Raw genomic sequence first — 72,089 nt, forward strand, 5'->3', positions numbered from 1 at the left:
TTCCAATAAGGATAATTTGTGCCATCAAATTGGGGTGGCTTCTTGGTGTTGTTGATTTGAGCCATTTTTATACCGACGGTTGTTAAGCCTCAAATCACGGTGACCTCGGCTCTGATATCACTTAAAAGGTCCTAATGGCTAGAGGGGGGTGAATAGCCTAATAAAAATTTCTACAACAACACTTAACAAAAGGTTAGACAATTATGAGGCGAAGCAAGTGTTGCGCTAGCCTACTCAAAATGCAAGCCACCTACCACAATTCTAGTTTAGATAGTGTCGATTCACACAATAGCTATGACACTACCCTATGTTAGTGTGCTCTCAAAGGCTAACTAAAGAGCCACACCAACCAACCAAGCAAGCTCTCACAACTAGCTACACTAAAGAGCTTGTCAACTAGTTTGCGGTAAAGTAAAGAGAGTGATCAAGAGAGTTATACCGCCGTGTCAAGGAGTGAACCAATCAATCACAAGAATCAATATCAATGAAGACCAATCACCTCGGAATCAAAGGATGAACACAATGATTTTTACTGAGGTTCACTTGCTTGCCGACAAGCTAGTCCTCGTTGTGGCGATTCACTTATTTGGAGGTTCACACACTAATTGGCTTCACACGCCAAACCCTCAATAGGGTGCCGCACAACCAACACAAGATGAGGATCACACAAGCCACGAGCAATCCACTAGAGTACCTTTTGGCTCTCCGCCGGGGTAAGGTCAAGAACCCCTCACAATCACCACGATCGGAGCCAGAGACAATCACCACCCTCCGCTCAGCGATCCTTGCTGCTCTAAGCCATCTAGGTGGCGGCAACCACCAAAAGTAACAAGCGAATCCCACAGCGAAACACGAACACCAAGTGCCTCTAGATGCAAACACTCAAGCAATGCACTTGGATTCTCTCCCAATCTCACAAAGATGATGAATCAATGATAGAGATGAGTGGGAGGGCTTTGGCTAAGCTCACAAGGTTGCTATGTTAATGAAAATGACCAAAGGTTATGAGCTATAGCCGGCCATGGGGCTTAAATAGAAGCCCCCATGAAATAGAGCCATTGTACCCCTTCACTGGGCACTGATCGGGGTGACCGGACGCTCTGGTCCAACTGACCGGATGCTGCTCCTCAGCGTCCAGTCGCCCGATGGCGGCCACGTGTCTCTTGCGTTCAACAGTGAACGTTTGATCTCAACGGTCGAAATGTTGACCAGATGCTCCGATAGAGTTGACCGAACGCTGAACCCTCAGCGTCCGGTCGTTTACAGTAAGGGTCCAAAATGAGTTTTTGCCGACCGGACGTGTCCCGTCATGCTTGACCGGACATAGCCCAGCGTCCGGTGCTTAACCCTAATCATTGTGCCAACCGACAACACGACCGGACGCAACCCTTCAGCGTCTGGTCGTAGAGCAACCTAGCGTCCGGTCAGTTGACCGACGCCAGCATCATTGCGACCAACTCCATTTCCCCTCTAACTTCTCCACCCTTGCTCAAATGTGCTAACCACCAAGTGTATCACCTTGTGCACATGTGTTAGCATATTTTTCACAAACATTTTCAAGGTTTTTAGTTCTCCACTAGATCCTAAATGCATATGCAATGAGTTAGAGCATCTAGTGGCACTTTGATAACCGCATTCCGATACGAGTTTCACTCCTCTTAATAGTATGGCTATCAATCCTAAATGTGATCACACTCTCTAAGTGTCTTGATCACCAAAACAAAATAGTGCCTACAAGTTATACCTTTGCCTTGAGCTTTTTGTTTTTCTCTTTCTTCTTTTCAAGTTTAAGCCCTTGATCATCACCATGCCATCACCATTGTCATGCTATGATCTTCATTAGCTTCACCACTTGGAGTGTGCTACCTATCTCATGATCACTTGATAAACTAGGTTAGCACTTAGGGTTTCATCAATTCACCAAAACCAAACTAGAGCTTTCACCCCCTTAAAATGAATCTCGTCCCTGAGATTTGAAGAACGTCGACTAGGAGATAGGGATACTTCTTCTTTAGATTCTTCTTTACTTCCTCGTGTAATTCCATCGTCTTAATAAGGATCCCACTTTCCTTTGCATACCTGTGAATCTTACTCCAAGTAACTTGTCAAACTAATCCTAAGATTATGATAGATACTCCAAACAATACACAGGTAACCCAATCAATAGGCCACCTTTCCTTTAATGCCAATTCTCTTTCCTAAAATATCCACCTTCCAACTAAGTCTGGTGAATCTCTTGGTCAGAAGGAAATTCTTCTACTAATCTTCAAAACATTAATGTTTCTGGCTAAGTTGCTCGATCTGGGAATACAACTTTTAATCCTTGTGTCACCCAAACCTTCTTAGCATAATTTTCTGTTGCTAAGGTTATCGACCATGACTTTTGCTTCTCCAAGTGATAGCACTTTTTCCAAGTCATAATCCATTTTATTCCAAAGAGGATATCACAAGCTCAAGACCAACTTAGTGAAGATGTTCTATAGATTCTTGTGACCCTCCTATATATCACTTTTTCTTCCAAGAAGATAGTATTTCATGCTCCACAATGGATAGCTTCCAGATCATACGTCAGAGGTTCCATCTCATGTTTTCTTTCATAAGCCTCTACTTTTTCTTCTTGCATAAGGACACATCCCACATCTTGATAGGGTGCATCATAGTGGATATAAAGTTCTTGTCCTAATTTGGCAAAGTTAATACATAGGTTTTACCTCAACCTTTTTTTTACTCCTTTCAATGCTTAGCCGAGGTCTCTTGATCCCATCTAACTTAAAAGCTTCTTCGATAGCTTTATCAACATCTTGGTGATCTTGGATAAACTTCCCCTTAACCAAACCTTATTGAAACTCTGAGTTTCTCTCACATCTTTGAGTACCACCACGCTTCCGCTGCGCAAACTAGAACGTATGATACTTCATCTTATAAATTCTTCAACTTGTCTACCCCCCTTAGGAAAAGATAAAGTAGGGGACACAAGAAGGTAGCTTGCATATCCTTCTAGATGAGCTAACTAATATCAAGACGTTCTGTCATCCCAATGATACTCTTGTAGATGGCCAAGAACAAGAAATCTAAAATTCCTCACGAGTAGAAAAACAGCAGTGCGGTAAAACAACTGTAACTCTCATTCTGTTAATCCAATGAAGTTATAGCTTATACCATTAGAAATCTTATCAAATTCTCCACAACTTCCTTATAGAACACTTTACCAAATTCTACAGTTAACTTGGTCTAAAACGATGCACAAGAGAAACTGTTCTAGATTCCAAACAGCATAGATGCATCGCCTTGTGATTTTTGTATCTCCATAACCAAAATAGCTATCAGGCTGATTCTTCTGCTCAGAGAAAGATATTGAAGTCCACTATTGTCCAGAATTTTCTCATGATTTATGATCGTCCAAAATCAGAGATATAAGCCGAAAAGTGTTGGCTGCTCCGAAATGACAGGATAGGGAGAACAGAAGAAAAAAATATCCCAACTATTTATTTCACTAATCTTTATATCTTAGGCCTATAAACTAAATGATATTGTGGGAACACCCAACAAGATCATTGAAATCATTACAAAGATCCAAAACAAGTGTAAACATAATGACAATTCAATAAAGCACAAAAGGCGCACAATTCAATCATTGACTCAACTTGCGATACTATCGTTTTTATTACATAAAGGGCACAAACTCCTATTCCTTAACTAAGGTTCTTGGGTAGTCTAGCATGACTTCTTCATTCATCACTCTCATCGAATGCTTCTTTCGGGTTGGGTATCACTGACACTTTCTGGTAGCAACCTTGTAGTGATCCGACTCTGGCCACTTCCATGGTATAATTGTTGATTCTTCCGTGGGCAAAATTTAGCATAATGTCCTTCTTGTTGGCAATGATAACACACGATCTTAGCTGTATCTTTTGTGGTGTAAAACTCCATAGAATTGTTGCTAGGTGTGTTGCCAGCTTGCTGACTCTAAAGGTTCATCTTTGTTTGACTTGACCGTTTTTTAACTCGCTTGATCTTTCGGGGTTGAAACTCCTTATAGGTGATCATCCACCCATCTATGCATACCTCATGTGGAAAGAGTGGAGTAATCTTAGCTTGAGAAAATTCTGATGCTTTAGAGTCTGAGTTTATCTGACTAGGGATTAGAGCTCGATGTGGCAATGTAGTAGAACTCGAATGTTGATTGCTTCCCAATTCTGGCTCTGGCGGGACTGCCTTTCTCTTCTTATCCACATTAGCTTCACAACTTAGGTTCACCTTGACTTCCCTCTTATTGGACTTATTCTGAAGACAGAGAAAACCATAATGCTTACAACACTGGCATGGATCCTGACTTCCAAGAGTCTTGCTATCAACACCTTCATTGGACTTCATTTTTTCCAAGCTTCTGCCACTTGTCTATTCACGGGTACGTTGGTTTGACCTTATGGCAAGCACTGTTGAGAACTCCCATATTGAGTCATTCCTTCTAATACTTGTTGTTGCATAGCCCCAAGCTTCTCCTTGTCAAACACAATCAAGGACAGCATAGCTTGGTCCTCCTGACCTTTGATGCTGGTGGTCTCCTCATTATGACCCATCTATTTAGATGAAGAGAGAGGATTTAGAATAGAGACAAGGTTTTTATAACAGAACAGAGGCTGAAGTGAGCATAACTTTTAGCAAATAACAAGGTTAGAGAGAAAGCAAGAATTAAGCGGAGATGAAAGCATGCTAAAACGTCCAGTTCTATCTAGGCTTGCGTCCTACAGTCAGCATTGCTCTAATACCACTTTGTAGCACCTGGTTTTAAGAACAAAACCAGATACGCACCATATGTGAGCCCAGAAAGTCAAATCTCACGTATAGCTATAAATAAGGGTAATATCAAAAGACAATGCTCAATATATAACGTACTTAGTATAAAGGATATAACCTTAGATTGCAAACAACGGAAAGACAACTCCGATCTTCGGGTGAAGACTCCAATTCTATAGGGACAACTGACTGGTTGATCACAAGCCTAACTCCTCCAGACTAGCAATCTGGTACCCATCCGGGATTTTTATCCAAATATATAAAAAATAAAGCAAGTGTAAGTACATGTTGTACTCAACAAATATATCATGGGGTTCATGAGGCTCAAAATATTGGCACTGGTTCAACTACGATTAGCTTTTAATGAGTCATCTTTTAGCAATTGGGTGGCAACAAGTTTATTCACAAGCTCATATAAACACATGATCGGGTAAACATTAATAATAAATAGCATAAACAATAATCATTAGTGAGCATCTTTATCATCAGTGTTCATCATCTATTCCGTAAATGTTCCAAGGCCGCTCGTGATCGTGAGCACGACTGATATACTAGTTTTACACTCTACAGAGGTTGTACACTTTCACTGTGAGTCGTGAATTACCCTTTTGCCCGAGGTGATCAGCCTCTTGACCCACTACCAAGGAAGGTCGGTAGGGTTCACTATGAAGCCTTTCAATAGTTTGTCTAACAAGTTAGGGCCGCTAGGTTTCTATGGCCTGCGAATGTAGGGCTCTCCTTCCGACAGGCACAATGACGCACAACCTATACACTGATGGATAGAGGCCGCACTATATCCAACCCAGAACACACCCCTCTTACGCCATAAAGGTAACCACTAACAAGCTAGAAAAGGTCCTCATACTGAGCTAAAGCCAGAGCCATATAGCCCTCACAGTTGTACTGTAAGTCCCGGATGATCACTTACAGATAAGTCCTTAGGGAGAGGAATCTAGAGCACCATAGAACAGTCCAATGCTCTAGCCCCCTGATTCCATGTTGCTAAAAACATCTTTTAATGTTTATTGCATATTCTGTTAGTCAAGTTACAAGATCATGGTTGTAGTTGAGCACTAGCATCATACTACCCAATGCAATACCCCAAAGGTATCAAGGTACAAGGTACAAAGTACTAGGAAATCCTTAGTGGTAGTCAAGGTAGACACATGCAGCATGAATTAAATGATTAAAGGTGTATAGGACAACAAGGAAGATCCCATGCTATACTTGCCTTAAAACACTGATCCTTCGGTAAGCATTAATCTTCAATGTTCTTCTTCTTCTTGATAACCACGTATATCTCACCGACTGGACGTAATCATAAAGCACCACACAAGCATCTATACAATCATACACGAAGCAAACAATAGAACTAAATCAGAATAGTACACCAATCATAGAAAAATAAGTAAAAAAGTTTGAAATATGATTCTGCGCATCGCTATGAACACATAGTCGCGAGATGCACTCTAATCGGAGCTACGATTGAAAAGATACAACTACCAAGAGATTTGCTTTATACGTGGAAAAGAAAACTATAGGCTTCATTTATTTTAACTTTATAAATTCATATATATAAGATATTTTATATATAATATAGATTGAATTAAGTCAATTTTAGATTTGAATTATAAAACTAAAGTAAAACAAATCATATTTTATTTATAAAATCCAGTTGCATAATTATTAATCAAGATATAATTTAAACTATGATATTTTAGAAATAGTAATATAGTAAACACTGTTACTAACGCGTAGATCTCATCGCTATGAATCTAACGCAACTTGAACAGGTCAAATCAGAGCTAAAACGTAGAAGATATGAATTAAACAAGATTTCCTTTAATAAAATAATAGATTAAATCTAACCTCGAATTTTAAAAGTTGAAAACATATCAAAAAGTGGTATAAACATGTAGACAACGTAAATACGAACCTAACGCAAGTTGAACGGGTCGAATCGGAGTGAAAACGGAGATTTTATGGCTAAACAAGATTAGTGGCAAAACTGTAAATAGGTGCAAAAGTATTTTTGAAGTTAACCGAACAAAATACGCTTTTAAAAGAAGAAAGCATAAACTGTGAAATACGCAATGGACAGCGGGTTCTATTTTGAAGAAACCGAGGGGCTCTTATGAAATTAAGCCACGCGAAGGGCTATCAAGCCAAATCGACCGTAGGATCTAGATTGGACGGCGAGGATTAGAGGAGGGAGGGAAGGAGGGTGCGGCTGGCCGGAACAGTAAGGCCGCGCGCGGTGGAAGCCATTACTGCCGGCGTGAAGCTTGCCGGCACGCACGGGGAAGCGCATACGGCCATGGTTTTCAACGGGAAAGGCACGCGGTGAAAGAGGAGGTTGAGGCGAGCTCACCTAGGGCACTGGTGGGGGCCTCCATGCACCGGAGACGACGCGTGGCTTGGCGAGTCGACGGCGGACGGCGACGTGAGCTTGCTAGGGCAAGGGCAGCGCCTACAGTACTTTTAGGGTTGGGGTATAGAGGCAGCGCGGTGCGGCTCGGCTTATATAGATGGGGGCAGCACGAACTCCAGGCGGTGGCAGCAACGGCGGAGTCCAAGCGGGTAACGAGCTGGTGGAGGGGATGGAGCTGACAGGGCGGCCCCACCTGTCGGCGCAAGTGAGAGGGGGGGGATACGAGGACGACAGCTTCAGGCTGGGCCAGCCCACGAGCGGAGAGGGGGCGGGTGACACTGGGCTGCGGGGATGGCCGACGTCAAGGCGTGGAAAGGAGGCAGAAAAGCAGGCCTGCGCGCGAGCTGCTGAGGAGAGGAAAACTAGGCCGCAGGAGAGGAAGAGCTGGGCCTGCGTGGGAGGAAGAGAAGCAGACCAAGGAGAGAAGAGAGAGTGGGCTGAGGCCAACTCGGCCCACGTGGGAAAAAAAAAGAAAAAGATGGCCTTCGGGCTAGAGAGAAGGAGGAGAGTTTTCTTCTTTTCTTTTTCTAAATCTTTTTTCTTTTCTTAATTCAAAACAAATTCAAATATGAACCGAATCAAGTATAAATATGATTTAAAATACACTTTTAATTCAAACATAAATGAGCAAATTTTAGGTAAGTTTTCCGAGAATAACTTTTTAAATTCTTTTATTTTTGAATTTTTTTTATTTCAAAGCCATTTTTAATTTTATTTGCAAAAGCAATTTTAACCATTTTGAATTTTCAATCAAAACCACTCAACCAAATAAATCAAATGCAATGGCATGTATGCTCAAACATGTTGCTACCTTATGATGAATTTTAATTTAATGAAAAAAATTTATTTTCCTGTATTTCATGTGCTCAAAAATTATAAATTAAATCTTTTTAGGTCCATTTCTAGAAATTCAAATTTTAAGGTGTTACACTCGCCCGGATCGTGGCCGGAGGGTCGTGGGCTGCCTGCTCTCTTCGACTCGCCGCGAAGTGGAACAGAGGAAGGGGCGTGCCGTGCCGGTGAGGAGGAGGAGGAGGAGGAAGTGCCTCCCTACTCTCCTCGGGAGCCAACGAGTAGGACAAGGCGCGGGCGCGGCGACCTCCCCCCGCCTGGAATGGATCTTGGCCCCTCTCCCAGATCTCGCTCAGCTGACGAGGAGGAGAAGGAGGCAGGGGCGATGGTCGACGTCTCGACGAAGAGGAGGCAGTGGAGGGGGCGACGGCCAGCCGTGGTGCGAGGTAGGGGTGGGTCGTGCGGCGGCGTGGGCGGAGGGAGGGAGAAGCTGCTGCGGTGATTTTTTGAAGTTTTTTTTGAACGAGTCTATTACAGTTATTTGAGTTCAGAAAAACGCCATTACAATTAACTTGCTCTGAAATATGCCATTATAATTTCATCTCTCCATCGTCTATGTTATTTTCTACGTCTGAATGAAGCGTATAAGAACCCAATGTCAGCTTGGTATGCATACACGAATGCATACGCACGTCAAGTCCGTGCCTCCTCCGTCAGACTGAGCCCGCCCATGGACGCCTCGTCGTGACTCGGACCTCCGCTTCGTCTTGGCTGCGTCGGCACTGCTCCACCATGGCCGCCGACACAGCGCCCCTTCACCGCTACTACGCCGTTTGTCGGTGCCACCGCCGCCGCCCTCCTCGTCCTCGTCCTCGTCCGTCCACCACATCCCCGCAGCGTGGCTGCCATCGCCGTCATGTCCTCGGGGTCATAGAAGACATCGTCCTCGAGCTGGAGTCGATCACCCCACCGGAGCTCCCGCATGTCGGCTCGTGCGGCGCTCAGCCTGTTCGCGCCCACGTTGGCCCTAAGGCCTGGCAGCAGCGCGGCGACGTCCGTGAGCACGCAGCGCGCGCCACCGAGGCAGGCTACGGCCGCGACGCCCGGGAGTCCGCGGCGAGGTGGGCGGGAGTCCTCGACAAAGGGGAGGAGTCCCACAGCCATGAGCCGGTGAGGACGCGGCTGGTGGCCGGGTCGCTTGTGCCGTCGCGTTCCACCACGGCCAGCGCGTGCCCGGCCACGGCTACGTGCAGGACCATCCCCGCGCGCGCTGGCTGCCTACGGGCAGCGCAACGCCGGTGGCCAGTTCGACGTACAGGTGAGTACGGGTCGGGGGAAGCCTCCACCGCTGTCTCCCGCCCCTGTCCGCGCGTTGAGGACAATACGACCGTGCATGACCTCGGCCTCACCGGACATTGGCCTAGTGGCCCTGCAGCTTCGCTGCGTCGCTCATCAGCTCTGCGTGCGTCTCCCACTTCGACGCCATGCACCGCGCGTCCAGGCTAGCGCATGCCGCCTGCCAATCGTCCGTTCGCAACGCTCGGGCTCCGCGTATGAACTCGTCCGGCCAGTCGCACTTGCCAGCAAGGACGTGAGACGAGGGATGCCAACATCAGGCTCTCACTAGACACGGGCAGATGCTTGCGGTGGTTCCATGCGAAGCCAGAGGACTCAATGGTGTATGTGTCGTTCGGCACGCTGGGTCATCGGCGGCATCCGAGGAGTCGGAGTGGATGCCCAATGGGTTCACGGAACTGATGGTGCGCGGCGCCAAAGCAAACCGTGGGGTAGATCCCCGCGAGGAACCCGAGTGCACCGACGACGCGAAACTGAAAGCCAAGCTCGACAAGGCCGACATCTGCGTAACCACCGAAATCCATGCACTCGTACGCCATCCTTCTCGAGGGCTGCGAGGCTACCGCCGAGCCCGCGGAGGTCAAGCTCTGATGCGGTGCGTTCGCGCAAGCGCGTCGGCGACGAGCCCCGCGGGCGCACGCCGCGTGAGGTGCACGAAGCCGTGGCTGCCGGGGAACACGTCGTCGAGGTACCCGTACCCCACCAGGCGGCGTCCTCGGCCATCTCGTGCAGTGGTGGGTGACCTAAGACCGGATCAGGGCGCTTTGTGGTCTGAGGCCGCCGGGGGTGGGGGGGAGGGCGGCCGCTTGAAGGTGCGTGGGCACTCGCGGGCACGCCGCTCGCACGCACGCCGTCGCTCGGCCTCGCGTACTGGCTGCCGCGGCCGAGCGCTCCTCCGCCACGGGTAGAGCTTATTCTAACGGAGGAGGCCGGAAATACCCATTCGCGCTGGCTTAGTAATACGTGGCTGACAATGGATCCATGTAAGTGAAAGACGTAGATAATGACATGGACGAGCGAGAGTTTAAATTATAATGGTAGTTCTCTAAGTAGATGAATTATAATAGCGTGTCTCTATACTCGTAGAATTGTAACGGTACGGAAAAAAACTTTTTTGAAACAAGCCCCTTCTTCCTTCGCTTCGACGCCAGGCCAGTTTGGGTTGAGTTAAAAAAAAGGCGGGCCAGTTTGGGTTGGGGTTTGGCCATTTGGGAAGCTCCTGCGCTCTGCTACTGTTACCGAGAGGTCACTTAACTTGCTTGCCCTCGGGATGCGGGCCGCGGGAAGCCATTAGTATGCCATTATGTTGGCGCGTAATCCTTCTTCGACCGTTGGACGGCGCAATCTTCCTCCAACAAAGACCAAATTTCAAATACACTCCCTCCGTGTAAAAAAAATAGGAGTCTCGCTCTTCACGATTAGTCTGCCAATTTCAATCGTATCTTCGAATTAATTTATTATAAAACATATTCTATACGTAATCTATTAAGTGTATTATATGATTAATCTATTAATAATACTTAGTACATATCATAAAACATTACTACTCTTTTGGTGTATATATGTTCAAACTTGAGATTCTTCAACCCTTGGAAAATGAGATTTTCGTTCCTTTTAGGGAACTGCTAAAAAAACACTTAAAAAGTCATTATAAAACATACGCAACGTCCAGATGGCAACACCTAAAATAAACACACTTGCAACATGCTTCTGAAAAACAGATGGGACATTTGGAATACATGCTTGCAACATGCGTGTATAACCATTACAACATATGCAAAATCTCAATCTACTTTTGCAACATCGATGTGAATCACTTGCAACACAACTCTAAAACATCTTAAAACACTTGAAGCATACGGTTGCAACATGCGGTTTCAGCGCAATGTCACCTGGTTGCTTGGAGGAATGGAGGCCTCGTCGTTGCGGAGCTCGCGGCGGTGGCGCATGAAGCTCGCCGGTGCCCTAGCGGAGGCACTGCCCACCTTGGGCAATGACGTGAGCACCCTGGGCGAGCACGACGCCCTGAGCGAGCACGTGCGCGAGGCCGCAACGGGCGAGCTCAGTGGCCTAAGCACCCCCTCTTGGGCGAGCACCCTGCTAGGCGAGCACCGCTGGGTAGAGAGATTTTTTAAGGGGCGCGGACAGGAGCGAGCGGATGGCGTCGTAGCACCCTGCTAGGCGAGCACCCTGCTAAGTATATAGAAAATAATATCAATATTTATATTTCTAAAAAAGTCATAAAAATATATTCCATCATCAATTTTATGATACTTGTTACATATCATAAATATTAATATTTTTATCTATATTTAGTTAAATTTTAAAATATTTGACTCTACAAGGAGTAAAGTGTACAATTATTTTACGACGGAGGGAGTAATTACTAAAGTACTACTCGTCCAAATTGTTGAGATTGGGTGGCCACATATTTTATATTCTAATATAAAAACTACTTTTGAAACTATGTCACCTAAGACAATAGTATCTTATGTGGGCTCGTCTTGAATATTTTATTTAATTATTAATGGTGTCCTCTTCCTCGTAGGCTCTTTCATCTTAGGGCGTGCTCGGTTTCTACTAGTCCTGGGCAAATTTTATCGAGAACCGAACCGAAAAAACCGAGAACCGAACCGAATTTACCGAGAACCGAAGTCTCGGTTCCCTGTTCGGTTCCCATTTCCGAGGAACCAAAATTTGTTCGGTAAAATCGGTTCCCCCCTCGGCTAACCGAACTAACCGAAATTTACTGCTTTGTTGATTGCCTTGCTGATTGGCGATTGCATGGTCACCTGGATGGCTAGATGTATTTCAGTATTTGTGTTGTGCTGTGCTAGTGTAGTAGTGTGTTGTCTTAGTGTCTTGTACTCTGTTGAATGCTGATGCCTTGCTTTAGAAGTTAGCACTCTATTGAACATGTTGTTATATGGATTTTGGGTACTGTTCGGTTTTTCGGTTCTACTCGGAACAGAACCGATACCGAACTTGGTCGGTTCCATATTTTTTGAAGAACCGATCGGTACTGGTTTTCTGAGAACCGAACTTCTTCAAAAACCGAAGAACCGATCGGTTCGGTTCAGTAGAACCGAACACCCCGGGCTAGTTTCTACAACAGGATTGCCTCGCTTTGCTTGGTCAGGTTGGCACAAAACACGAGAAGCTTGCCCAACCAAGTGAGCAAATTTGGCTCTCTCAGCGGGGCAAGGCAAAAATTGGTTGCACAGACTTCGAGGTCTATAGGCAGGACATCCAAACAAGCCAACCAGCTTCCTCAATCTGTTCGTTTGGCTGTGGTTTGTCGTAAACGATCGTAAATTTCTAGCCGGAACAGTATTTTTCTCTCACACAAACCAGCCAGCAGTACTTCTTCACGAACCAGCAACGATACGAACCAGCCAACCGAACAGGCTCGCTTGGCGAGGCAATATAGTGATCAGCAAGAGATCCAAGCAGCCCCTTACATTCCATTCTATTCGTGAATCTTTTGTTAAGACCACATTTCCGGTCAATTCTGTCTCTCTTTCTCAGCTCCAACAAACACTTGTTCGCATTCACGATAAACACGCACTATCACAGAAACGTTATCACCGCTGATTCAGAATCCTCCATTATCATCGAATTTTGCTTCAAAGGTGAAATGTCAGCAGTGACAGCCATGATTTCTAAGTAGAAATAATCAATTTATGGGCATTTTCAATAACATTCATTTATTCAGATCCCTACAAACCAATTATCAAAATAATCAAGTACTCTTTAGAGCCCATTTGGTAGGGCTCCGGCTTCTCTAAAAGAGATTCGGCTCTGGCTTCTCATGTGGTGCAGCTTCTATGGTGGAGCTAAAGCCGTTTTGAAAAGCATTTGGCAAAAGCGGCTTCAATGATAGTTTTTAATAATTTATATTAGGTTTGTGAGAATGAGACATGAAAAGCCATTTTTTTTTGGCTCTGGCTCCTTTATACCCCAAAAAAATAGTTTTGGCTCCTTCGGGCTCCTTGCGAGGAGCTATTTTTTATGGGTGTTTGGCAGGGCTCCTTGCAAGGAGCCGTGAGAAACCGGAGCCGAAGTCCTGCTAAATATGGCTTTAATCTTAACAATATTTATTTTCAAATCAATACGGAGCGGTTTTTATGAAGCAGATATATTCTCCGTACACCAAGAATTATACGACCCTTCTTTGAAACATCTCACAAGTCTCTGATATAAGTTGGGGGTCCTATTCAATTTCTCTAAAAAATAATCCTCACTCTAGATTAGTTTTGAACACCAACTGGTTTTGAACACCAACTTGTAATTCGTTATCACTGCCGGTTGACTAAGAACCCCGATAGTGATGCTATTTTTTCTTCATAACCGATTGCCGATTTGAAAATAAACCGCAGTGATATAGCTACCCGTAATGGTCATTTCTGTAGTAGTGGACGCTCCAGGCTCTTCAAGCTGCTTTTACCCCAAAACACCTATAAGTTCCCGCCCCTTTGGTTGCAAAAGTACTCATGGGTTCCCACCCCTTTGGTTGCAAAAGTACTTTTTGGAAGCCAAAGCAGGGGACCCAACCAAAACGAGTTTGAGTACAATCACTGCAACTATGCGCTAATAATTAAAGAATCCAGAATTATACTATCCGTGTGTCTATACATAAATTCTGTAGGTATTTACATGGTGCTTCTTAGATGTTTGCTGAAGCTTCAAGTGCTTCAGCAAAAGGCCTCCTATGTAACCCCACCCCCCCCCCCCCCCCCCCCCCCCCCCCCTCTCAAGGCCTGACAAGTTGAATTGTGCACCCATCTGTTGATGTTTCATGTATAATGGCCTGGGCCTGCTATATTGCGTTCTTTTTCTTTGACCGCAACGTGAAAAGTTGATCTCTGTATTGAGCTGGAAAAAAATTAATAGGAGGAAGGAGATCGGTCGATTAGAAGGATTACTCAAAGTAAAACTGAAAAAAAAAAGTCTTTAACATTGCAGTTGTGCAAGTCAACAGGAGCTCACCAGCATCTTTGTAGCGTTCTTCTACTGCAGCGATGAGCATATTCCGGACCAAATCAAACTCTTGGGCCTCACTGCAATGTTGGTCATCAGGTCTGCAAAATGAAATGGTAGCAGTTGCAGATTTAAGAAGACACTTATCCATACAGGAATATATAAAAAAACAGAATTTGTATGTCTACCTGTCAAGCCTTGTGATTTGAATGTCGTCGGAGCCTACATAACTCTCAGCCGCCTTTGGTTGTACGACTTTCAATCCATTGTTATATGCGATACGCCTGTTAACTTGTATAGGGACCTATGGATGAACCACCAAATTGGAATAAGTACCACACCCAGTGAGCAATAGAACAACTTATAGAATTTGTCTGCATATATTATACTAGTGCATCAACTCGTGTAGGACATGAGTTAGAATCTTAGAAGATATAAGTATTATATGTTACTGTTTAATACCTATGACTAATAAAAATCACTTATATTAATTTACATGTTTTTTGTTTGTTCATTTTCTAACACAATCGGCAAAATATATACTCTTTAGTCACTGTCCAGTTGTGACAAACTTCTCAACTATTGTTTTATATGTTTTTTCATTTATATCCAGGATCTTTATCCTTTGCAAGACACCTTTATGTATTTTGAATATGCATGTAGTTGAAACCTTAACTTAAAATATGGTGTCTCTTGACCTTGTCGCAACCTGTGTCTTTTGACGCCATGAATCTAGATTTTGATTTTCAAATTTAATCTAATTAGTTGCTATAGATTTTTTATCCTCAAGTTAAGCTGAAACTCCTTTTTATCAACTCTCCTTTTGTTTCTTTTGTTTTTTCTTGAAAACAAGAATTTAGGTCGTAGACTGCACTCTAAGTACTAGATGGCATAACGGTTATTTAAGATCTGCACCACGTCGCTTAAGATCTGTAATAGAGCTTCAAGTAAGATCTAAGATAGGAGTAGTGGTGCTAACCTCAAGAGAATATTAATATTTAAACCTCATAATCACTGTTTACTCAAAAAAATCTCTAGCGCATATGGTGAGAATTAATGGGGGAGACTCCATATCATTGTATTGGGGTCATATTATCCACAAACAGCAAGGTTTATAGCATCAAAATCAGAATAGAACGGGGAGGTTGCTTTGCTGACCAATCAAAGGAATCATGTTGCTTTGATCTTACAATTGAATGGTTTATAGTTTATACTCATATGAAATATATATAAATTTATATGGTCACTATGCCAAAAAGATACAAGGTACACCTTCAGTATCAGCAATAGCTTTAGTCCACACAAACATCGCCAGCAGGTACTGAAAATGAAAAGTGCAAGAAGCAAATGCGTACATACCTTGCAACGGAAAGCAATGTTGATAGCATCCGATGGCTTGAGGTCAAAACTAATAGTGTCTTGCTCATTCCCAATCTGGCGTCATGTTGCAATGCTTTTTTTTTTTCAGACGAATGCATTAAAAAGGACTTTTTATGTGATATAATTTACTTGGGAGTGCAGTTACCTTTGCAAGATATAGTCGAGAATAGTATGCGTCATGGACCATTTCTGTAATCCGCACCAAACGCACCTGAAAAGCAGAGTACCTAGCATAAGTGATCGGTGACAGAATAGTAAATTCAAAAGCAGTAATAGGCATGTGTTTGTGCAGGTGCGTGACTCAAAAATAGTAAATTCAAAAGCAGTAATGTGCACGAAAAGTTCATTGAACACCTCTTTTTTGGAATACCCAATTCACCCAGAAAAAAACAGAGTACCCAAACCCAATTGTGATAATTATTTTTTTCTCAAACACACCTCATATCCCATCCTTGCAGTCATCTCCAATACGACATTGTAGATAGTTGGCCTTGGCTGGAAAGACATAACAATGTCAGTAGTGCAGTTTATGAGCTCTTATAGTCTTATGAGCACCTACGTGCAGAAGTTTGTGCAGTAACTAAATCCAACTCTTACAATTCGGATGTTCCGAAGCGCAGCCAACAACATAATGCTTGGCGTCTCCACTGGGGAGGAGGGATAGGAAGGTAGCATGTGCATGCAACAAGATTAATTAGAAACAAAGCATCCGCAACAGCAATTTTAATGACGTCAATGAGCAGCAAGCAGGGAACTGGTACATACTGACGATGATGGGGAGCAGAAGGTCGCTGCCGTCTTCCATCTTGAGCACAATCGCGTGGTGCGGCGCGGAGTCCCGGAGCCTGAGCACCCGTGGGTTGTTCTGCACGCATCTCAGGTTCTTGCCGTCGCGCATCTTGATGACGAAACCGCCGTCCGACACGCTCCTGAGCTGAACTGCAAGCAAGCAAGCACGGATTTTTTGAGCACCAGAGACAAGCAATGGACGTGCTGTGCTCCTAATAATGCTGAAATAAAAGAGATGGATGGATACCAACCGGCCTCCATGACGCTGGAGTCGACGAACTCCTCCCCGCTGGCGTCGAAGTCCGCGGCGGCGGCGCCGTCGCCGTCGGAGGAGGAGCCGCCGAGGGTGCAGCGAGCCGGCCGGCAGCCGATGGTCCTCCCGTGCCGCGGCGTCGGCGAGGAGAAGAACCTGCGCGCCACGCCGGCTCGGGTCGTCGTCGCTTGCAGCAGCCCGGCGCCTCCGCTTCCTCTGACGCGCACGCGCCGGAGCAGCTGGAGGTGGCCGCTGACCCTCGCGTCGGCGACGGAGGCCGCCGCAGCGGCGCCGGTGGCGGGGGCGGCGTGGTAGCGCGGGAGCACGGCGCCGTTAATGATGTCCATCGTCGTCGTCGTCGTCCCTCGGACCGGAATCTAGTTTCGCCCGAGAGAGAGTGATCTGAGTAGCTGTGGACGGACGCCGCCGCGGCGCGGGGGAGAGTGATCAGAGCATGGTGCAGGGGTGCTTGTTGACCGCAGGTCAGTGGTTGCAACGCTGTGCTCAGAACCTCACACGTAGAAGTAGACTTATCCAAAAACCCAGGAGATATTTTCTTCAACGGAAGGGGGATAGATCGGAGATATTTCAGTCTTGCTTTTTGTGATTTTAACGAGCAGTGAATGAAACAAGAGATATCTCATGCATCACCACCCGTAGAGAGAGGAGATGAGGTCTGTAGTCTGTCCTGTATACGAGATGGAAAGACAAAACTGAGCGGTCGTACATGGCTCTGGATAGTCAGACGAAGCGAAAAGGAGGAGATACCTCTTGTCAGCTGTCACCTTCATCGCCGATGAGCCGACTGCCCGACTTCAACGTAAGCCAAATTATGTAATAGTGTTTTTCTCTCGTAATATTTCAGCATAGACCAGATTTCAGCATAAGCAGAGAGGGTGAGGCCGGCCGTCTGCTGATGCAATACAAACCCCCGCAAAGACATTGTCACAAACAGGCTGTGGGCACGCCCACGTTCCATGCCGCCCTGGCACCGGCGCGGCAGGCATTGCTGCGCCGATCCTGCCGTGCGCTGCGCACGAACCACAGAAGAACAACGCGCCCAACACCAGCTTGATCCAAAGTTTTCCTCAATCGGTCCCCCGCCGGACATGCCGAGCCCGGGAGGTCCAGATAGCGTGCCGCCGGACATGAAGATGAGCTGAAACGGGGAGCGCGCCAAGGGAGCACGCACGCACACGTCGGCCTTGCCGCCTTGACCGCGATCCGGCGATCGCCCACGAGGCCACGACGCCCCAAGTCCATCCGCGTCCAGCCTGACCGGCGGGTCGAGCCCCGCCCCGGCCCCCGGCCCGGAAGAAAATCTAGTGCAGACAGGATGCACGTGGTAGTCGTGCATACATACGTTGGATCGCTGCCGCGTGGACGTCGGGCCGCCGGCTGCACAGCACGCGTGGACCAACTCTGCCGTCGTTTTGCTTGGACACGCACACGCGGCTGCCGCCACGTGAACAGTCGGGCCTTGTCATCGTCCTGGCCCACTAGTCCTGTTGGGCCTAGTAGTTGCGGCCTAGTAGCACAGGAGAGAAAAGGTCTTTTTTTTTTTGCCTTTGCCTCTCACCTGCTCCCTTCATTTCAAATTTCAAATTTCAAATTATAAGTATAGATCTATATAGGTGGTGTTTGGATCACTAGTCAAAGGACTAAAGTTTAGCTTCTCTAAACTTTAGTTCTGCTGGGCTGTTTAGATTCATGGGCTAAACTTTAGTCCTCTAATTTACAATGACTGATTTGTCCTCATTTAATTATCCATGCACAGCCATGCATGCGAGCGGCAGGGGGTATGGGGCGTCCAGCGCCCGCTCCGAGGGAGTTTAGCCCAGTTTAGGGCATCTTTGGGAGCAAAAGATTTTAGCCTAGTTTTTAGTCATTTGCTCACTTTTAGCCTCCCTGTTTTGATCCCCGAGGTAAAAAAAAAGGGCTAAAGTTTTACCATGGGATCCAAACATGGCCATAGTAAAATTGATGTATCATAAGATCAAAATGACTTATAGTTTACGACAGAGAGAGTATCAATTTATCATGCTACTCAGGACGAGTATGGACTAAGTTATATCGAAGAGATCAGAGACAGTGACAAAACTTTCCTCGTTTCATTCTCCTTATACGAAGGTAGAGGGTCGAATGGCGATGCTCATATCCTAGCGAGGAGTTCTTTGTAGGAGAATACATGGCGTCATGTTTGGCTTCTTAGCCCGCCCGATTGTATTTGTATCAACTTTGCTTCTGTGTAGTACATGCAAGCTTTGTTTCCTAAACAAGGAAAGCTATCATCGTAGTGATCCTAAAAAATATGTATCATCGTAGTCTATATTTCCTCTTTAAATTCTAACAAATTATCTTTCTCAGACCTTAATACCTCCTTGCCTCTCTGCTTACACTAGAGGTGGTTTCATCAAATTTTAAATAAAATAAAACAAGTAAAAACCCGACAAGGCTTTTAAACCAAAAAATACGCCTCTAAAATTCCGAAGAAACAATGAGATAGTTTGGACATGAGAAACACAGAGAAAAATATTTAGAGCCCATGAACATATATCTAGACGCTTCCAAAAACTAGATTTAACTATAAGAAACACGGAAAAAAAATCAAGAAAATCTGAAAAGTTTCTCAAAACGTTGTAACAGATGTCCAAACGCGTTTTGCAAACTTTCCCCGACAAAATCACGAGGTGAAACTAGCAAACACGGATACATTCAACATCAATTATGGGGGTGTTTAGGACGGCTCCGTTCCTATTTTTGCAGCTCCGCTCCACCAACTCTACCATGGAGCGACTCCACCGTGGAGTTCGTGGAGCAGATAGTATTGTTTGGCACACAGCCCAGCTCCAGCTTCAGAAATGGGTTGTTTGCTTGCAAATGGTATATTATGCCCCTAATTTACGTTTGTTTATTCCAGTAGTACTCAGCACATGCATTAGTGTTTACTATTGTTCATTTAAGGGTTTTTTGTCTTTTATTTTTCTATTGAAAATAAAGACTTGAATAATTAAAAAATGATAAGAATATTGACCGTGCCACTCAAGGCCCAAAGTTGAGCAGCCCAGTCGGCCAATTCCCTTTGCTAGAGCACACATGGGAGAGGGCACATGTTGTGATGACTATACACATAAGTTGCGAGAGTTTGTTCAAAATGTTTCATCTGTTTCAGACGTATGTTGCAATAGTTTTATCTGGATGTTGCAAAAGTATATCTAGATGTTGCAGATATATGCATGTTGCAAGCGTATGTTTCAAATGTTTCAGGTGTTTTTATACGTATGTTGCAAGTGTTTCAGCTGTTTCGAACGTATGTTGCAAGTGTTTCGTCTCGATGTTGAAAAAAGTAGATATAGTGTTGCATATGTTGTAATAAGACCCATCCACCGCAGCCGCCCGCCTTAGCTGCTGGGACACAGCCATGGTCACCGTGCGGGTGCCTGAGGGGCAAATGCATCCGCGACGCGCATCCATAGGCGAAGGAGGTGACTGGGACCCACGTGGCGTTCCCCCGTGCGGCAGTCAAGCGAAGCAGAGCGAGTGCGATGGTAGGGCGGGAAGTAGCGTGGGGTCCACGTGGTGGGGCACACGAAAACAGGCAGCGCGGGCTCCACTTCTTACGCGCGCGGGAGCGCTCCAGAACAGACACTAGCAAATCCGTAATTATATATGCATCCGCTTCTACAAATGCTTTGTTTCTAGGTAACCTTGTGTAGGGAGAGTACGGTATCTCATTCCTCCCACATAAATTGTCTTGGAGAAATCATTTATACGGGAGGTTGATCTTATGGTCTGTCCTTCGCACCTCTGCTTCATTTCTTGATTGATGTTCCTGCATAGATGTGGTTGCGAATTCCTCTGTAGAAGTTGTTTTTGACCGCGGCTAAACATTGCGACGTCTATATAGTAGTGCAAATCGTGAACGCTAAAACCATATAACATGAACCGGCATCTGACACCGAAGAGTGTACTTATACAAATGTATATATGACCCCATTCGCTCGGAGGAATTTTAAAGGATTCTGGAAGAATCTGGATGAATTTGGAGAAATTTGTGAAAGGAAAACATTGTTCCGGATGAAAAAAGAAGCGGATCAAGCCGGATTTAAGAGCACGTGAACGGGGTTCGCTAGTTCAGAACAAAGAACCTTGTGCTAGTTCTTTGACATCTGACATCTCTCTTCTAACTTCGCGCTCACAAAACCCACAATTAAAGTCAGAATTTGCTTCGCCAATCAAGAACCGAAAAAAGTCAGCACACGGCAGATCCGGTGATGTGTATGTAGATCACTGACACAGCAACACGTCTCCGATTTAGCCTGCAGTGATGCTGTTTTTTCTAGTAGTAGTGCAAATGGTGATGCTGTAACAGGCTGGTGCATGCAAATTGCAAGTAGGAGTCCACTGCTGACAAAAACATGCCACTAGTAGCTTTGTTGATGGTAAACAAACATGCTGCTACGTACTGCAGTCAGAAGTAACCACTACACAAGCAGGCTCATTGGCCAGCAGGGAAAAGGCATCTCGCTTTTCACTGACCAGGGATTAGCAGGAACTAGGAAGATGCTGTCACTGCACGCTGAAATACGGAGGCCGTTGAACTCATCGATCGGGGGACTAAATTAAATAAACTACTGAATTACACTGCAGACCACATGCATGGCGCTGTCTGTTCATTCATATACTATAAACAAAACAAACAGGTTTCAAACCCCTCGATCGCTCCCAGTTTCTTCAACGCTTGCAACCGGACGCTCACGCCATCTCCGGACGGACCTCGAGGCTGAAGAATCTGCTGGGGGCAGCTGCAGTGCAGTGCAGCCATTCCGAGACGACAGGTAAGGAGCGAGAGCGACCCAGCAAGGGCTTGCATGGCGGACACGGACTTGTGAGCGAGCGCAGGCCAACAAGATATGGCATCGTTCGCGTTACTCAGAACCCGACTTAATTCGTTTCTTTTTTCATTCGGAACGGTATTTTTTTTTTACAAATTCCTCTAGAATTTCTCCAAACCATCCAAATTGCTTCGAAACCATACCATCCGAATGGGCCAGACTGTACTTATGTACTACTCCGTAGGCGGCGATTAGTAGTATTTTCCTTTTGGCAAATGGATGGCGGTGACTAGTAGGGGATTTTACTAGTGGCAAGGCTAATGATTGGTAATTAGTAGTTGGAAGAGAGATTGGACATGGACATGTGGTGGACTAGAATCAGCAGGTTCCATCCCTTATTCAAACTGAAATCTTTTTTTTTTTTTGGGGGGGGGGGGGGCATCTTGGCTTGTGTTACGTCACCTTCCTACTTTCTCCGTTTTTTAACAGTATTAACTTCGTCCTAAATTAAACATTTGTATCTTTGACCATTGATTTCAAAAATATTATATGGGTTCATGACATAAGGTTTATGCTTTTAGATCACTATGAGAAATACTTTCGTAATATATAATTCATATAAGTTGTGAGACTCTAAGTGGTGTACTCTTTCTTTTTGGCCTGGCTGCCTGTTTTGTAAATAGCTCATTCTTTCATTTAATGGAAAAGAAAAAAAAATAGGTAGGGGACTCCCCTGCTAATTCTGTCAAAAAAATTGATGGTCAAAGATAGTAAAGTTTGACTTAGGACAAAGCTAATATGACATGTAAAAAAGAATAGAGGGAGTAACTTTGATCATCAATGGATCGGTAGCGTAAGCTTAACATTGCATTATTGAGATTTGTTGAGCAATACTTTAATAATATAAGATAACAGTTGATAATATAATTCATACACGGATATACTGCTAATTAAAGTTTCATATTAGAAACTATGTCATCCTAAGACCATCTCCAATAGTCCCCCAATACCCCATATCCCTATAAAGTTGCCATATTAGCGTTAACTATATTTTTTCTTGCTTCAGCAGTTTCCCGATACCTATTCCCCTTTTTTGTGGCAACTAATAATTATCTTATCTTCCCTCAAATAAAAGGGAAGTTGCATTTCCCCAATAGCATAGGGCCCACACTAACCTTCACTTTTCAAACATCTTTCTCCCAATACACCTATGGGACCCACCTTTCATATTAGATGAGATATATTAGGGTGTTACTGTAGCAACTTCCCTAATTCTCAAAAATAATATTAGGCTACCTCGATACATACATGCTAGTGATAGATTATTGATAGACTGCTATAGATGCTCTAATAGACTTATATCATTTTTTTATGGAAGGAAATCCTTAATATAATGACGTGAACTCTAGCATGTCTCATAATGACATGTTTGGAACGCAAGAATTCAGTCTAATTTCATAGAAAAAGAATGGAGTAATAGGAAAAATTACCACATTCCAAACATGGTATGAAAAGATAAAGATTATGCATTTGAACCTGGAACCGAGAATTGAGAATATTCACACGACACACCAAATTGTTATTTTGTCCTAAACCAATGTACCTAACTGTTGTTGTGTACTACCACCGTCCGACATAAAATTTCAATTTTTTTTTGAAATCCAATGAATCCATCGCATTAAATTGCTAGCAACACGGAGCAGAAGAAAACAACCTAAACATTCGCAGTAGTCTCCTCTTGAAACATCCTCTCCACTCAAACTCCTACGCTTGGAGACTCGAGTGAAGTGGAGACCTTGTGAGCCGAGCCTGAGTGGGCTGCCTGCTGCCTGCCCGTGAGCATGACACGCTGCAAGCGACAAGCCAGTAGTCGCCCAATGCTGCACCCTAGCTTGTTTCGACGTGTTGTGCCTGCGACCTTGCCCATGTCCTCACCCAAGTGGCCATACACGACCAAATACCTGTACTACTGACGTAGCTAGCCTCCATGCCTCCATAAAAAACGAGTAGGTTTGCCTTGGACCTTTACTCCAGCCTGCCTTTTGTAGTTTTGTATTGTACAAGAACCTATCTGATTCTGCAGACGTTTTGCAGCGCGTGCAAGCTGATGATGCTCGGTTTCTTCACACTTCAGTCAGTTCAGATCTTCTCTAGTATGTGTAATTATTGCCTTATTGGTATTTGATTTCAGATCGATCGATTTGTCAATGATTAGGTCAGTGAGTTGGAGCAAGTGGCAATGCAATTTGCAGCTAATAATCCTGTACTGTATTAGTACTAGGGAGGGGATGGGATCTTAATCTGATTTGTGAATTGGTATCTTGGGGCATTATTTAAGTGCACCAAGATCTGACTGGAAATGAGGTCTCTCTGCCCTACATGAGCTGACCCTGACCTAGGAAGTCAGTAGTCTTGTCTACGCAGAACCAATTGATCCATACTGGGACTGTATTTTTTTTTGAAATAATATATAGTTGAGCATATTGCTATTTTATGATCTATCCTGAATTCCTGATATGTAGTGCCCCCACCTAGAAAAGATGCAATTCTAAAATAGTATTCGATTAAATTTTCTCAAGTTTGATCAAATTTATATGAGGAGATATTAATATTTAGTAAAGATGTATCACTATCATTAGATTTATCATGAAATATATTGTACCTATTTGAAGTCATAAATAGATATTATTTTTTTAACTTAAGAGCTTTTACTCCTTTTCCAGTACATCTTCAATTCCAGGGATAGTGAAGCAAAGGCATGAATAATTGCAAGGTACAGCAACATGTCCTGGAGTTTAATTGTCTCACTCCCTTGTCCAGTTGTCCTTGCCCCATCTGCATAATGTGGTTCTGTATTTGTCAGTTGTCATCACAAATAGTTAGACAGAAAAATGGGTGGAGTTATAGGCTTGAATGCCCAACCAAGAACAGTTGGGATCTTATTATGGGAATGGACTATGAAGAAGAAAGAACACTATATTTTTTTTTCTCTTTCTGATAAAGAAGGTCAACGGGGGCGAAGGATCCCATGGAGATTTCCATTCATTACAATAGAGTGACCCTCTGAAGGTTCAAGTTATACAAGAGAGGTCAGGTCTGTGCTTCCAAAGGCCACTTACCCAAATTTCCATTCAGTATTTTAGTGCCCTCTGAAGGTCCACGTTAAACTACGAGAGGTTCTTAAAAGGATTACATAATCGAAAAGGCTGTACACCAGGACTCTACATCATCCTCATCTCTACACTTGTTCCGCATTTGGTAGACGAGGGACTTTCAATCCTTCAGTATGCAGATGACACTATCATCTTTATGGGCAATGATCTAGAGAAGGCAAAAAAAAAAAAAGCATGAAGCTTTTACTTTGTGCTTTTGAACAGCTATCAGGACTCAAGATCAATTTTCATAAGAGCGAATTGTTTTGTTACGGAGCAACCAAAGCCAACCAAAACGAATATGCATAAATTTTTAGGTGTAATTTGGGGTCGTTTCCTTTTAGGTATCTGGGAATTCCTATGCATCATAGAAAGCTCATGAATAAGAACCAGAAGCATGTTGAAGAATGTTTTTAAAAAAGGCTGAATTGTTGAAGAAGTAAAATATTGTGGGTAGGAGGGAGGCTTGTTCTGATTAACTCCGTCTTGAGTAGCCTCCCATGTTCATGCTTTTCTTTTTTTAAATACCTAGAGGGGTTTTGAAGAAGTTGGACTATTTTAGGTCACGGTTTTTTTTGGCAGAATGATGAACACAAGAAAAAATATAGATTGACTAAGTGGAAGGTAGTATGTACGCCCGAAGATCGAGGAGTGTTGGGAGTCCTAAACTTAGACGTTCATAACAAATGTCTCCTAAGCAAATGGTTGTTTAGGTTACTAAATGAAGATGGGTTTTGGCAATAATTGCTTAGGAATAAGTATTTAAGAGATAAAACTTTGACACAGGTTTAATACTTGCCTAGGGACTCCCAGTTTTGGGCTGGTCTGATGAAGGTCAAGGAGGAGTTCCTCTTGTTGGGCAAGTTTGATCTAGGTGATGGGTCTCAAGTGCGATTTTGGGAGGACTCGTGGATAAGACCACGTCCTTTAAAATCTCTCATTCCCGCATTATATAATATTGTTAGGAGAAAATGCGCATATGTAAGAACGGTGTTGTCTATGACGTTGTTAAATGTGGCTTTCAGGAGATCTCTGGTATGTGTTAATTTACAAGCGTGGCACGATGTGGTTGCTATGGTTGCAGATATACAGTTAACAAACTAGATGGATCGTTTTGTGTGGGGGCTACATCAGAAATAGATTGTTTTCAGTCAAATCCATGTACAAAGCCTTATTAGGAGCTGAAGCTATATCATATAATACATTTATATGAAAAACTGAAACTACCTCTCAAAATCAAAGTATTTTGGTGGTATTTGTATAAGGGAGTAGTCTTAACAAAGGACAATTTAGCAAGGCGGCAATGGCAATGGGATAGAAAGTGTTGTTTCTGTTTTTCTGACGAGTCTATACAACATCTATTCTTTGACTATCATTTTGCTAAATTCATGTTGCGAGCTGTTCATGTTTCCTTTAATTTAATACCTCCGACTAGTGTTCATAATTTATTTACAAGCTGGTTACGCGGGATAAATAGGAAACTGAAATATAAGATTCTTGTGGGTGCAAGTGCAATTTGTTGGACGATATGGTTAATCAGGAATGATATAATTTTTTTTAAGGCCGCAACATCATCTTATTTGCAGGTTATCTTCAGGGGACCTACTGGACCAGGTCCTGATCTCTATTACAGAAGGAGGAGGATCGCCAAATGATGAAGATGGGATGCAGAAATATTGAGACAACCACGATGAAGGTGTTTGTAAGACACAGTTAGAGATTTAATAATAGAATTGCTATTTAGATGTTGTGTTTGCAAACATTTCTTTTATTTATTTTGGATCAAAACTTTGTGTTTAAGATTGCGTGGACGACAGTGCTTGTGTTGTAATGTATTGGTCCACAGAGAGTTGAAATATTAATATTTATTTTTTCTAAAAACACCATGTCTGTACAGTGTACACCAGGCCTGCGTCTTTATTGCAAGCGTGGAAAGTCATGTCTGTGCCTCCAAAGGCGCAGTCAACAAAGGAGCGGTTGGGTGATGGTTGATTGATGTACAGTTTCTTGGATAGCAATATTCCAACTGTAACGGATTCAGCATTCAATTGAGTTACCGAATTGTATAAACTGCTCTCCAATTCTCATTTCAAAATATTTCACTAATTTCTGTGAAAAATGCTATCCTTACTCTAGCAATCAGTAATACATGAAAAGTACTAGGAAAACATCTGTATTACAAAATTCTTGTAACATTCTGTTGTCCTCGTAAGGTAAAACCGCAAAATTTGACAAGAAATTGACTTTGGACCCATGGACAAAGGCTCTATTTGACTGGTCTATAAACCACTTTGTGCTGATTTATACGACTAATTTGTTGAGAGAGAAAAACACTATAACATTAGCTTATTAAAGCAGCCGAACAGAGCCAAAAGATGAGATTCAGATGATGGCATGAGGCCGAGCAGAAACTGTTGCCATCATTCATGGCTCTGTTTGCTTGTCTTATAATCTATACTTTTTAGCTTATTTGTTGAACTGAAATAATATTTTTTCTCACGCACCAAATCAGCCGAAACATTATTTGGAACGATATTTTTCAGTTGGCATGGATGGATTATTGGATTGGATGGGGCGATGAAAAAGCTCCCTGGCCCCGAGCCTTTTTTGGCGACAGCTCACTGCTTCACAAGGCCTATGCTATGTGGCCATTTGACTTTGTCCTGTCCACTGACATGCTGGATTCTCTGTGCAGCAGCAGCTAGGAGTAGATGCACACACACACGCCTCACGTGACCTGATCCATCCATCCACATCACGAGTGTCATGCCAAGTTGACAAAAGCAAAGGAAACACTAATCAACCATATGGATAAAGATACGTAGGCCCATGGCGTGAGACGACCAGAAGCATGAAACGGAAACGTTCTCAATGGATAAACACAGAACACCAAAAACACTGTTTGAATGTCAATGCTAGCACTACTACAGGTTTTCAATGATGGAAGTCAATGTCAGTTTAGGGTAGGAGTAGTTCTCACCATTAAAATTCAAGCTGATGGAAACAACACATTCGTTCTAAGGACTAACTTTGGTGGGACCGTTTCAAAGATAAGGAGCTACTACTCCTTGAACAGATACAAACTTGTTGTATGTACTTCCTTCGTCCCAAAATATCTGTCGCTTTCGCTTCTCGAGAAATAACTTTGATAAAATATATATTAAAAAATATTAATATTTATGGTACATAATTAGTATCATTGAAAAGATCTTTGAATCTAGTTTTTTAATAAATTTATTTGGAGATACAAATGTTGTACGTATTTTCTACAAATCGAGTCAAACTTGTGGCACGGAAATCAGAAACGACAGATAATATGGGACAAAGGGAGTATTATTATAACAAATTATCACGAAGTGCAAGAAAAGCAGCACGAAACTAGGCGAAAAGGCCAAAGACAGCTCCACAAATCAGTCAAGAAGACGATCATTGTGGCATGCTTTTGCAGTTTTGCTTTAACTCCTTAGGAAAAAAAACCCTGAAGACCAATAACACTGCATTTCAATTGGGGAAAATGTTTCCCTAACAAAAAAAAAGAAGGAAAAGTCAATGCACAAGCTTTACAGGCAGCGCACTCTATTACTACACTGTAAGCTGGGCCCCAGGGGGAAAATAATGCTACGAAACCAAACGCTTTGTTTTTACTTGGTGGAGATAGTACACTTGCAAACAAACAGCGGCCCCTAAAATACTGACTGTCAGTACTTTATTACTCCAGTCCAGAGGAAGAGGGAGGAGGAGGAGGGAGGAAAAAGTCGCTTGTCAGTTTCTGTCAAAGCTTTTTAGTTAATTAACCATGTTTTTCTTTCTCAACGAACCAATATCAACCGGACTTAGACCCTATTGCCTTCTAAAATTTCTATCACATCGAATGTTGGATATATACATGGAGTATTAAATATAGACTAATTATGAAACTAATTGCACAACTTACGACTAATTTACGAGACGAATCTTTTAAACCTAATTAGTTCGTGATTTGACAACTTGGTGCTACAGTAGCATGTGCTAATGACAAATTAATTAAGCTTAAAAAAATCGTCTCGCAAATTAGCCTCTACCTATATAATTGATTTTATAATCAGTAGCATGTATTAATGACAAATTAATTAGACTTAAAAAAATCGTCGCGCAAATTAGCCTCCACATATATAATTGATTTTATAATTAATATATATTTAATGCTCTTTGTTATCTAAACCTTAATGCGACGTGAATTTTAGTGAACAGGAGTTCGCTTCTCTCTGTGGAAACTGTCAGCCTGTTCGGGAGGCCCTATCGTATCGTGAATTATTTACTGTTGGTTGGTTTGGTATAAGAGAAAAACACTATTCCTAGCTAAAAATTTACGATCGTTTTCGAGCAAGCGAACAGTCTGATTTTCTCTCACAGGAAAAGTGTTTCGAGGGCCACGATGCGATGCATTTAGTGGCATTGAAAACACCTGCAAGGGGTTTGGTGAGTGAGAGGAGCTAGGGTGTGTGGTTGGGGGCTGGTTTCTGCGTCTGCCTCTGAGCTCGGGTTTCTTTCTTCCTCATCTGTGAATCGAGCTGGACTCTGTTCTCATGTTTATATGTAGGAGTAGCTGTAGATTTCAAGAACTATTCAGTCATATCTCACCCCCCCATTCCATTTCATTTACCAAGTGGTTCTTGCTCAACAGCTGGAGAGGCGGAAAAAGTGGAGTCAAATCTTTTGTTTTTCTCTGCTTTCTTTTTCTCCCCTTGTTTGATGCTCGTCTCTTTTCTTTAATTTGAGTTCTTGATCCTGCCAAAAGCAAAAGCCCTCACCTTTTGTTTGCAAAGGTGAGGGGTGTCCTGGCATTTCAAACCCTCCCCAATCCCTCCCACCCCAAAGCTCGTATTTCTGTCTGCAGTTTCCTCGCCTCTGAATCCCGTTCCCTCCACGAAAACCTCAGATTTCCACGCCCAGTGCTCCACCACCGCAGTTCTTGATTCGCCCACAACCAGCTACCCAAAGATCCAGTTTTTCCTCCCGAAACTGCAATTTTCCTGCACTAGTTGATCCAAAATCTCCCCATTTCGCACGGAAATCTCGGAGGTTTTCCCACTCCATGCCTCACTCCGCTCGTTGATCCAAACTGCCACCGGAAAGCTGCGATTTTTCCTCCCGAGAGCGGCGTCTTCTCGATCCGAGGCGCATGCATCTGTCGCTATGGAAGCCGCTATCCCACTGCGCCGCCGTCCTCCTCGCCAAGAACCACCGGCGCCGTGGCGGCGGGGGCGGTGGGCATGGTGGTGGCAGCAACGGCCACCGTGACGACCCGTCCTCCTTCCTCCGGCAGCTGCGGGACGCGCTCGACGCTGCGTCGGAGGATGGCTCCCTCTGCCCGCCGCCAGACACCGCCGGCGCCGATGCGGACGCCGCCGTGTCCCGCTCCCGCTCCCTGGCGCGCCTGCGCGCGCAACGGGACTTCCTCCGCGCCACGGCCCTTGCCGCCGCCGCCGGCCCGTTCCGGTCTCTCTCCGACCTCCCGCTGCTCCCCCACGCCATCGCCACCTTCCTCGCCATGTACCCAGACTACGCCTCAACCGCCGACGTCGACCGCCTCCGCGTCGACCATTATTCCCACCTCGACGGCCCCGGTGCCGGCAGGGTCTGTCTAGACTACTGCGGTTTCGGCCTCTTCGACTCCAGTTGGGATTCCTCCTCGTCGTCCTTCACATTGCACGAGCTCAATGCCAATTTGTGCAACCATGCGCTCTATGGCGGCGCTGAGCCCGGCACCGTGGAGAATGACATCAAAGAGCGCATCTTGGAGTACCTGAATGTGCCAGCCAGCGAGTATGTGCTGGTGTTCACAGTGAGCCGTGGGTCAGCCTTCCGGCTGCTTGCTGAGTGCTACCCCTTTGAGACGAACCGGAGGCTGCTGACCATGTTCGACCATGAGAGCCAGTCGGTCAATTGGATGGCACAGAGTGCACGGGCAAAGGGTGCTAAGACGCGCACTGCATGGTTCCGCTGGCCAACACTGAAGCTCTGCTCAGCGGAGTTGCGGAAGGAGATCGTCGGCAAGAAGAAGGGGCGGCGACGGGATGCTGCAGTTGGGTTGTTTGTCTTCCCGGCGCAGTCTCGCGTGACCGGCGCCAAGTACTCCTACCAGTGGATGGCGCTGGCGCAGCAGAATGGGTGGCATGTGATGCTTGATGCTGGTGCACTTGGCCCTAAGGACATGGATTCACTGGGGCTCTCCCTATTTCGGCCGGACTTCATTATAACTTCGTTCTACAGGGTGTTTGGTGCAGACCCAACTGGGTTTGGTTGCCTTCTGATCAAGAAGTCAGTAATTGGGACACTGCAGGGGAGAAATGGGTGTAATGCATCAGGAATGGTGAGGATTGTTCCAGTGTTTCCACAGTATCTTAGTGACTCAGTTGATGGATTTGATGCATTTGATGGGCTTGAAGATGATGCTGGCATTAACAAAGATGAAAAGCCATCTTCTAATGCTCAAAATGGGTCGCAGCTGCCAGCATTTTCAGGTGTCTACACGTCTGCTCAGGTTAGAGAGACTTTTGAGAGTGATCCTGGTCGGGACAGCAGCTCAGACAGGGATGGGGCAAGCACCATCTTTGAAGAAAGTGAGAGCGTCTCTATGGGTGAGGTCATGAGGAGTCCAGCATTCAGTGAGGACTGTTCATCAGAGAACTCTTTCTGGGTTGATGTTGGCCAGAGCCCATTGGGGTCAGAGAAGTCTGGTCAGTTCAAGAAAGGGAAACTGGGTTCACCATTACCATCTTCTTGGTTCAACGGAAGAAAGTGTAACAAGAGGATGTCCCCAAACTTAACTTCCAGGATATCTAGAAGCCCACTTTATGATGGTCATGTGATTTCCTTTGATGCAGCTGTGCTATCAGTCTCACAAGATGCAGACTGCCTCAAGGAAGACCCTGAAGAAGAAATTTTCGAGAATGGGCGGAGAACTCATTTCAGGCAGGTTAGTGAAATCCAAGAGGAGCCAGAGGTTGAAGAGGTGGCATGCCAACGTGCTATGAATGGTGGTGCAGAGCACAAAGAAAGCGCGATAAGAAGGGAGACTGAAGGGGAATTCCGGCTGCTGGGAGGTAGGGATGGCAACAGCAGATTTACCGGGGGGCGACTCTTCGGTGTTGAAGAGATTGATGGAGGTTTAAGCATGGGGCGCAGAGTTTCTTTCAGCACGGAGGCTAATATCATTGCTGACAGGCTGAATCGGGCCTCAGATGCTGCTGAAGCTTCTGGATATACATTCCGTGATGATGATGGTTGTGCAAGTGATGGATATGATGATGCTCAGGACTGGGGCAGGAGGGAGCCAGAGATAATTTGCAGGCACATTGATCATGTTGATATGATGGGACTCAACAGAACTACTCTTAGGTTGAGATACTTGATCAATTGGCTAGTAACTTCACTTTTGCAACTGAAGTTGCCAGACTCGAAAGGTGGTGATGGAGTCCCTCTTGTACGCATCTATGGTCCCAAGATTAAGTATGAAAGGGGAGCAGCTGTTGCTTTTAATGTGAAGCAAAATGATGGAACATTTGTTAATGCTGAAGTTGTTCAAAAGATTGCTGAGAAAAACGGCATATCTGTTGGCATTGGTTTTCTCAGTCATATAAAAGTAGACATGAACCAGAAACAGTTAAATGGCATGCTCGATATACCTGAGGCTTCATTTTATAAGAATGGACGCAGAGACAATAAAAAGGTGACCATAAGAGTTGAAGTCGTGACTGCTTCACTTGGCTTCCTTACTAACTTTGAAGATGTTTACAAGATGTGGGCTTTTGTTGCCAAGTTCCTTGATCCTTCATTTCTTGGAAGTGAACGCCTCACCATTGCTGCTGACCACTCAGAAGGACAAAATTAAGCATGGCATGTAACATAGCAACAAAAAGTGAGAGGAAGGTGATTTCTCCTTCTGTTGAAGCATATGTTGTCTTCTATGCTTTCAAGGGGTAATCAGTAGTGGATTTAGCAGATTTGTTTATTCTTTGCCTAGTTCCTCGATATGAGTCATATGACTTGTTTTTGTTCATGTAGAGTTTGCTCAACTCAAATATGTACCAGCAGCTCATCAGTAGAGCTCTTTCCCACGGAACAATGTCTGTAAAGCAGCTCACTGGAAATGAAATAGTTTGAGTGGTTTTGTGCAAGTTCAATTTAGTCAGATACTCAGTCTCAGATGTGTGTTCGTAATGTGGTTTTTACATCTTAGCAAACACTTCATTTTGGTCAACTTATGTGCGTCTCTTGCTTAAAATTTGTGATCTGAAAGTTTGAATATGTTTTGTGGTCTGTGGATCCTTGTAACATATGGATGTTACTGAATACTTATCTGTTCATAAAGTAAAACCAGAAACTTAGAATGCTGTGAGTTTAGGTTCCAATATTCTTCCAATTTGCATCTAGGGCTGCTTAATCTGCACAGTACATGTTTAGGTTTCATAATATAATAGTAAAACATCCAGTTGGGGTTGAAGTTTGAGTGCAGTACCATTGTTTTCTTTATGAGCACTGAGCAAATATCAACCACATATTGCCTGTATTGTATTATGCCATTTAAGTTTCTTGTGATCACATAGAAACAGGATATTTTTTAATGTTATTTTTTTATCACAATGAAAGTTGAATGCCTTGATAACTATATTCTAGGATGTATAGTCAGATGCTGCTGTTTCTGCAGCCTGGGACCATCTTTGTTCAATGCAGCCCTGATGTCATTTCCTATCCTACTGCCAGTCCGTGGCATACACATTCCTAGGGGCGCAGATTCTCTAACTTGGTTAAGAAAAGTCACCGGTGACTTTGGCTGTTCCGGATGCCACTCAATTTACATCCAACGGCTGCTACTCCTTTGAACTACTTTCCACATATAGCAGTCAGCCCACAAAATGATTATGGCCCAAACAAAGCCCAGATTTGGAGAAATAAGCCCAGCATGATCCCTCTTGTCCTGTGCTCTTCGACCTTCCTTAGCACATACATATCTACAAGATGTTGCCTTTCCATCAGTACCAACATTTGTGTACCTCTTCCTGACCTCAAAACCTGCATGACCTCCATAATCAATCCAAAAAGACCAAGCATCCTCCAAGTTCCTGAATTTCTGACCAATCCAAGGTAACCAAGTAGGATTCACATTCTCCCTACATGAAAAATAAATGTATATTTATTGCAAGGCACGTCTGGATGCAAACAAAGAAAAATAAATTAAAAGGTAAACCTAACTTACTTGTTTGGTTTTGCCATGTTTAAATCGGAAGACTGAAAGAGAAAAAGTTGATTTTGGTTACCTGTAAGCAAGGTCTGAATCAACGAGTACTACACAAAAACAAGCAGGTCTAAATTTTTGGCTTACAAAAAAATAAGCCTGAAAGATGAAAGATTGATTTTGGCTACCTGTAGAAAAGCAAGATCACGTGAAGGAAGATGGCGAGCTCCAACGACAGACCTCTGCCCAGGCCAGAATTTCGCGACGACGACGTTGCTGCTGTCGTCCACGCGCAACAGCAGCAGTAGCAGCTATCACACGTACCAGATCGGCAACACGCGCTCGCTGCTCCCTGTTGACGAGATGACTGTGTCTAGCCGCCATCGGCGGCGCTTGCCATCCGCCAGGCGAAACAAAATCTGGCGCCAAAAATGTGCCGTCGCTGCTTATTTACCCGCCAAAAATACATAGCGCCTGTAGTCAACCGATTCCACTTCTCGCGAGTTGGGCTTTTGTTTGGGCTGTCAAATGGGCTGAGCTAATTGATTCTTGAAACCTTTGTGAAAGAGAACCGTTGGATGAGGAATGAATGGAATCGGGACGAGGAGAAGTCACCGGTGACTTTTGTTCTTCAAGTTAGAGAATCTGCGCCGCATTCCTAGATCCTCTCTGAAATGGAGACGGTCTCATGAATTCAAGGCCACATTTAGTTCCCAGCCAAATTCTCAAAAAGTGCTACAGTAACCATCACATCGAATCTTGCGATACGTGCACGGAGCATTAAATATAGACGAAAAAAAACTAATTGCACAGTTTGGTTGGAAATCGCGAGACGAATATTTTGAGCCTAATTAGTCCATGATTGAACACTAATTGCCAAATAAAAACGAAAGTGCTACAGTAGCCAAATTCTTAAATTTCGCCTAACTAAACACATATATAACATGGACAAGGTCTGATACAACCTTAGGGCCTGTTTGGCAGGGCTCTGTTTTCTCTGAAAATGGCTCCGGCTCTGGCTACTCTGAAGGAACAGCTTCTCTGGAGCAGCTGAAGCCGTTCTGGAAAACGTTTGGCAAAACGGCTCCTTCGCACTAGACGACCTGAACCCACAGCAAGGAGCTGCGCGAAGCTCGTTTTTGAGGCTTCTTCTGCGCAGGCAAAAAATGGCTTCGGCTCTTGACCGGCTCCCCATGCGGAGCCTTTTTCAAAATAGGCGTTTGGCACAGCTCCTGCAGGAGCCCTGTCAAAGAGGCTCTTAATGTTCCCTTTGTGCTAATAAACCAAAACCATGAAAGCAAACTACAAATTTGTTTTGTGCTTTGCTTTTAACTATCCAGGAAAGGTACTCCTATTTGAACTATTCCGGTTTCAGTTTGTTCATGACTTTTGTGGTCCCCATTCACCGCTAGGCGATACTCTGGAACTTTATTATAGTTCCCACTCTGTGATACCATAATATAGATCCAGGTAGTGGCCCCTTCGCCTTTATGCTAGTAATCAAATTTTGAAGCTCATACAAATTACTGTCCTATCTGTGTTAGATACTTAGATGTTAATGCTCAGTTGTAATTTTTTGGAGATGCTCAAAGAATCTGTGATCTCATGGGTTTTCCTTCCAAGTACAAATGATGGAGTATACGAAGTGAACTTGTGATACTTAAAGCAGACATAGTTTGCTCTTGCCTAGTCCATCTTATTACATAGAGAGAATTATTTATTTGGCACTGAAACAAATCAGTGTTTCGTATTTGGCACTCGAAAATTTGAACTTTCTTATCTGGCATCAAGTTGAAATTTCCTTTCGTAAATGGTACTGTCGTCCATTTAGGACAGTAACGGTGTCAAGTGACTGGTAAAAAGACATGAATATCCTCGTTTGCAGTAGAAATCCACGATGCCAAATAGGGAAGTTCGTATTTTCGTATGGACATATTGCCGGAGCTCTTGCGCAGTTCTGCGCCAGATTCAGCAGTTCAAAGCGTACGATTCTCTCTTGTTTCGTTTTGTTTCCATTTCTTTTGCTGTTTCTTCATCGTGTCCGGCCGTCGTTGTCGTCGTGATGGTTGACGGAGAGGAATGTAATGGTGCGTGTTCGCCGGTGACCGCAGGATGTTCAAGGAGTGCCCGCACCCCGACGAGAACCAGCGCGCCGCGCTCAGCCGGGAGCTCGGCCTGGAGCTGCACCAGATCAAGTTCTGGTTCCAGAACCGCCGCACCCAGATGAAGGTAAAGTGTCCCAGTTCCTTTTTTTTTCTTCTTCCATTCACGAGTTCGCCGTGTTTCATCTCGACCTTTTGTCGGCTTGTTTTCCACGGGTTCTTGATGGATGACGACGCTCCTGTGTGCTTGTGCGAGTTGCAGGCGCAGCACGAGCGCGCGGACAACTGCTTCCTCCGCGCGGAGAACGACAAGATCCGGTGCGAGAACATCACCATGCGCAAGGCGCTCAAGAACGTCGTCTGCCCCAACTGCGGCGGCCCGCCCATCGCCGAGGACTACTTCGACGAGCAGAAGCTGCGCGTGGAGAATGCCCGCCTGAAAGAAGAGGTAAATCATGAGTTGACCAACCACGCGCTGTTTCCGGCGACGTCCTCGCCGGTCTGTCCGTCCCCGTGTATTTCTGTACTGTACGTCTGTCTCTGAATGATGCCTGCCTGCCGACCTGCAGCTGGACCGGGTGTCGAGCATGACGTCCAAGTACCTCGGCCGACCGTTCACGTAGATGCCGCCGGTGCCGACCATGTCCGTGTCGTCGCTGGACCTGTCCATGGGCGGGATGCCCGGGCAACAGGGCCCCCTCGTTGGGCCGTCGCTGGACCTGGACCTCCTCAGCGGCTGCTCGTCCGGGATGCCGTACCAGATGCCGGCGCCCGTGATGGAAATGGAGCGCCCCATGATGGTGGACATGGCGACGCGCGCCATGGACGAGCTCATCCGGCTCGCCCAGGCCGGCGACCAAATCTGGGTCAAGGGCATGCCCGGGGACGCCAAGGAGGTGCTCAACGTCGCCACCTACGACAGCCTCTTCGCCAAGCCCGGCGGCGCGTTTCGCCCGCTGGACATGAACGTCGAGGGGTCCAGGGACTCGGGCCTCGTGTTCATGAGCGCCGTCGCGCTCGTCGACGTCTTCATGGACACGGTACACTTGCACATTCCTTCCTTTCCCTTCGTCTTCCAGCGCCTCGCGCCCATGGCGATGGCTGATCGATGTCGTTGTTGTTGTTGCAGAACAAGTGGATGGAGTTCTTCCCCGGCATTGTGTCCAAGGCGCAGATCGTCGATGTTCTCGTGAACGGCTTGGGCGGGAGGAGCGACTCCTTGATCATGGTAATGCCGTCGAATCTCTGCATTGGAAACAATGCTGTGCCTTCTCGTCGTGTGAATATGTGATCACTGGAAGGAAAACTAATGGCTGGCGCCGTGTCGTCGCGCAGATGTACGAGGAGCTGCACATCATGACGCCGGTCGTCCCGACTCGCGAGCTGAGCTTCCTCCGCTACTGCAAGCAGATCGAGCAGGGGCTATGGGCCGTCGCCGACATCTCCATGGAGGGGCAGCGCGACGCCCACTACGGCATGCCGTCCCGCTCCCATCGCATGCCGTCGGGGTGCCTCATCGCCGACATGTCAAATGGCTACTCCAAGGTGATCGACGCGACGCGACGCGAGCAGCTCATGCCCCTGTGCAGGCTGTGCTCCACGTGCACGTGCATTGCTGTGTGCTAGTGCTACACTACAATGGCTGGTGCCCCTGGCCTGGCCTGGCCTGACACACGTTCATGTCATGTGTGCCACAGCGCCGCCACCTCGGGAGAGAGAGGGTGAGGGAGAGAGGAAGGGGAGGCGATGGGAGCAACTGCGACGGCAACGGCGGCAACGGCGGCTGCATGGGCGGCGTGGAGGTTGGTAGAGGTGTAGCGGCGTGGGAGTCTTCTGTGTACAGGGGTACATCGGACACACGAAAAAAAACTGACATGGTCAAACAGTCAACTAACAGATTGATCTATGAAAGTGGACGGCAGTGCCATTTACGAAAGGAAATTTCAACTTGATGTCAGATAAGAAAGTTCATATTTTCGAGTGCCAAATACGAAACACTGATTTGTTTCAATGTCAAATAAATAATTCTCTCTATTACATAAGGGAGATGTGAATCCGGAAAAAGGTGATTGATGTTTTCAATATTTTAAATTTGAATTTATCCCATGTAGCATCAAAATAGTTAACATGGAAACTGAGTTAACAATGGATTTCAAATGAATGAATTTTATTGGTTCCAAATACATTTTTTTGTTTCATTTCAAAATCTTCAGTTTTTTTCCAGTTTAGTTGAAAGTAAGGCAATGTCATCATAGGTTTGAAGTCTTTGGCACCAGGCCTTGCTGATTCTGCCATGTCATGTCTTACACTGCTCGCTCAATATGACAGCCAGAGTTGCAGAGTTGTTCAGTCTTGTTGAAAGCAGAGATGTTCGAGCTCTATGGCTGAAAGCCCTGGATGATTCTTTTAGAGACCCCATTCTTTTACTAGCTTACTAGGGCTCGTTTAGTTTGCCCGAATCGGTGGCTGCAGGTTCACTCTGTGCCAATGTAGCGCACTGTAGCATTTCGTTTCTATTTAGTAATAATTGTCCAATCGTTGACTAATTAGGCTCAAAACGTTCGTCAGGCAAAGTACAACCAAACTATGCAATTAGTTTTTGATTTCGTCAACATTTAGTACTCCATACATGTACCGCAAGTTTAATGTGACGGTTATATAGTGTCAAAGTTTGGATTTTGGTGGAACTAAACACTCTCTAGGTGTATATGCTTTATCGATTGATTTGATGCTTGATAGGTCATGCCTTTGCTCATGCCTTGTTTAGATTCACCTCCAAATTCCAAGTTTTTTCACTCTCTCTCCATCACATCAATTTTTAGCTGCTTGCATGGAGCGTTAAATGTAGGTAAAAAAAATAACTAATTGCACAGTTTAGTTGAAAATCACGAGATGAATCTTTTGAGCCTAGTTGGTCCACGATTGGACAATATTTGCCAAATAAGATGAAAGTGCTACTATTCATCGGGTTGAAAATATTTGCAATCTAATCGTGGCCTCAGTCAATTTCACAGAGATGCTGGGATATCTCCCAATGTCAACAGTGTGGTGTCAGTTTCTCAGGGTACTAAACAGAGGCACCTGGAGGATCAATTCAGGTCTGTACCTCTCCGTTCCCTCATCCCATTCTTCTCGTTTGCACATGGTGGGTGTTATTAGTTGCACAAATAAATTTCTTTAAGTGCCTGTTAACTGTTTGGAAAGGGTGGACTGTGGTCAGAGGCGGGGGTGGGGGTGGGGGGGGGGGGGGGGGGGGGGGAGAGAGGGAGGACACACACCCTAATCCTGCAGTTAAAACAGAAGAACACCTTTGATTCTTATGCTAATTATTAAGGCGTATTAAGCGAACTTGGCACTTCTCACTCGGTTGGCAGCCAGAGATGCTGGAGAATCTCTGATGATACCTTCAACTTTTTATACCATAGTACTGCAAAATTGTTCAGTTTAGTTGTTAGCAGATTTTATATATTGATTCAAAGGTTCATGGAAGAAAACACTGCTGTACTCGATTAGGCCAAGTTGATTTGACCCTAGCTATGGTGACTGGACATGCCATGTTCTGTTCCATCAATTTCTCTGTCAGAGATGCTGTAAAATCTCCCACATGCCACAGGATACTGAGGCCTTGTTTAGATGCCACCAAAATTCCAAGTTTTTTCACTCTCTCCATCACATCAATTTTTAGCCGCTTGCATGGAGTATTAAATGTAGGTAAAAAAATAACTAATTACACAGTTTAGTTGGAAATCACGAGATGAATCTTTTGAGCCTAGTTGGTCCACGATTGGACAATATTTGTCAAATAAGACGAAAGTGGTACTATTTATCGGGTTGAAATTTTTTCAGCATCTAAACGAGGCCTGAAGCAGTGCAATGTCATCGTCTTCACTGGGATAAAAAGAGCTCAGTTTCAGTTCAGTTCTATTCCTCTCCTCTTCCCTATCATTAATGACTCTTTTGTACCAAGTGGGTTTTAATCCACATAAATAATTATTTTAGTGTTATAAGTGCGGTTACTTAACTTTAGGGCTTCCCATTACTTCCAAGACCTCTGGGGTTTGGTTTGCCACTCTTGAATGTAACCCATTAGCCCATCAAACCCATGCTTCTCGATAAATATAGTAGTATAATTAATTAAAACTGATTATCTTCACTCTCTTCATTTCCTAATACAACACCAATTTGGATAATCTATAATTTTCATCCTGTTTGTTGTGATAAATTTACCAAATACTCTATATATGTTTTCGTCCTTTGCATTGTACCCCTGTAAGTTGTTGTTGCTGCACAAGAATCCGCTTGCAGAAGAACCCGTTTCTCTCTTGCTCATTGTTTTCCATCTCATTTGTTATTGGTTGCAACACAAGATAAGGACAAAATTTCTACAACTCTATTTGGATATTAGTATTGTCCTTTATAGTAATTTATTTAGTATAAGAAACGAAGTGTCACTAGCATATTTCATTAGATTCCTCGCAGCCTTTGGTTCTCAGTCTAGAACTCTAGATTCCCAGAATCCCAGTGTAAGTAATCATTTGTGCCATTCTTTTTTGTGCGTTCACTTGTTGGTTTTAGCCAGTACAAACCAGTCAGCCAACAGTATTTTTCTCTCATAATAAACCAGCATTAGCCATTCTAAACCAGTCCAAAACCCAACCAGCGAACCGTCCGTATATTTTCAGCAGAAGTTATGATTACCTACGTTGGCTAATGTGCTAGAGAGAAATCACAGGAACGCAGGTACAGTATCCACAATGTAGGCACTAGGCAATGTGGTGTTTGGTTCATTTTTTTTTTCAAGTGGTGTTGGTGTGAGCCTGTGAGGCCGGCCTTGCCCTATATATAGTCTGGACTGGAGCTGGAGTTTGGGCATCTGGGTGTTGAGGCTGCTTTCTGCAGGTGCAACGACTTGTGGAGCTCCTTTCCAAGGTTAGGTGATGTTTGTCGCTGTCCAATCGAATATTTGAACACATACATGGAGTGTTAAATATAGACTAATTACACAACTAATTACATAGTTTGCGACTAATTTACGAGACAAATCTTTTAAGCCTAATTAGTCCATGATTTGACAATGTGGTGCTACAGTAAATGTGCGATAGTGACGGATTAATTAGGCTTAAAAAATTCGTCTCGTGGAGTACTGACGGATTATGTAATTTGTTTTTTTATTAATATTCGAACACCCCATGCAACATCCTCTCGACACACCTTCTAAATTTTAGTCACTGATCCAAACACCTTCATCTTTTCTAAATCTTGATCACCTAATGAAGTTCGTAATTTGCCTCTGGCCAGGTACCCATTTTTATTTTTATGCATAGTCAGCGGCACAAAAAGATGTTTTTGTTTTATTGCAATTGCATTACCCTACAAAAATTGTTTTGAGTTATTGTTCAGCCACCAAGATGTTTATGTATCTTTCGCCTTTTTTTGGGGCAAGGAGCAGCACGGGTCCAGGTCCCGTCTAAATTTGGACTCTAAACCCTCACACTTGAGATCCGGTCTCGGTATGGTGCTTAGACCTCCACCTGTCGTAGCCTCCAATCAGTTAGTTTGGAAAGAGCCAGAACCCACGACAACAGCGTAACGAGCCTTCCTGCTCTCATAAGTAAGTATGTGCTCAGGATAATAAGTCTGTGACCTCACTACCATCCACAGCAACGGACGGTCCTCAATCGACACAGGCAGAACAAGTGCAATCCGAGCCTCGCTCGAATGCCTAACCAAGTCTAGATCCAAAGTACCATTCCGCCCGGTGTTCAATTATCATCCATATATATATATATTCCATGTGATAGTAATATAATAACAACAATAATATCTTTCCTATATCTCGCGAGTGACGTGTAATCACTCGATTTTTACCGGATCCTATAGTATAGCAATCTACACGATCCTGGCATACTAGTAGGACTCATATATATATATGCAAGTGGTTTTCATCCAATTCCTTAAAACTTAATGCACAAGCATAAAATAAAGTACATAATAATAGGGGTTATGTACCGGAGCTTGATTGGGTAAGATATAACAAAAAGTTAGCATTCCATCATAGTAACACGATCATCAAGGCATCATATTTTCTGTTACTTCAGTCGACTCCATGATCCATCGTTGTTCCTATTATGATATACGTAGATACAACGCAGAGGCGCAATTAATCAACGGTAACCGCAACTCTTAAATATACGGTTACGCTCCATAAGCTAACGAGCCAGATTTAATGAGTAACGTACTGGTCTACATATCCACGTCGTCTAGTAAGGCTTTGTCTCCGGAAAAATATTCTAGTTTTAAAATCCCAAGGTGCTTTGGCAATTAATTGATTAAATATATATTTTTGAACTAGGGCTCATTTAGCTACCTTAGCAAACTAATTATTAAGGAGCGATAAAAATTACAGTGAGCACCTAATAATATTAGGGATTTACTATAAAAGTTTCAGAGCCAACACTATTACCAATTCATCACAACAATTCATACAAGTTTACATCTTATAATATTAAGCATCTTAAATTAATTAGATAATTCCTGGAAATAATATAAAACTATGTGAACAAAATATACTAGCAGATAGATCACAATTTTAGGAACCTAACAAAATTTGTTTCATAATTTTTGGACAGCTACATGATTTTAGATTAATTACACAAAACTGGTTCTTAAGTAAAATACAAAACCATTTCTAATTCTTTACTAAAAAGATGAACCAAACTGGCCCAACGTGGCCCACACGGGGTGCGGCTCACGCGTGGAGACGGCCCACGATGGAGAGCCCCCGCACGCGCGTGCATTTTAGCGAAAACGCCCCCGAGCTTCCAACTATTCTCGCAGCCACTATTCGTCCTATTTACTCAGTCAGCACTAATGCACGAATGACCCCGAGAGAAGTTGTCTTCGCATCGAGGAGGACCCCACGACCCCCGCGCTCGCTGGGGCGGCGTGGACCGGTACGTCCCCTTTACGCCGACTAACCGGGACCCTTGTAGACCTAGCTATGGGACCGATGCTCACCTATGAGCCATCGCGCGACGATGGGCGGTGGTTGCACGAAAGGAGGTGAAGCAGAGCGGGTTCTCCCCAATGGCGGGCGACCTGCGGTGGTGGCAACCATGTTCTAGTGAGCCATAGCGTGCAATAGATAATAGAAGTGACGGGTAAGCATCAATGACGCACCACGATCCTACCCATGGCAGTGGCCTGGCCGGAGACGCCCCGAGCAAGTCTGGCCGCGTGCGCGCAGCAAGCTCGACGATGAACTGCTGCGACATGGTCGTGTTAGCGGCATGGAGGCGGCTATAGGGCTACGACTTGGGTGCACATGATGAAGAGGGGTTCTAGGCGAGGCTAGTGGTACGGTCAAATCGACGCGAGATGACGAGGTTGGAGCTGGCCACAGTGAGGTGGGTTGGGCTTTAATGGCGTGGTGGTGGGAGCAAAGCTCCAAAATTAGAGCTCGGCCTGGCCGTAATCAAGGTAGGGTGGGTGCGGTTGTTGAGAGGCTGTGAGGACGGAACTGTGGGTGCATGGAATTGATGGGAGATGACCCCTCGTAGGCAGGCGCGTTGGCGCGGCTCGACGGCAGAGAGAAGGAAAGAGAGAGAGAGAGAAAAGAGAGACGGGGTGCGGCCGGTGACTCGACGAGGTGAGCCTTGGCAGGACGCGGTTGATGCGACCAACGCAGCCCGCGACCAAACGATAACCGACAGGCGCGTATGCTCACGAACTGCGTGGCCCACGTGTCGCAGTGCCATAAATGGCATGACAACGGTGGTCTGGCCTCGTGCGCACGGCATCAAAGCGGGCCAATGACGTAGCGCGGTGCAGCGGCAGGCGACGTAGTGCGATGCAATGGGCAGGCACGAGCGCGACGTGATGTGACAAGAGCAGCAGCAGCTGTGTCGCGGCGCTATGTGGGTCAGCGGTGCAGCAGCGCGCAGGGTAGGGGCAGCGCCGCTCAGCCGAGCAAGCCACAACAATGTGGTAGAACCGCCTAATCTAATGCCTCCCAGGAGTACTTGACTTCCATTAGACACTAAGTACTCAAAGGAAGACACTAAATTATGCAGTTCCGTCGAGCACACCTCAAGGGAGAACCCAAAAATTCATATTTTTCCATCAGGATCATAAATAAGAGAATAAAGCTTACAACATTTTGGCCATTTCTTACATCGCTTTTCATGCAATATCATAGTATAATATTTATTGTTTATAACAGTGGAATATAAACATGTTATCAGAGTCTCAGCGGAAATAAAATCATTTAATGACAAGTTAAACATTAACATGATGATCCGTTATATACATCATAGCAGGTTATAAGTTTTTCCTTTGTAAAACATTCTGGGTGGAAGTTTCAAATAAACTCTATGTCCGTAATGTGAATGAAATCCTCACTGAGCCCACCAGGAGGTTTCCACACACAAGTATCAGCTCCTCATGTTCCTGTCACCTGCAACAGGGTAGAACAAACCCTGAGTACTCAATTATACTCCACAAGGCTTACCCGTTAGGAGGAAAGAAAAGACTCCAAGGATATGCAAGGCTATCTGGTTTGTGGGTTATTGCATCTGCGGAAGCATTACTAATCGTGCGTCCTTATATTCAATTTCATTAGTAGTCACCATTAGTTCATTAACTAAACATTCTATGTAAGCACCTATACTACTTACAAGCAGGTGGTAAGCAATCAGAACTAGTTTTCCATCTTTCATATTCCAGTTCTTACTATGGTGCTAGACTGTAGACAAGTCGTACCAGATTACCCTATGATTCGTGAATCAATGTGCCCAGCTAGGTACCCCAAAACACACGTCCCACTTGTACCCTAGGCACAAGCAGGACCAACCCACCACTCTCCTGTCAAAGGGTCTAGGTCCCCGTTCAAACTTGGACTCCAAGCCCCCACACCTGAGTCCTAAACTCAGTGTGGTGCTTAGACCTCCACCATCCCCGCCTCCAACCAGTCGGTTCGGAAAGAGCCGGAACCCACGACAAGAGAGTAACAAGCCTTCCCTACTCCCATAAACAAGTATGTGCTCAGGATAATAAGTCCGTGACCTGCCTAGAACCCAATGCAACGGCCGGTCCTTAACCAACACATGCAGAACAAATGCAATCCGAGCCTCGCTCGAATGCCAAACCATGTCCAGATCCAAAGTACCATTTCGCTAGGTCTCCAATTATCATTCATATATATTTTCTAGGTGATAACAATATAATAGCAATAATAATATCTTTCCTATCTCTCGCGAGTGACATGTAATCACTTGACTTCTACCGAAGTCCTGTAGCATAGCAATCTACACGATCCTATCATACTAGTGAGACTCATAGGATATATATATATATATATATATATATATATATATATATATATATATATATATATATATATATATATATGCAAGTGGGTTTCATTCAACTCCTTAAAACTTAATGCACAAACATAATATAAAGTGCAGAAAAGTAGGGATTATGCACCGGAGCTTGCCTGGGTAAGGTATAACCAAATATTAGCATTCCATCATGGCGACATGATCAATAAGGCACCATCTTTTCTGCTACTCTGGTCGACTCCAGATCCATCATTGTTCCTATTATGACATTCGTGGATACACGCAGAAAACGTAATCAATCAATGGCAACCGCAACTCTTAAAATATGTTTACGCCTCTCACGCTAACGAGCTAGCTCTAGTGACTAACGTACTAGGCCACGTATCCATGTTGTCAAACAAGATGTTATTTCTCAATGAGTGTTTTAGTTATACAAACCCAAGTTGTTTCTTTATTTCATTCTATCAATTTAATATTTATTCAAAATAGACATCATTATCTATCTAGCAAAATAATTATTCTGGTGCTACAAAAATTACAGTGAGCAGCTAATAATATTATGAATTTATCGTAAAATTTTCAGAGTTGACACTATCACCATTTTCTCACAAAACTTCCTACAAGTTCACCTTTTAACAATATTAAACATTTTAAAATAATTAGAGCAACCTAGGAACATTTTAAAACTAGATGAACCAATTACGCTAATAGATAGATCATGATTTTAAGAGCCTAACAAAATTGGTTTCATAATTTTTGGACTTCTGCATAATTTAATATTGAATTTACAAGTTTGCCTTAGAAGCTAAATTAGAAAAACACTAGAACAAGACGAAGGGCCGGCGGCGACCGATTCGGCCCAGCTGCCCCACTATGGCCCGCGCGGGGCCACTGTGCACGCGCGCGCGATGTGATCTTGCCGAAAGATCCCCAAACTCTTGGATAATAATGCGACCCCTACGCACACTATTTCAACTGTCACAACTTTACACTTCAGCCCCTCAACTTACCCCTCTTTACAATAGGGCGGTCCCTGATGCCACCGTGCTCGCTAGAGCGGCACTGGCAGGTACCGCGCGGCCACGCTAGCCACCCAAGGGCTTACTCGATGCGCTAAACGGACCGACGGGTAACTATGAACCAACGTGCGATGGTATGAAGCAAAAAGGAACTCGACGATGCACTGTCGTAACCTATCCTCGATGTCGGGCCCAACCGCGCGGCGGCGCGACTGTTTCGGCATGCCTAGGCGATGAGAGAGTGGTCGAGATGGCGTGAGAGCATCCACGGCTTACCCTGGTGCTAGTGATGTCGACAGTTGAGGCAGATGGAGGTGCAGGAGGGCTGGCCACGTGCGCGCAGCGAGGTCGGCGGTGCTCCGAGGCAGACACAGCCGTGCAACCGGCCGAACGGCCACGGTAGAGGTTCAAGCTAGGTGAGCATGAACTATAGCCTAGATTGGGGAGTCTAGTAGGGGTATTGAATTAGACTCTACCACTTGGAAACTCAACCCCATCCCTACTGCTATGGCCACGATGGTGACAGCGACCGGCGGCGAGGGAAACACCAAATTGGGGGTCGACAGCGCCCCGCCAAGGCTCGGGTGGGTGGCGCAGCTAAGCCACTTTATGAAGGAGCTACGGGTGCGATGAATTGAGCTCTGGTGGACTTAGGTACGCAAGTTGTGAGTCTAGGCGCGCAACGAGTCCAAATGACGCGACGGCAGCGGCGGCACAGCGGTCACGCGGGGCTGATGCACAAACGATGGGCAGGAAGTGCAGTGGCACCATGATCAGAGCATTAACTCAATGTGCCAACGAGGCAGGCAGTGGCTCGGTGAGCAGGTGGTTCGAGCGGTGGAAGAAGTGCCACGTCGACTAGGTGGTGGCCGCCGCGATGCTGGCCCAACCTTGCATGCGGCACAACGGTTCAGCGCGACAAGACGAGGCAAGAGACATGCCATGGCTTCGGTCGACACACGTTAGCAGCACACGCGCTGGCCCGTAGGGAGAGGCCACGGTCAGCCAAGGGCCGAGCCCGGCGCCAGCGAAGCACGTGCGCATGGTGACAGCAAACACAAGCCGAAAGACAGAAAACGGTGCCGTGCACGCTATTTAAAGCATACCAAAAACTGCTTAAAAGCTCGACTAAGGCTCAACCAACTACACGAACCTAAAGTCCACACCACCGGCTATCCAGCGAAGCAATCATCGAGATTAAAGAGTGACTAGAGAGGGAGAGAGGAGGATGCCAAGGTGATCATGTTGCTTGAGCACTGGTTCACAAGCAGACAACCGGTGACAAGGTTCTAGTGCGTTCTGATCAAAGTTTGGTCAATTTTTAAGAGTTCAAGTTGACATCCAACTCAACTATGACCTACACCTTGCCCAAGTGCTAAGTTAGAAGCAACCAATGGTGCAAGAACATGGATGTAGTACTTAACCATTTTTGTTGGAAATCGAATGCCAGAATGGCATTGTCTATCACCGTTACAGACTTTGAAAGGATGAGAGTCCCGCTTGAACTAAACAACCATTACCATCTTTGATTGAATTTTTAAAAGGTCGAAACTTCATCAATTTCAACTAGACAACATGTCATGACCTAGTCCATACTTCATACTAACTCGTGGGAACAAAATATTAAAGCACTATTTAAGTATTTTGCACATTATAATTCTTCAAAAATGACACTTTCTAATTATAAGCTATGTCACATTTTCATTTACATAAATTGTTTTTCATGTCGAACATCTAAAACAACTTATCCTATTTTTCTTATTAGAATTTCATCAGCACGTTTACGCATTAATTGAACTAACTCGTAATATCCCATTCGCTTCTCTTCTCATCAAATGAGACCTACAATTTAATTATCCTTTCTTGGGAGTTTTAAAATTTTTAACACCTAAAAACTTGTTTTGGTAATTTCTTTTAGGCCTTAATCTAAGCACTAAGCAAGATCGTAACACCAGAGGTGTTACAGCCAACCCCCTAAAAAGAATCTCGTCCTGAGATTCGGAGCAAGAATCAGAAGAGGGGAAACGCGATTACATTTCATAGATTAGAAATTACATGAAAGATTACACGATGTCGAACGCTAAACTACACAGGTATTTAAAGATACATGGTTAAGAGCAACCTAGTACAACGAAGGCTTAATCTAGAAGTCGAGATAGACGAGGGCAATGGAGAAACAACAAGAAAATGATTATCCAAAACATGACGTATGCCCAGCAGATCCAGAAACAGGAGACAAAGAAGTCAAACATCGTGAACCCTAAGACCAGACTAACCAAAGGTAGACTTGAACTTCTTCAAAAACCAGATCCCTTCTTCTTCTCAGATTACACAATCACCTCTGACTGATGAGCCTAGTTCCACAATAACGACTAGATCTCATAGCTCTGCTTCGGATTCAAGAGGAATGGGGATGAAGGAGGAGAACAAGGGCATCTTATAGTGGCAAACGAAGGTGGGAACAGTGCACCGGCAGTGGAGACAGTGTGGAATACACTGACGGTTTATGCTGTGGGGATAAAGTTGGCCATGGCGCGCTCCCTATGTGAGTGGGGGGAGGGAGGATAAGGGAGAGGGGAGGGAATTCGCTTGGTGGGGAAGGCGTGCGGGTGGCCGTGTCCCCAAAAAGAAGAAAAGGTGGGGGAAAGGGGGTCCGGTACGGGGACGAGGGCATGGGGTCGAGAGCCGACTGGATGCTAGGAAAAGAAGAAGCGCACAATGCACAAGGACGGCTAGTGCAGCATTCGGGGTGCTAATGGGCCCGACATAGACGAGGTCCACAGGACACACAACAATAGTGACTACCGTGCGTAGCGTGGTTGAGCTAGACACAGGGCTTGGGACATGATGTCCACTCAGACCTTTCCAAGCACTCTGTACTACCTGAGGCTAACTTTTCCCTAGTGTTCTTCTTTCTTTCCCTTCCTTGTCCACAATATGCACCAACCTTTGTATGAACTGAGATCACGACATACATGCTTCCTCCAAAACCACCTCCTCTTGTTTACTTGAGGGAACACTATTTCATCAACCCGTTGTGGATTTCCTATTTGAACACCTGAATATTTCCAAGAAGAATATTTTGTATCAAAAGCGGTACGGCGGTGTAACTTGGTAAAGGTGCTCGGTCAACAACCTCGATACCAGCGCATGCCGAGCAGTGTCACCATATGGCAGCTGTTCCACAGGGGCCCTCGGTTTCATCGTGGCACCATAAGCTATTAACTAGGCAACTACTACCAACTTACATGCAATGAAGGTGGTGGAGTCATAGACCATAGAATCAGGAGTATTGCAAGGGAAGATTCAAACAACAAGGGTTCCTTTCACAACAAGGGACATGAAATTCAAATCCAACGATGGATTTGATTTAAGGAGATTCAAGTGTTCTGCTGGGACATCCACAATTAGCCTATACAGTGTCCTATGTTATCGAATCATGGCTGGTCTGCTGGCATCTGAATGGTAACTTCTCTTGTAACCTACGTAACATCACCCTTGAAAACCCTAAGCACGTCTAATGAAACTTAATGGTAGATGGACGCAACAACCACAACAAAATAAATAAAATGCACATTCCAAACGTCCTTATGCTGGTACAACATACAGGCACTCAATCTCCCATTCTCGACACATCGTTCACGTTCCCTACGATCGGACTACCTCAACATCTATGAACGGAAAGATTACAATACCAGAGGACAACAAAGAAAGACACTACTAACTATGGGTACATCTCCCCAAGGCAACTAATCTATTTTGCCAGACCACACATCTTCATTCCCGAGGCTCGATGGATTCTTCTACCGCCCTGGCTATTGATCTGCCTCCTCTCTTGGTAGTGGCTGAGTGAGGAGAAGCAAAGGCTCTACTTCTGACACTTTTGAGGGTGGAGGTGCGAGTAGTACTGCAACACCGGTTCTCCTTCTTTCTGGCGGTTGGACATGGATTCCCTCCACGATCAAAGGATCCTGTCATTCAGCAGCCAGCATCGTCCGCTTAGCCATGGTGACAAGGTAGGCCTCTCCCAGCTGGTGGGCATGTCGATCTTTAGTCTCCTTTAAGGCTTTTGACATGGCAGTCTCTCGACTCTCTGCGGTTGCCACACTGGCATGCGCTTTGGCAAGCTGCACCTAGAGCATCCTGGAGAAGATCTCGGCTTCCTTGGCTCACCAGAGGCACTTCCTCAGCTCCAAGTCTTGCCGGTCATACTGCTCATCCAAAGTAAGCAGGTACATGGTCAAGTGCACCATGGTTGGACTGTCTTCTTGCGTATCCCGCCCTTGCAAAGCCTCCATGCGAGCCCTCCATGCCCGTGATTCTTTTCCAGAGGTGGAAAGAACCTCATGGGGGTATGGGCAATGGGCACTTTATAGATCTGGCAAAGATACTGCAAGGCTTTGTGGGCCACAACCTGATAGGTGTCAACAAAATGAAACCCGGTTGCGGTCACATTCTAGGCTTTAGTGATGCCAAGCAACTCTTTACTCTTCCCAATGTAGACGGTAACTTCACACCGCTTAGTGCCATGCTTTTCATACTCACGACCCTCATACTCGGGACGATCTTTAACTCCAAGCTTTTGCAGGGTGGCATACAGGATTTTGGGAAAACCCTCAGTGTTCAGGTAGTAACTACTAACCCAGGCTCCTACCATTCTTGGCGGTATTGAGCAAAAAACTTGCTCAAAAGGAAAAGCTAGTCGTGCGGGAGTGCACCGGGTGGTGGTACCAATGGCTAGGCCAGGCCCTACTTATAATGGCAGAGTGGTCAGTGGTCCTAGCGTAGTCCACCAAGGTTCCTACGCGGGCCACTTCAAATGAATCAACTGAATTATTCCGCGCATCCGAGGCGAGCGATGTCCGAGGCCATTAATGACTAGTATGACTATAGGGCAAGGGCCCGACAAGAGCGTAGGAAAGAGTATGGGGAGACATGGGTCATGGTAGGCGTGAACCACAGGCGAACGCGAAGCATGGAGTCACAGCGCAGTAATAACTCTAGAACAAGGATGGGTCAGTCGTGCACAATACGACATGCGTGACACCTATGGATGGCGTATCTGCAAGCAATACGTGCACTACAATGCACAAACAGGATATACATGAATGCACGTCCTATAGATCCTTCTACTATTGCCAACGTATAGGGCAATTGTTCTTAGATTTTTGGCACATCGTTCTCTCCCTGTAGCTAGTCGATACTATCGGACTATGCCCAGGGTTAGTGTACCTGTAGAAAACTTGATTAAACCTACCTAAGTCAGCAGAGTGCCATCTATCCTAGATACATAACCATAGTAATAGAGCTATTTATATAACTTCATAGTTAAACGCCCTCACTCTTTGCAAAAATAGGTTATCAAATTTTAGTTTAGAAAAGGATTTTGAAGCTTTATTTCCTCATTTATTCTCTAATAGCACCTATGGCAGAACCACCTAATCTAATGCCTCCCAGGAGTACTTATCTTTCATTAGACACTAAGTACTAAAGGGAGGACACTAAATTATGTAGTTCCGTCGAGCACACCCCAAGGGAGAACTCAAAAATCCACATTTTTCCATCAGGATCACAAATGAGAGAATAAAGCTTACAACATTTTAGCCATTTCTTACATCACTTTTCATGCAACATCAGAGTATAATATTTATTGTTTATAATAGTGGAATATAAACATGTTATCAGAGTCTCAGCAAAAATAAAATCATTTAATGACAAGTTAAACATTAACATGATGATCCATTATATACATCATAGCAGGTTATAAGTTTTTCCTTTGTAAAACATTCTGGGTGGAAGTTTTAAATAAACTCTATGTCCGCAACGTTAAGGAAATCCTCGCTGAGCCCACTAGGAGGTTTCCACACATAAGTATCAGCTCCTCATGTTCCTGTCACCTGCAATAGGGTAGAACAAACCCTGAGTACTCAATTGTACTCCACAAGACTTACCCGTCAGGAGGAAAGAAAAGAATCCAAGGATATGCAAGGCTATCTGGTTTGTGGGTTATTGCATCTGCGGAAGCATTACTAATCGTGCGTCCTTATATTCAATTTCATTAGCAGTCACCTTTAGTTCATTAACCAACCATTCTATGTAAGCACCTGTGCTACTTTCAAGCAGGTGGTAAGCAATCAGAACTAGTTTTCCATCTTTCATATTCCAGTTCTTACTACGGTGCTAGACTATAGACAACTCGTACCGGATTACCCGATGATTCATGAATCAATGTGCCCAGCTGGGTACCCCAAAACACACGCCCCGCTTATACCCTAGGCACAAGCAGGACTAACCCACCACTCTTCTGTCAAGGGATCCGGGTCCCCGTCCAAACTTGGACTCCAGGCCCCCACACCTGAGTCCCAGAGTCAGTGCGGTGCTTAGACCTCCACTATCCCTGCCTCTAATCAGTCGGTCCGAAAAGAGCTGGAATGCACGACAAGAGAGTAACGAGCCTTCCCTGCTCCCATAAACAAGTGTGTGCTTAGGATAATAAGTCTGTGACCTACCTAGAACCCAAAGCAACGACCGGTCCTTAATCGACACAGGCGGAACAAATGCAATCCGAGCCTCGCTCGAATGCCAAACCAAGTCCAGATCCAAAGTACCATTCCGCCCGGTCTGCAATTATCATTCATATATATTTTCTAGGTGATAACAATATAATAGCAATAATAATATTTTTCCTATCTCTCGCGAGTGATCGGCAATCACTCGACTTCTACCGGAGTCCTGTAGCATAGCAATCTACATGATCCTATCATACTAGTGAGACTCATAGGATATATATATATATATATATATATATATATATATATATATATATATATGCAAGTGGGTTTCATTCAATTCCTTAAAACTTAATGCACAAACATAATATAAAGTGCAGAAAAGTAGGGATTATGCACCGGGGCTTGCCTGGGTAAGATATAACCAAATATTAGCATTCCATCATGGCGACATGATCAATAAGGCACCATCTTTTCTGCTACTCTGGTCGAGTCCAGATCCATCGTTGTTCCTATTATGACATTCATGGATACACGCGGAAAACGTAATTAATCAATGGTAACTGCAACTCTTAAAATACGTTTACACCTCTCACGCTAACGAGCTAGCTCTAGTGACTAATGTACTAGGCCATGTATCCATGTTGTCGAACAAGATGTTATTTCTCAATGAGTGTTTTAGTTATACAAATCCAAGTTGTTTCTTTATTCCATTCTTTCAATTTAATATTTATTCGAAATAGGCATCATTATCTATGTAGTAAAATAATTATTCTGGTGCTACAAAAATTACAGTGAGCAACAAATAATATTATGAATTTACTATAAAATTTTCAAAGTCGACACTATCACCATTTTCTCACAAAAAATTCCCACAAGTTTACCTTTTAACAATATTAAATATTTTAAAATAATTACAGCAACCCAGGAACATTTTAAAACTAGATGAACCAATTACGCTAACAGATAGATCATGATTTTGGGAGCCTAACAAAATTGATTTCATAATTTTTTGACTTCTGCATAATTTAATATTGAATTTACAAGTTTGCCTTAGAAACTAAATTAGAAAAACACTAGAACAAGACGAAGGGCCGGCGGCGACCGATTCGGCCCAACAGCCCCACTACAGCCCGCGCGGGGCCACTATGCACGCGCGCACGATGGCCCAAGGCCGAGAGGCCCGCGCACGATGCGATCTTGCCGAAAGATCCCCAAACTCTTGGATAATAATGCGACCCCTATGCACACTATTTCAACTATCATAACTTTACACTTCAACCCCTCAACTTACCCCTCTTTATAACAGGGCGGTCCCCGATGCCACCGTGCTCGCCGGAGTGGCACTGGCTGGTACCGCGCGGCCACGCCAGCCACCCAAGGGCTTACTCTATGCGCTAAATGGGCCAACGGGTAACTACAAACCAACACGCAATGGTTTGAAGCAAAAAGGAACTCGACGATGCACTGCCGTAACCTATCCTTGATGTCGGGCCCAGCCGCACGGCGGCACGACTGTTTCAACATGCCTAGGCGATGAGAGAGTGGTCGAGATGGCGTGAGAGCATCCACGGCTTACCCTGGTGCTAGTCGTGTCGACAGTTGAGGCAGATGGAGGTGCAGGAGGGCTAGCCACGTGCGCGCAGCGAGGTTGGCGATGCTCTGAGGCAGACACAGCCACGCCACTGGCCGAATGGCCACGGTAGAGGTTCAAGCTAGGTGAGCACGAACTATAGCCTAGATTGGGGAGTCTAGTAGGGGTATTGAATTAGACTCTACCACTTGGAAACTCAACCCCACCCCTACTGCTATGGTCGTGGCAGTGACAGCGACCAGCAGCGAGGGAAACGTCAAATTGGGGGTCGATAGCACCCCGCCAGGGCTCAGGGTGGGTGGCGCAGCTAAGCCACTTTATGAAGGAGCTATGGGTGCGACGAATTAAGCTCTGGTGGACTTAGGTACGCAAGCTATGAGTCTGGGCGCACAACAAGTCCAAATGATGCGACGACAGCAGCGACACAGCGGTCGCGTGGGGCCGATGCACAAACGATGGGCAGGAAGTGCAGTGGCACCACAATCAGAGCATTAACTCGACGTGCCAATGGGGTAGACAGTGGCTCGGTGAGTAGGTGGTTCGAGCGGCGGAAGAAGTGCCACGTCGACTAGGTGGTGGCCGCCGCGATGCTGGCTTGACCTTTGCACGCGGCACAATGGTTCGGCGCGGCAAGGCAAGGCAAGAGACATGCCATGGCTTCGGCCAACATGTGTTAGCAGCACGCGCGCTGGCCCATAGGGAGAGGCCATGGCTGGCCAAGGGTCGAGCCCGGCGCCAGCGAAGCACGTGCGCATGGTGACAGCGAACACAAGCCGAAAGATAGAAAATAGTGCCATGCACGCTATTTAAAGCATACCAAAAACCGCTTAAAAGCTCGGCTAAGGCTCAACCAACAACACGAACCTAAAGTCCTCACCACTGGCTATCCAGCGAAGCAATCGTCGAGATTAAAGAGTGACTAGAGAGGGAGAGAGGAGGATGCCAAGGTGATCATGTTGCTTGAGCACTGGTTCACGAGCAGACAACCAGTGACAAGGTTCTAGTGCATTTTGATTGAAGTTTGGGCAATTTTTAAGAGTTCAAGTTGACATCCAACTCAACTACGACCTACACCTTGCCCAAGTGCTAAGTTAGAAGCAACCAATGCTGCAAGAACATGGATGTAGTGCTTAACCATTTTTGTTGGAAATCAAATGCTAGAATGGCATTGTCTATCACCGTTACAGACTTTGAAAGGATGAGAGTCCCGCTTGAACTAAACAACCATTAACATCTTTGATTGAATTTTTAAAAGGTCGGAACTTCATCAATTTCAATGAGACAACATGTCATGACCTAGTCCACACTTCGTACTAACTCGTGGGAACAAAATATTAAAGCACTATTTAAGTATTTTGCACATTATAATTCTTCAAAAATGGCACTTTCTAATTATAAGCTATGTCACATTTTCATTTACAGAAATTGTTTTTCATGTCGAACATCTAAAACAACTTATCCTATTTTTCTTATCAGAATTTCATCAGCACGTTTACACATTAATTGAACTAACTCGCAATATCCCGTTCACTTCTCTTCTCATAAAATGAGACCCACAATTTAATTATCCTTTCTTGGGAGTTTTAAAATTTTTAACACCTAAAAACTTGTTTTGGTAATTTCTTTTAGTCCTTAATCTAAGCACTAAGCAAGATCGTAACACCAGAGTTGTTACAAGCAACGGCGGCTCCTCGCGGTCAGGTCAGGGCGACCTGGCCGGCCAAGCACGGCAGCGCATGTGCTTATGCAGAGCGTGCCAACGCCACGACGGCGTGCTCCCGCGGCCTAGTGACCGCGCCAAGCCCAGAGGGCTAGCCTGAGAACATGTTGTGTGCGGATTTTAAAGCAGCGACTACCACTAAACCATTGCCTCTAAACCGAAACCGACTTCACCACGATCAAACTGATACATGAGGCTACTCAGCCGAGCTAAAACACCGCATCACCCCTGCCCCAATCTCTCTAAATAAATCGCTAAACTTAGCAATGTCTAGCTGTTGACAAACTTGGAAATTTTCTAAGTTTTGAGCGGAATTTGATTTCAATTTGCGATTTCTAAGCTATTGAAAATTTTAGCTAGTAATATCATTTTTCGACAACAAGTATTTCACTGTCATCTACAAAGTTCATATTTCAAACTTCATTTAAGTGTCACATGTGTGTTCTATAGTGTTTTTGCTCAATAAAAAATGGTTATTTTAGGCTACAAGAAATTTATCAACACCTTCTATCACATGCATTATTATACAAACACGATGCTCGTGACATGATTTAGTAGTTGGTTTAGGGTGTAACACCGAGGGTGTTACACTCTAGAAGGTGAATCACTAAAGCAGAGCCTGTGTCTCTGACAGGTGGGGCCGGCCGGCCCCACCTAGAGGTCGCCTAACCTGTGCGCCCCATGTCAGCCTCCTGTTGCTATGTCGGTTCCCCATCGTCTCTTAGGTTGCATCTACGCCATCCTTTAAGTCGGTTTGATCCAAGAGCTCATGTTGGACGCTCCAGCCTATATATACCAGCCCTTGCCACCCTCTCTGGATCCATCATGAAAACCTAATTCATATTCTCCTCATTAGGATCAGAGCCAGCTATCAAAGAAGATTAATCCTCCATAGGATCTAGTCTTATAAATAATAGTGAGATAGAGAGTGAGGGAAGAGTTTGGAGGAGGTGCCGGCCTATCGGTGCTCTCTCTACAGCTTGTACCTTGGCGGATTCAATTTCTATCTGAGCTTGCATCTGAGATTTCTTTGGTAATCAACTTCTGATTCAAGTAAGCATCTTGTTTATATTGTTCTTCAGGTTCATGACTCTCTTTTGAGTGCTTTATTCCCTTCCTAGGGGGAGTAGAGTATTAATCGTTAGTGTAAGTGTGGTGCTTAGACTTAGGTTAATCGTGGATGCACCCTGCATTCGAGAAGATGGTAGATCACGTGAGTGACATAAATTCTATATAGCCTATACTATATAGCTTTGTTGATCCTTTGTAGTCCACCTCCTGTCTATAGGTGCATGTAGGACGCGGTTGCAAAGGAAAGCATCCTCTGCTGGTGTCTTTCCCTAGTAATGTCCCTAGTTAAATAGTAGAAGACATAAACTAACCCAAGTCAGAACTAGAGAACTTTAGTTATCCTCTCGATGCTTCTATTTATCCTAACCTTGTTGCTAACCTTAGTTAAGTTAGATCATAGTTAGTCTCACACGTTTCCCTATGGATACGATACTTGGAATACCTCCGGGTGAAAGCTACAGCGAGATCCATGCGCTTGCGGATTTATCTGTGTGCGTTAAATATAACAACAGTCGCGTTCGACCAAGCGCTCCTACTCTAACAAAAGTGAGCATGCTACACTGACCCTGCAAGGAACAAGGGGACAACAGTCACCTCAGCCCGGTCAGACACCAACCCTATGCCACGCTACACGGGCAAAACAACACTGCCTCAAAACGGTGATAACAGGTACGAAGACCACCGATCAGATATGGCCTGGTGGTATGGACATATGGTCCCACCCACTACGGGATGGGATCCACGATGGGGGCCTTGACTTAAAGGCCACCCAGATCGACAAAAGCCACAACCCCAACGATCGGGGTCATGGCCTTCAGCTCCTCAAAGATGACCAGGCAATTGACGACCTGAGGGCGGCTACCAACTCATGTACCACACCCCAAGAAACCAGGAGACAAGGATAAAGACCACGGCGTAGATCATGTCACATAGGACGGCTGGCAAACTACCACTGTGACTATAGTACCGCCACGGCCAGCATAGTACGCACCACACCACACCACACCCTGCTACGATGTGGCCACAAGGCGGTGATGATAGCCACGCCCGGACGTGCTCCACAAGATGGCGTAGCTTGTAAGCCAAGTTAGCTAGGACCCCCTTAGGCTCACGACCCCTCGGTTAGGAGAACCACCTGCTTTGTATGCGCCTTGGCCCCGAACTCTATATAAGGGTAGCCAAGGCACCCTTTTTGGGGACATCCTCTACCGTTTCATTCATTCACCATTATAGTAGGGCTTCTAGAGCTTCTCTTTAGGCAGCCCTTCGTCTAGCATAGGTCCTCTCATCTCTTCCACCATTCTTGCACCCCCTATTATAAGAACTTCAGAGCATTCAAGCGAGGAACATTGTCGGTGTTTTGGACCGGTGAGCCCTCAACCAACTAGTAAATTTGTACTGCGTGTTCCCGATCCCAGAAGGTGATGCAAAGAGACACAAGTTTTATGCTAGTTTGGGTAATGGGTACCCTATGTCTAGTTCGAGAGATCGATCTTGTATTCCATGCACCGAAATGCTCATAGTAGGGGGTTACAAGCAGGGCGAGAGAGGGAGCTAGTCCCAGGTCTCTACGTGGAGAGGCATGGATTACTTGAGATGTTGATCTCAAGCCGCGGGGGAGTTTGAGTGTTCATCTGAGCGTTTATGTGTGAGTTCGTTGTGTGGGCGTAGGCCTAATCATAAGTGTCCGATCCCCCAGAAACAGCCCTGGTCCCTCCCTTTTATAGTTGAAGGGGGGACAAGGGTGATACATGCGCTAGCTACACAGCGTCGTGTGAACGGAGGCGGCATGTCCGAACCCTATAGCCTGTTCGTGTGGCGGCATGGTCGACGGAGTGGTCCCATCCTTGAAGTATTGGGGCGACGCGCTGGTCACATCCAATCCTGTGCGTCATGGGAGCTCCAGTGTTATCTTGAAGCGGGGCGTGGCGATCGACGTGCCGGTCACCATGTGTTGACTGCGTGAGAAGCCAAGACTCAGTTGGTGCCGAGGCTGAGCCATCGAGGAAGGCTCGGCGGGTGCGAATCCCTAGGTTGTCGAGACCCTGAAGTATATTGCCGAGGCTCGAGGGGAGCAGTAGGTCCCATGTGCTGATTCTGAGGCTATGGTGACCCGGACTTGACTCCTCACGCTGCGTTGTTCCTAGGGCAGGGATTAGGTGGCATAGTGTAGTGCGGGCGCTGATCGTGGGCACAGCACTGGAGCACAGTGCCGAGTAACCCCTACCCTGTCCTGTCTGGACGGTATGGCGCTGATGTGACTTCCCGTCTCGTCGGCCGCTCCGCAGTGTTGAGCTGTCGTCCGACTAATATTGCGGGAGGGGTTAGCGCATTAATGGGACGTGATGCCCTGTCGGGGAGACTGGTCGAGACAGAAGTGATGGGTTATTGCCGAGCCGGCTTCGAGCGATACGGAGAATCGTTGTCTCGTTCAGGGCTTTACGTGTGGGGCCTTGGGTGAGACGGAGAATTGGTTCCTCGTCGAGGCCTCCCGTGCGAGGCCTCGCACGAGACGGAGATTTGGCAGGCCATCGAGGCCTCCCGTGCGAGACCTCGCGCGAGGCGGAGAGCTGGCGGGCTCGAACAAGGCCGAGGTTTAACCAATGGCTTGCCTTTTGGCTTTGTTGTTTGATGGGGTTTAAGTGATTCTTTTGGTATACGCTCAGGGTACCCTGTTTTATGGTACTCGACAGTAGCCCTCGAGCCTCAGGGAGAGCGTGAGCGCTCTTCTTGAGGTTTTGACGAGGTTAGACTTGCGGTAGCTCCTAGCGAGATAGTGTTTTGTATTTTGAGACCTTGGCGGGTGCGCGCGAGCGCACCCACCGGGTGTAGCCCCCGAGGCCCTAGGGGAGTGGATTCATTCCTCCAGGGTCTTTTTCTCACGTTGAGCGAGGGATTTTATCATATTCACCGAGCCCACGAGTGCGAGTTCGGGTCACAGGGTCTCGGCAAGATCGCAGGAAAAGCCCTCGTGCCTCTGCTCAGAGCGAGAGGGCAATCAGGAGTTCCCCTGACTTTTTATGCGACCCTCGTGCTTCCTTTTCGCTTGGAAGGAGGGGAGGAATATGCCAGGCTACCCTCAGTGGGCGTGAGCGGTGACATTTCCGGTGAGCTGTTATCGGGTAAGTCCGAGTGGAGGCCCATGCCCCGTTCGCTAGGGGTCGGCTAGCGGTCCAGAGATGCACTCCAGGAGTACTAAAGGGTTTCTCTAGTGGGTGTCGGGGCCATTCGCTAGGCCCCAATGGCTCGGTGCCTCCCTACGGTGGGATCCCATTCGGAGACCTCCCTACCGGTCTCGGACATGACTTTGGGCGTCCCAAGCGTTTCGCTTGCTTGGGTCTCAGCCCCGTATGGGCTCGCTCGTAGTCGTCCCTAACTCTGTTGCCCTAGGGTGGCTGTCGAAACCCTCGAGGGCCCAGCCTTCGAACCCCTAGACCGTAATAGGCTCGGCGCCCAGTCCCTTCATCCGAAAGGAATCAGGTGAGGGGATATCTCCCCCGTCGGCTAGACAACGACAGGCGTGCCTTTTGAGGTGATTTTCTCGGGGAGGTGGAATGGCGTCTGCTGCTGTAGTGGTTGGACATGATGTGGTGTCAGCGGATGGAACATAACTGTTCCCACGATTAATGAGGAAAACATGGGCACGTGGGCGGTAAAATTAGATCGGGATTAACTATGCCAGATCTGAGGAAAACTTCCCCGATTTCATTGCCTGTCTGTTTCGCCTTCATCCTGCATAAATACGCATGAGCCTTGCCCCTCCCCTCCTTACCTTGCCCGCATTAGCTTTGCCGATGCGAAGGTCGAGGCGGCCACGGCTCAGGAGCAGGTCGCCCCTTTAGCGGCGCGGGTCAAGGAGTTGGAGGAGGAGCTGACCCGTGTCGCCGGTGATCGGGATGCCTTCAGGTCCCGGGCTAAAGAAGCGATGGCCTCGGGCAAGGTCCTTGCTGGGCAGCTAGGGGCGGAGCAGAGTGTGCACTAGCTAACAAAAGGCGCCTTGGATGAGGCCCTTAAGGTGGCTGAGGCCTCTCGGACCGAGGCTATGGTCTAGAGGAGAAAGGCCGAGGGTGAGTCCTATTCCCCTCGTTTTATTCACTTTTCCTATGTTCACCCCCTAACTCCCTGGTGTGATGCAGAGCTAGGGAGAGAGGCTTCCAGGGCGGCCGAGGCTTCTCGGGTCGAGGCCCAACGCCTGAAGGAGAAGGCCGAGGCTTCTCGGGTCAAGGCCTAGCGCTGGAAGGAGAAAGCCGAGGCCTCTCAGGTCGAGGCCCGACAGTGGAAGGAGAAGGCCGAGGGTGAGTCCCGTATGCTTCCACCCTTATTTGGCTTGTTTTCCTTTGCGCTCAACCCCATTCCGTTTCTTTTGGCGCAGAGCGGGAGGAGGAGGTCACTCGGGCAGCCAAGGCCTCTGTCGCCGTGCAGGCAGTGCTCGAGACCATGATCGGGGAGCATGATGCGCTAAAAAGTGCCACTCGTACCGCCTACGAGGCCCTGGAGGTCGAGAGGGTCTAGTCGGGCAGCTCCCTTAGGAGCCGCCTGATTGCGTTGAGCGGCCAAGTGCATGAGCGGCTCCGAGGAGCGCTGCACACGGGCATCAAGCGTGCGCTGGCCATCATCGCCTCACACTACATCGGCGTTGACCTCCAAGCCATCAGTGATGGCTACGTCCTGCCCAACGATGATGAGGTGGCCGACGAGGCGGTCATGAAGCTGATGGAGGCGGCGGAGGGCCCCGGCACGGCGCTGGCCAAGCTGTTCGAAGAGGAGGTGGTCCCTCCCCCACCATCTGTCGATGCTGGAGGCCCCGAGCCTTGACCTGGGCCCAAGAGGCCATGTAAATAGAATCGGGATTAACTTTGTATCATAACGCTTGTGGCCGTCGAGGCCTTTTTAAAGTACCCATGCTTCTTTAATCATTTTTCTCGTATTTCTGAGCCTCTGCCCTCTGTTGTCTTTGATCAGATTTCTTTTGCAAAAAACCTCCTTGGAACCTAAGCTGCTCCTTGGGCGAAAGGTGGTGAGGGAGTGCCGTAGCCCGGAGGCATAGGCCATCTCGCAACTCTACCGACCTTTTGGCTCTGAGACAGACTTTCAGTCCTTGGGTTTTTTTCACAACCGATTCGTTAGAGCATGCTAGAGAGTTTGGCGTAGGAATTTTTTCGAAAAATGACTAAAAAATGGTGCATGGGACTTAAAGGGGAGTCCCCCATCTAGCCCCCGAGGGAGGCTCGGTTCTGCAGAGGCAGAGCCGAGTCTCCCTTATGGTGTTATCGTATTGCCGAGACCTGCGATGGGCTCGGGGGGGGGGGGTTCTCAAAAAATTAGAACAACTAAAGAATGCTTCTTAATTGTATTTCGAGAAACAATGTATACAATGCTTGGAAATTTAAGGGTAAAAGTGATGTAGCTATTCTATGTTCCCAGCGTTGGTGAGGATTTTGCCCTTCTCGTTGGCTAGCTTGTAGGTCCCAGGCTTTAGCACTTGGGCGACGATGTATGGTCCTTCCCACGGCAGGGTTAGCTTGTGGCGGCCCTTGTTGCTCTGTCTTAGCCTCAACACCAGGTCGCCTACCTTCAAGTCTTGGCTTCGAATACGCCGGGCTTGATAGCACCGTAGGGCTTGCTGGTACTTGGCCGAATGTAGCAGCACAATGTCTCGGGCTTCCTCCAGTTGGTCAAGGGTGTCCTCGCGGGTGGTGCGGTTGCTTTGCTCGTTGTAGGCCTGTAGCCTCGGGGAACCATATTCCAAGTCGGTGGGGAGGATAGCCTCGGCTCCATATACTAGGAAGAAAGGTGTGAACCCCATGGCTCTGCTTGGAGTGTTCCTCAGGCTCCAGATGACCGACGGGAGTTCGGTGAGCCATTTCTTGCCAAACTTCTTCAACCAGTTGTAAATTCTTGGCTTGAGGCCTTGTAGGATCATGCCGTTGGCACGTTCTACTTGGCCATTTGTCCTTGGGTGTCCTACGGCCGACCAGGCCACACGGATGTGGTGGTCATCGTAGAATGTCAAGAATTTTTGGCTAGTGAACTACGTCTCGTTGTCGGTGATGATGGTGTTCGGGACCCCGAACCTATGGATGATGTCAGTGAAGAATAGCACCGCTTGCTCGGATTTGATTTGATTGATCAGACGAGCCTCGATCCATTTGGAGAACTTATCGATTGCTACTAGTAGATGCGTGTAGGCCCGAGGGCCTTTTGCAGAGGCCTGACCATGTCGAGCCCCCACACAGCAAATGGCCATGTAATAGGGATGGTCTGGAGGGCTTGGGCCAGGAGGTGCATCTGCCGCGCATAGTACTGGCATCCCTCGCAGGAGCGTACTAACTTGGTGGCATCGGCAACCGCCGTCGGCCAGTAGAACCCTTGGCGAAAGGCGTTTTCGACGAGTGTCCGAGGCGCCGCATGGTGCCCGCAGGCCCCCACGTGCAAGTCCCAAAGTAGGGCTTGGCCTGCCTCGGTGGTGATGCATCGTTGGAGGATGTTAGATGGACTTTGCCTATATAACTCGTCGTTGTAGAGGACGTAAGTTTTGGCTTGTCGCGCAAGCCGTCGGGCTTTGGTCCTGTCACTAGGAAGCTCTCCCCGAGTGAGCCAATCAAGGAACGAGACTCGGTAGTCCGTGGCCTGGTCGGTCTGGGGAGGCTCCACGTCGACTTTCATGACGTCCGGCTCGGCTGAAGGAGTCTCGGCGGCAGAGGGGGTGTCGAGCCCTATGGTGGGTTCGGCCGGTGGGCCCTCTTCTGCTGCCGAGGTGTAGTCAATGGAAGGCTGGTGGAGGTCTCTGGCAAAGACGTTCGGGGGGACCAAAGCCCGTGCCGATGCCATCTTTGCCAGTTCGTCCGTGGCCTCATTGTATTTCCGCGTGATGTGGTTGAGTTCGAGACCGTCGAACTTGTCTTCTAGGCGACGTACCAACTTGCAGTACGCCTCCATTTTGGGGTCGAGGCAGTTTGACTCCTTCATAACTTGATCGACGATGAGCTGTGAGTCGCCCCGGATGTTGAGACACTGTACTCCAAGTTCGATGGTGATCTGCAAGCCGTTGACGAGGGCTTCGTACTCGGCTACGTTGTTGGAGGTGGTGAAGTGGAGCTGAACCATGTAGCGCATGTGTACTCCAAGGGGTGAGATGAAGAGCAGACCCGCGCCTACCTCGGTCTTCATCAGGGACCCGTCGAAGTACATGGTCTAGCACTTCGTCTGAATTTGAGTAGGTGGCAGTTGGGTGTCGGTCCACTCAGCCACAAAATCGGCTAAGACCTGAGACTTTATTGCTTTCCAAGGCGCAAAGGTCAGGGCTTCGCCCATGAGTTCGACGGCCCATTTGGCTATCCTACCCGAGGACCCCCGGTTATGGATTATCTCTCCCAAGGGGAAAGACGACACCACGGTCACTGGGTGGGACTTGAAGTAGTGACGTAGCTTGCGCCGAGCCAATACTATGGCGTAGATCAGCTTCTGGATATGGGGGTAGCATGTTTAGGTCTCAGAGAGTACTTTGCTAATGAAGTAGACAAGTCATTGGATGGGTAAAGCGTGCCCCTCTTCCTGCCTCTCTACTACCACGGCCGCACTGACCACTTGGGTTGTTGCGGCGACATAGAGTAAGAGGGCCTCGTCCCTGGCTAGTGGTACCAAGATGGGAGGATTGATGAGCAGTGCTTTGAGCTTGGCGAGGGCTTCTTTGGCCTCGGGGTTCTAATAAAACGTTCGGATTTCCTCAAGAGGTGGTACAGAGGTAAGCCTTTTTCGCCAAGGCATGAGATGAAGCGGCTCAGGGCCGCAAGGCATCCCATGACCCTCTGTACTCCCTTGAGGTCTTAGATCGGTCCCATGCTAGTCACGGCCGAGACCTTCTCTGGGTTGGCCTCGATTCTGCGTTCCGAGACTATGAATCCCAAGAGCATGCCTCGGGGGACCCCGAACACACACTTCTCGGGGTTAAGCTTGATGCCCTTCTCTCTAAGGCATTTGAAGGCTATCTTCAGGTCATCGATGAGATCCCCGGCCCTTTTGGATTTGACCACGATGTCATCCACATAGGCCTCGATGGTTCACCCGATGTGCTCGCCAAAGACCTGAGTCATGCACTGCTGGTATGTGGCCCCTACGTTTCTGAGGCCGAAAGGCATAGTTACATAGCAGTACATGCCGAACAGAGTGATAAAAGAAGTCACGAGCTGGTCGGACTCTTTCATCTTGATTTGATGGTAACCGGAATATGCATCAAGGAAAGACAGGGTCTCGCATCCCGCAGTGGAGTCAACGATTTGATCGATTCGAGGTAATGGGAAGGGGACTTTTGGACAGGCTTTATTCAAACTGATGTAGTCTACACACATCCTCCACTTCCCATTTTTCTTCTTGACTAACACAGGGTTAGCCAACCACTCTGGATGGGATACTTCCTTGATGAATCCAGACGCTAAGAGTTTCTGCACCTCCTCGCCGATGGTCCTACGTTTTTCCTCATTGAATCGGCGTAGGCGCTGCTTCACTGGCCTAGAGCTGGCCCGGATGTCTAAGGCGTGCTCGGCGACCTCCCTCGGTATGCCCGACATGTCCAAGGGACTCCATGCAAACATATCAGCATTTGTGCAGAGAAAGTCGATGAGCACGACTTCCTATTTGATGTCGAGGGTGGCGCTGATCCTCAGCGCCCGGTCTTCGAGGCAGGCGGGGTTGACCGGGACGAGTTTGACGGCCTCCGCGGGCTCGAAAGTCCTGGCACGATGCTTGGGCTCGGGCAACTGGCTGCCGAGTCGGTTGAGGTCGGCGATGAGGGTCTCGACCTCTATGAGAGCCTCAGCGTACTCGATGCACTCGATGTCGCAGTCGTATGCATGCTCGTACATGGATTCAATCGTGATGACGCCATTGGGACCCAGCATCTTGAGTTTGAGGTAGGTGTAGTTGGGGACTGCCATGAACTTGGCGTAGCATGGCCACCCTAGGATGGCATGGTAGGTTCCCCTGAATCCAACCACCTCGAAGGTAAGGACATCCTTGCGGTAGTTCGAGGGGGTGCCAAAGCAAATGGGAAGATCGATGCGCCCAAGGGGTCACGTGTGTTTCCCCAGCATGATGCCATGGAAAGGCGCGGCGTCACCCCGAAGCCATGACCGGTCGATCTCCAGGAGCTCCAGGGTGTTGGCGTAGAGGATGTTGAGGCCGCTGCCTCCGTCCATCAACACCTTGGTGAGTCAGGTGTTGCCGACGATCGGGTCGACAACGAGTGGGTACTGCCCGGGATTCAGGACATGGTCGGGGTGGTCATCTCGATCAAAGGTGATCGCCTCCCGAGACCAGTCGAGGTATCGGGGAGTGGCCACCTTAACCAAGAAGACCTCTCGGCGTTACCTCTTTTGCTGGCGCGCCGTAAGGCACGCCGAGGGTCCGCCAAAGATCTTGAAGGCATTGTGCACCTCGGGGAACCCGTCGTCCTTGTCATCGTCCCGGTCACCGGCGCCCCTCTTCTTGGCATCATCGTCGGGGAGCCCGAGCTTGGCGTAGTAACACTGGAGCATGGTGCAGTCCTTGAGGGCATGCCTTATCGGGCCTTGGTGGTAAGGGCAGGGCTTCTTTAGTATGTCGTCAAAGAGCCCAGGGCCCCTGGGGCCTCGGGGATTCTTGCGCTCCACGGCCGCGACTAGATTGGCCTCGAGGATCTCCTGCTTCCCCTAGCAACCCTTTTTGTTTTTCTTAGGGAGGTGGGGAGTCGAGGCCCTGAGGGCCTCGTCCCTCCGCTTCCCCTTAGAGTCGTTGTCGGGGAAGATGGCCCCCATGGCCTCTTCGCCCGAGGCGAAGCTGGTGGCGATGTCAAGGAGTGCGGCAGCCGAGCTTGGCATGTTCTGGCCTAACTCTCGGACCAAATCTCGGTAGGTGGTGCCAGAGAGGAAAGCCTGGATGATTTCCAAGTCGCCGACGCTGGGCAGCTTGGTGCACTATTTGGAGAAGCGCCGGATGAAGTCTCGGAGAGACTCATCCGGTTTCTGGCGACAGCTCTTAAGGTCCTAGGAGTTTCCGGGGCACATGTATGTGCCCTAGAAATTCCCGACGAAGACCCTGACCAAGTCGCGCTAGTCGTGGATCTGTGAGGGAGGAAGGTGTTCGAGCCAGGCTCACGCTGAGTTTGACAAGAGCAAGGGGAGGTTGTGGATGATGAGCAGGTCATCGTCCGCACCGCCTAGCTGACAAGCCAGGCGGTAATCAGCCAGCCAAAGCTCGAGGTTGGTTTCGCTGCTATACTTTGTGAGGTTGGCCGGTTGCCAAAACTGGGCCAGGAAATGAGCAGCGCGGATGGCCCTGCTAAAGACTCGAGGGCCAGGCGGTTTAGGAGAAGGACTATGGTCCTCCTCACTATCATAACGGCCACCTCGGTGTGGATGGTAGCCCCGAGCAGGCCCCTCATTGTCGTGGCGTCGTCGCCTGCTGACCACCTCGTGGTCGCCCTACACCTCACGTCGGTTGTCGAGGCGGTCGAGCAGCAAGGGGGCCCTATGGGTTATCGGTGCCTGAGCAGGCTCGGGACAAACTGAGGCCTCCCTATCCTGCTGTGGCGGTGTCGTGGGAAGGTCCGAGGCTCCCCCGCGCCATCAGGAGGCGGAACTCTCGGCTTACTGCACCACGGCGGTCTCGAGGAGATCCCGGAGCTCACCGTGGACCCGTCGCCCCTCCATGGCAGAGGGCTCGGGCATCGTGCGGACTAGCATCACCGTAGCCGCAATGTTCTGGCTAGCGCGATTATAGATTGGGGGTTGCTCACTCCCTTCGTCGTCGTGGATGCGGTGGTGGATGTCGTAGGCCCTCTGTCGGGCTCCTCCGCCATCGCCGCGACCTCGCTGCTCCTGCTCGAGAGTGTCTCGAAGCTGCTGCAGGAGGAGTCGGTCTTGTTCGACCTTGGCCTGGATCTCATGGAGCTATTCTAGGTCTGGGCATTGAGGTTGTGCGGGGATGAGGTTCCCGTTTTGTGCTGCCGGTGGGACAACGTGCGGAGGTGTGGCGGCGCCTGCTCCCTGGTGAAGCGAGGAATGGTTGCCTACCCCTTCATCCTCCTCGCCCGCCCTCGGTATCCCACGCCTGATGTGGAAACACTCGCGAGTGGGGTCGTAAGTGCCTTCGTCGTCGAAGTCGAAGTAGCTGAAGCAGTAGTCACTCACGGCCAAGAAGCGGTGCATGGCTTCAGGGTCGTGGAGTCCAGAGAAATCCGCTCCATCCCACGCCTCGTCCTCCTTCGAGGAGTCAGCGTGGGTGTGGGTCAAAGCCGTGGTGTCGAAGTCGAGGGCGAAGCGCTGGCGGCGTCCTAAGGGATCTGCGTGAGTGGAAGCGTAGGCGTAAGCGTAGGAGGCGGCGGGATTTCTCAACCTGAAGAGGTACGGGGATGGTGCCATCGCTAGGCTCTACTCCACCAGAGTTGGCTCCTCAGGGAGTGGTGGGGCAGAGCTTGATGATGGGGCGTCGCCGCACACTGCCGACATTTTTCCCTTGTCTAGGCTTAGGCTAGACAGGTCCCCAACCAGGGACCTTGTGCTAACAGCTGGGCATGGGATACCGGTGGGGCGTGGCGCGTCGTCCTGGGTTTGCGCAGTGTCGGGGTGATCCCGCCCGCGTCGCGCTTGGTGGGCGTGATGAGGGTGGCGGCCCTGGCGCTGCCTGCGCCTGGGCTACCGGTGTGTGACGTCGTCGTTGGTCGGTGGGGCTCGGGGTGTGAGGAGTACCATGTCGTACTCAGATCCTAGAGATATGAACTCTAGGCACCCAAACCAGATCACCGTGCCGAGACGTAGCGGTCGTACGGGGTCTGCCATCCGGAACTTGTTGGGATGACGAAGCTGACACGCAGAGGCCCCTACCTGGCGCGCCAACTGTCGGTGTTTTGGATCGGCGAGCCCTCAACCAACTAGTAAATTTGTACTGCATGTTCCCGATCCCGGATGGTGATGCAAAGAGACACAAGTTTTATACTAGTTCGGGTAATGGGTACCCTACGTCCAGTTTGAGAGATCGATCTTGTATTCCTTGCACTGAAATGCTCGTAGTAGGGGGTTACAAGCAGGGCGAGAGAGGGAGCTAGTCCCAGGTCTCTACGTGGAGAGGCGTGGATTGCTTGAGATGTTGATCTCAAGCCACGGGGGAGTTCGAGTGTTCGTCTGAGCGTTTATGCGTGAGTTCGTTGTGTGGGCGTAGGCCTAATCATAAGTGTCTGATCCCCCAGAAACGGCCCTGGTCCCTCCCTTTTATAGTTGAAGGGGGGACAAGGGTGATACATGCGCTAGCTACACGGCGTCGTGCGAACGGAGGCGGCATGTCCGAACCCTGTAGCCTGTTCCTGTGGCGGCATGGTCGATGGAGTGGTCCCGTCCTTGAAGTACTAGGGCGACGCGCTGGTCACATCTGATCCTGTGCGTCATGGGAGCTCCAGTGTTATCTTGAAGCGGGGCGTGGCGGTCGACGTGCCGGTCACCGTGTGTTGACTGCGTGAGAAGCCGAGACTCAGTTGGTGCCGAGGCCGAGCCATCGGGGAAGGCTCGGCGGGCGTGAATCCCTAGGTTGCCGAGACCCTGAAGTATATTACCGAGGCTCGGGGGGAGCAGTAGGTCCCATGTGCTAATTCCGAGGCTATGGTGACCCAGACTTGACTCCCCACGCTGCGTTGTTCCTGGGGCAGGGATTAGGTGGCACAGTGTAGTGCGGGCGCTGATCGTGGACACAGCACCGGAGCACAGTGGCCAGTAACCCCTACCTCGTCCTGTCTGGACGGTATGGCGCTGATGCGACTTCCCGTCTCGTCGGCCGCTCCGTAGTGTCGAGCCGTCGTCCGGCTGATATTGCGGGAGGGGTTAGCGCATTAATGGGACGTGACGTCCTGTCGGGGAGACCGGTCGAGACAGAAGCGATGGGTTATTGCCGAGCCGGCTTCGAGCGATACGAAGAATCGTTGTCTCGTTCGGGGCTTTACGCGTGGGGCCTCGGGCGAGACGGAGAATTGGTTCCTCGTCGAGGCCTCCTGTGCGAGGCCTCGCGCGAGACGGAGATTTGGCAGGCCGTCGAGGCCTCCCGTGCGAGGCCTCGCGCGAGGCGGAGAGCTGGCGGGCTCGGACGAGGCCGAGGTTTAACCAATGGCTTGCCTTTTGGCTTTGTTGTTTGATGGAGTTTAAGTGATTCTTTCGGTATATGCTTGGGGTACCCCGTTTTATGGTACCCGACAAACATGTACTCGATCATCTTTGAGACTGGACGTAGGGCTCCGGCCTGAACCAATATAAATCCTCGTGTCTATTGGATGGTACCATCGTCTTCCTAGAGAAGCACGGCAATCGTATAAGTTTACTATTCTGGTTTACAAAACATCGACAAATCCCCATTTTTAACATGCACCAATGGGAATTTCTCCCTCCATTCGGAATTAGCTGTCGCCCGGTCCAGCCATTCTCTGATATGATTACTCCCCTTTATTTGCTTATTTCGCCAGGTGAAAACATCCCCTGAAAACCCCAAGTCATGGAGCTCACATTAATTCCAAAGCCCCTCTGAACCGATCTAAACATAGCTTTTCACCATGTTAAAATTCACTAAAAATTTGAACTTTTAAAATTTTACAACAAATTAAAACTTGATTAGCTTATTTTCTACGGAACCGTTCTAGAAAAAACTTTTCCCAAAAACCCTGCATTAAAAATTTCTCCATCTGCATTATGAGTGTTCATGTATTGTTTATGTGCTTTTCTAGAATTTATTTACAGCGCCAAAAAATATTTTCCTTGTATATTTCCAGTCCAATTATTTTCCGTGAATTGCTAATCCCATGAAAACCTTTCGTAACCCCTCCTTGATTCTTCTGGGAAAATACAAAAGACTCCGCAATAATTACAAAACCTTTCCGGGCTTAATTAAATTCCCTTCCTCGCTTATACGCTTTAATTGCATGGGCTCAGCCCAGCAAAGGCCGCAGCCGTGCCGTACGTCCCCGTGTGTCGCCTTGCTCGTGTCCCACGGATGCACGTCGTCTTTCTTCCGCAATTTCCGTCGACAACGCATCACTAGCACGAGTACGAATCAGCTGCTGCTCTGCCATGGCTGCCGGAAAATATCCTCCACAGCCGGAGCACGTGAAGCACACCAGCACACCAGAGCGAGCAGCCGAGACTACCGCCTTATCTCTCGCCATGTCTCGTCGAGCTTGCCAGGCGCCAGCTCAAGCTCGGAGCGTGCGCCACGAAGACGCTGCTGTCGCACTGCCATACCCGGCCATAGCCAGCTCACCCCGAACGCTCGTCGCGGCATGGCTGTTAGTCTGCTTTGTTGCCGGAAAATATCGGCAGCCACCCAGCAACACGTGTATCGCGTCGTCCCGAAGCAGCCTGTCTTCCTCCCCGCAAATAACGTCGACAGCTCATGCGTGCCCCCGTGTAGGCTCCAGTGCTCCGCGTGGACGACGCATCGCTGCCGGCCTGCCGCCCTTGCCGGAAAATATCACCGCGGCCGGCAAAAATCTTCATTGCTCCCAAGATATTTTCCGATAGAGCACCGCCATACCTCGGCTATAAAAACCGACGAGTTTGCCGCTGCTCCTCACTCCTCCGAGCCTGGGCACAGCACGCTGGCGAAGCTCAGCGACACAGGTTGTCAACGCATAGAGCCGCTCTCGCCTTGGCCCGCCGACGTCGCAGTGGTTTACAAAGACGACGTCGGACAGGGAACTCCAGAGCGCTCGCTCCCTGAGCAACTACAGCGCCGGGACTCCAC

The 72,089-nt window shown here is 47.1% G+C and overlaps 2 protein-coding genes and 1 pseudogene across 2 annotated transcripts; 2 read left to right on the forward strand and 1 right to left on the reverse strand.

Moving 5' to 3' along the window:
- Window positions 1–14,119: 14,119 nt before the first annotated feature.
- On the reverse strand, window positions 14,120–17,275 carry LOC136504807 (bifunctional nuclease-like). The gene is made up of 9 exons (XM_066499813.1): window positions 16,777–17,275; window positions 16,502–16,675; window positions 16,334–16,383; window positions 16,175–16,231; window positions 15,882–15,947; window positions 15,716–15,790; window positions 14,545–14,660; window positions 14,366–14,457; window positions 14,120–14,251 (listed from the first exon to the last, which is right to left on the reverse strand). The coding sequence occupies exons 1-9, from the start codon at window positions 17,123–17,125 to the stop codon at window positions 14,196–14,198; spliced, it is 1,035 nt and encodes a 344-aa protein (XP_066355910.1). The 5' UTR covers window positions 17,126–17,275; the 3' UTR covers window positions 14,120–14,195.
- Window positions 17,276–29,215: 11,940 nt separating this feature from the next.
- On the forward strand, window positions 29,216–33,019 carry LOC136504392 (uncharacterized). The gene is made up of 2 exons (XM_066499312.1): window positions 29,216–32,726; window positions 32,812–33,019. The coding sequence occupies exon 1, from the start codon at window positions 29,927–29,929 to the stop codon at window positions 32,636–32,638; it is 2,712 nt and encodes a 903-aa protein (XP_066355409.1). The 5' UTR covers window positions 29,216–29,926; the 3' UTR covers window positions 32,639–32,726; window positions 32,812–33,019.
- A 2,860-nt stretch (window positions 33,020–35,879) lies between these two features.
- LOC136503629 (homeobox-leucine zipper protein ROC8-like) lies at window positions 35,880–37,835 on the forward strand (annotated as a pseudogene).
- Window positions 37,836–72,089: the final 34,254 nt, after the last annotated feature.

Source organism: Miscanthus floridulus, chromosome 14 (genome assembly GCF_019320115.1).
Source record: "Miscanthus floridulus cultivar M001 chromosome 14, ASM1932011v1, whole genome shotgun sequence".
NCBI lineage: Eukaryota > Viridiplantae > Streptophyta > Magnoliopsida > Poales > Poaceae > Miscanthus > Miscanthus floridulus.

What these genes read in the sequence shown, in the direction of transcription:
- LOC136504807 (XM_066499813.1), bottom strand. Translation starts at nt 17,125, where the DNA reads ATGGACATCATTAACGGCGCCGTGCTCCCGCGCTACCACGCCGCCCCC. An exon ending in TCTGCTCCCCATCATCGTCA is followed by an intron (nt 16,384 to 16,501) that starts GTATGTACCAGT and finishes CCTCCTCCCCAG; the next exon opens with TGGAGACGCCAAGCATTATG. An exon ending in CTCGACTATATCTTGCAAAG is followed by an intron (nt 15,791 to 15,881) that starts GTAACTGCACTC and finishes ACATGACGCCAG; the next exon opens with ATTGGGAATGAGCAAGACAC.
- LOC136504392 (XM_066499312.1), top strand. Translation starts at nt 29,927, where the DNA reads ATGCATCTGTCGCTATGGAAGCCGCTATCCCACTGCGCCGCCGTCCTC.